This window comes from Magnolia sinica, chromosome 1, assembly GCF_029962835.1.
Source record: "Magnolia sinica isolate HGM2019 chromosome 1, MsV1, whole genome shotgun sequence".
NCBI classification, from domain to species: domain Eukaryota; kingdom Viridiplantae; phylum Streptophyta; class Magnoliopsida; order Magnoliales; family Magnoliaceae; genus Magnolia; species Magnolia sinica.
The window spans coordinates 6,830,275-6,902,363 of NC_080573.1; the positions used below are offsets into that span (position 1 = coordinate 6,830,275).

The window sequence follows — 72,089 nt, forward strand, 5'->3', positions numbered from 1 at the left end:
GGCGCTAATCCGCATCTTCTTCTCAAGACGGCAGTTGCCGTTTTTGGCGTCCCGTGTAACGAACGGACGCTGTCCGTTTTGTGGAAGACAGTGGGCCACCTCTGTCATCCGTACAGCTAATCTAAACCGTCCATCTTGTAGATGGCCTTGAATATGACAAACCCATGTTGAAATTTCAGACCCATACGTACACACGTATGCGGTACAGAGGCCACAAACGGACTACACTGCAACATTCAAAAGTACTTTTATTGTGATTTCTCCACTGGGCCACGTCAATGGACATTCAAAACCACCCATTCTTAACTAAAATTTCATCCTGAATATAATGGACGGGGTGGATTTTCATGAAAGCACCTTTGTGGGGCCCACCGATCACGACAGCGCTGGACGTGCGAAAGGTTACGCACATCCGCGAAATTCGATTTTCCAGGCGGTTGTGGCCCACCATCTTTGATCAGATGGCAAATCTGAACCGTCCATTGTGTAGGCCAGCCAAAATACTTCCAAGAGACATTGATTTTACAAAAATAATGCAAGGAATGCGAGAGTTATGAAGCCTCGAACTTAGCTACGAAAAGGCTTTCGTTGCGCGTGCGATAGCTTTCCAAATCTAATTTCCACCACTCCAGTAGCTATAAAAAGAGTTCCAAAATGTGGAGAAGAGGCTAAGAAGACGGGAAAGTACAGAAAATCAGAGAAATCAAGTCCAAGAGGGTTCCCAGCTCTTCTATCTCAATCAGTTCCCTTTGTACCCCAGAATCTTCCAGAGACTTATAAAGCTTCAGATGCAGTGTTATGAGTGTGTGAACACAGGTAGCTAGTGCCAAGTATTCACGCCTAAGACATAATCGATTCACAAATGTCGAAATAGGCGAAGTCTTGTGGAAGTCATAGACGTTATCGAGTAAGCGAAAAATACCGACAAGATCTATAAGATTTTTAACATTTATTCGTAATATGCAATACAGATTACCAATTCAAATAGGCAACATCATCATCAATATCGCGACTACAGTATAACTATAAATGACAGTCACTAAAGAGAAATACGATTCATCAAAATATCAATCGCAAAAGCCAGTCCAAGCCAAAATCCATATGCCACCAAATTACTCGCACCATATGCGTGCGATGGAATGCCTATAAGAGCTTAGAGATGTGTAAGTCGTGATGCATAAGACGTAAGTACCAGTATTCACACAAGGACATAATCATCAATAGTCCACAATACCTAAGTTTAGAATCATACTAATGGAGTAAACAAAAATCGACAAATCAATTAGCTCGAATAGCCCCAATCGATAATACATGAGAACAATATATGCGAACGTATCACGTAACAAATAGGAGCATAAAGAGTGGATAGTAATGATGTCAATGTAATGAATATTAATGCAATACACTAACTCAAAATGTCACATATGCCAATATGTAATCAATATCGGTGGAAGGAATGACATCTAGAGTTAAGACATCGAAATGAAGCACGTACTATCGCAGCAATGAGGCATACAGAAACTCATCACTATCCCATACCAATTGGAGTCGACTCAATACTCATCCGATGTCGATGCAACCCATATCAAACCTGGCATCAAACTACAGCGTAACAAATATTGCCACCCAACCCAGTGGATAGCTGAATGGAATGAATGAAGATTAGCAATTCCTACCAACTAAGTTCACATCACATGAGACTTCATCTCCGGTATCATGCACTCGGGTGTTCATGTACACTCCGACTCGGACTGCTCGCTCTCCCGGCCAGGAGCGTAAGAAATTCACTATCACCCGTGTGGCAATCTATGGCGGCATGTATGCAGACCCAATACAGTTCGGTCAAACTCGCCATTTGACCATCCCGATACCCTCGCGGAAGGCCACGACCCTCTCCACCGTACCAATAACGTAGACGCCCTCCGGATGGCATGAGTCCAATCCAGTCATGTCATCAACTCGCATACGACGTCGGCGTCACTCGGCCAGATAATTTCCTACCCAGGAGTCTATGGCCCCATGCTCAAAACCAAACATGATCGCCCATTTGACCATGCAGATATGCTATGGGGCCAGACTCCGATGTCGCTAGGGTTGTACAATATCATAATCGGTGCATCATACAACCGTCATGCATCAACCTCGCATCGGTGCCATTTAGACCAACATTGCCTTCAAGGATGGCCCATACATAGATGCTCAATACATATAATGTCAACCACGACTCATACAAACCTATGCACAATGCGATATGGGCCATGTACTGATACTTTGCCACAACTCATAACGATCAACAACGTAGCAATCAACCTCTCATGGGCCATACAAACAGACATGTGGAATGGCCTACACATAGAGTCTAATACATCATAATGGGCCATACGCATCACAATAGGCCTGAATATTCACAATGGGCCTTTCTCAAGGGCCACATATACACTAACAGGTGGGCCCCTCTCATGGGCCTAATACACACATAATGGGCCCTACACATGGGCCCAATACATCAAATGGGCCATGCATCATGGGCCTCAATACATCACAATTGGGCCTTACACATGGGTCTCGAATACATCATAATGGCCTTGCCCATGGGCCTGAATACATCACAATGGGCTCCATCTGCCTGTTGTTCTTTTCTTGTACCAACCTCTAGAACTGGGTCTATGCACCTCTTTTACTTCCCCTTTGTGAGTGTTAATCACACGAATGGACCTCATAATACGGCCTGCATATACATCACATTGGTCATAATCAAAATCGGCCACGATAATTGGATTACGATAATCGGCCTCGATCGATAATCAGCAACGACCGATAATCGGTAATCGACCACGACAAATCAGAATCGGTAATCGGCCTTGATCAATAATCAGCCTCGATCGATAATCGGCAATCGGCAATCGGCCACGACAAATCAGAATCGGTAATCAGCCTCGATCGATAATCAACCTCGATCAATAATCGGCAATCGGCCATGACAAATCAGAATCGGTAATCGGCCTCGATCGATAATCAGCCTCGATCGATAATCGGCAATCGGCCACGACAAATCAGAATCGGTAATCGGCCTCGATCGATAATCAACCTTGATCGATAATCGGCAATCGGCCACGATAAATCAGAATCGGTAATCGGCCTCGATCGATAATCAGCAATCGGCCACGACAAATCAGAATCGGTAATCAGCCTCGATCGATAATCAACCTTGATCGATAATCGGCAATCGGCCACGATAAATCAGAATCGGTAATCGGCCTCAATCGATAATCAGCCTCGATTGATAATCGGCAATCAGCAACGATAAATCAGAATCGGTAATCGGTCTCGATCGATAATCAACCTCGATCGATAATCGGCAATCGGTCATGATAATCGGCCTCGATCGCTAATTGGCAATCAGCCACAACAGTAGGTGAGAATGAGCCTAAAAGGGCCTAAGGGAAGGTCACAACGTGGACATTAAACCATCATTGCCCATCAATGTGGGCGTCAAACCACCATTGCTCCTAAGGCATGGCCGCCAAAACATCGTGACATACATCGTAGTGGAACCTCACATCGCAATGGGCCTCATATACATTACAGTTTGCCCACACAAAGGTCTCACATACCTCAAGTGGACTGTATCATGTGAGCCGCTCCAATGGGTCAATCATGCATCAAATGGGCTACATCAAGTGGGCCAAAGCAAAGGGGCCGATTCAAATGAGTTAAATCGAATGAGCTGAGTCGAATGAGCTGAGTTGAATGGGCCGAGTCGGATGGGCTGAGTCAAATGGGCCCCCAAATACATCAAATCTGGCCTTAACCCATGGGCCCCAAATACGCCACTTTAGGCTTCTCAAATACAATAAGTGGGCCGCACTACTTGGGCCTTACACATCAAGCGAGTCACATCGTATGGGCCACACCATTGGGCCTTATATACATCAAGTGGGCCATATCAATGGGTCGTGCCAATGAACCTCATATATATCAAGTGGGCCCATCGAAATTTCATCTGGACCATACCTACAAATAATAGTGGAGATAATGATTCCACCCTTAAAATTTCTAGGGCCCACCATAAAGTTTATTTTACATCCGATCTGTTCATACGGTCACAAAGACCTGAATCAAGAGGAAAAACAAATATCAAACTGATCCAAAACCTCTGTGATCCCCAAAATGGTTTTAAGGGTAAGGGCTCGATACTCCACTGATTATTTTTCTTTTGTAACATGGTCAGATCTATCTTTTTTTTTTTGTCACGCAGCCATGAGACGAGCTCACCATATGGACGGGTGGTTTGGACGTAACACATACATCATGGAAAGGCCCACCGGTTGGACGGTGTGAATAAGACCCATACATCTCAGTGTGTCCCACGTTACCTGTAGGATGTCCATGCAAATGGACAGTGGGAATATAACACATATATAACGAGGGGCCCCACAGATGGACGACGTGGATGAAATAAATACATCACGGTGGCCCCTGCATAACAGATGAACGGTGTGGGTGCTGCACACGTGCAGCAAATGGGGCCATAAGTGGACGGTCGGTGTGGATTACTCCACCTACAGCAGCAACATATCTAGTGTACGGTAGCCAGCCAATCTGCTTAAATTCAAAGCAGGCCCACGTGGTAGGTGGGTCCATAGGTGTGGGACCCACAGCAAAATAGATGAATAGTTGTGGATAGGGCACGTACACCAAGGTGATTTCCACCAGTGGTTTGGATCCATTCCATTGGATGGACGGTATGCATACACACATCCATCAAGTGCATCCACATCTGATGAACGGACGGCGTGGACACATACTTCATGTTGTGGCCCATGCTGCCATTACTGCACGTACAGCAGCAGTATGCAGGGGTCCTACCGTCCTGTGGTGTGGACGGTAAGGATATAACACATACGTGTGGTCCCACGTGAGAGTAGCCCACAAAACATTAATATAATATATTATACAATATTATATATATAAATATCATGGCAGGAGGCTGCCACCGTCCAGACCCATCTGGACGGTGCAATGCACTCAAGTTAAAGGTGGGTCCCACCCGGAAGTATCCCACCCGTTATCATTCAAACTGTTTGTTAGATGGGTCCAAGGTACGTGGCCCACCTACCATGTATATGCCATCCAAACCACTCGTTAGGTGAGTCGCACCAGACAGGTGGACGGCGTGGCTCACAACATACACCAAGGTGCGTCCATCCCTTGGCACACCGTCCAGGGACGAACGGGGTGGATTAAACCATATCTCACGGTGGGTCTCACGTGGTGTGGCCCACCCATTACATGTATATAATAGATTATATTATATAATATTTTATATATATAACTAATGTAATATATATATATAAGCAACAGTTGTCCAAATCCACCGTCCAGGACCTGGACAGACGGTGTGGATCATTCACATAGGGTTCATGTAATGGACGTCAGGGATATAAGGCAAGCACATTAGGTGGGTCCCATCCCACACGTGTAGCACGTGTGAGGTGGGCCCATGCCCCCATATGGATGGTCAGTGGAGGACACATACATCTCTGGTAGAGTCCATGTCCTCAAGACATTGGAACCCGAGAGCTTGCTGATGTGAATGGGCAACAGCCCCACCATCTAAAAGACTGACGACTAGGATCAACAGACATCATGGTGGCCCTTACGTGCTACACTCCGCACGTTATCAAGGTGGGCCCCATGTCACATGCATGGACGGGGTGGACAACATATAAACATCAAGGTGTGTCCCATTTGGATGGGTTCCACCGTCAGATGGACGGTGTTGATAAAATCCATACATCAGTGGTTGGCCCTACCCAGCACGTCCAAATGGACGGCTGGATGGCATGGATATATCATAGTGGGCCGCACAATCATCACACAAAAGAGAAAGAGAGAGAGATTGGATGGTGGAGGGACCCCGCCACTATAATGCATACATCAAGTGAGTCTCACCATTTGTGGGCCCTAAAAAAGATGAAATAACGATCACCCACCTATGATCTTCTCCTCCTCCTTCCGCCAAAGCATGCTAGAGCTCCAATGGATGGACTTCAATGGTTGAGATCGACTCATGATGGTGAAGATGGAAGGTAGGAAGGTGGGCCACACTAGCTCTCTCCCATGGAGCTTGGACGTGGGTTCTCTTATGAGATTTGCTTGAAAAATGAGGAAAATGAGAGAGAGGGGTGGTGAGATGGAGTGATGGGATGAAAGGGCATGGGTTGATGTAAGGAAGGTTGACTTTAGGGGTAGGAGAGAGAGGGGTGCCATACCTTGTTGGTAAGAGAGGCATGGGTGTAGTACTTGACTTGATTAATGGATCGATGTGACCTATCGTAGAGATTCTCTAGGAATCCGCAATGCGCGGCGTTTCATCAGAAAATATGCGGGCCCACATCTCCTGGCTTGGGTATCGGATCGATATGCGAGTCACGGCGTTGGAACCGCGGCAATGACGTGATCACTAGGGTACAAGTTTCGAGTCCAGCCGACTCTAATATGTTCTACTCGTCTTAGGATCACGCGCAAACGTTAGATACAGGTCGAGGGTCGCCGAAATTCAACCGGGAGGACCACGGAAGCCTACGGAACGGTACGGGCTAGGATACGGGTCTCACATAAGAGGTGAAGCTTGTAGTGTGATGGGAGACTCTTTGCTTGTGCCTTTTGTTTAGATTGAATTGAAGTTGATTTTGGTTTAATTCAGGGAATGTTTTTAGTTTTTAATGGTTTGTTGTGACTAAAATTACAATGGATCTGCGATAGCTTTGAGCATGTTCCTTTACTTTTTATGTTTATGATATCAGGAAGCCATGTTGTTCACCATCATCTCGTGGGCATAGTCGGATGACGGTACCCTTCCTAACCTTCATAGCATGTTGATTGGTTGGTAATTAATTTAATTTTGTTGTTTGCTTTGTCTCCTGGGCATGGTTTGGTGATGGCATCCATTCTAATTCATATACCTTTTATCTCTTTAAAATTATATCAGAGGAAGTTCAGTTTAATTTTCATGATTTTTGAAGCAGGCATAAGATCTCCTTGATCTCTACAAGTGGATCCTCTGAATCCCTAGTTTCTTATCTCTGATTTCTCTTAAGTTTTACATTAATCTCTCACCATTATTCATCAATTTATATTTGATTTAGATTTCATCTTAGGCTAGTTCTATTTCTACCTAGTTTCAGATAACTTATAGGTTTCAGTCCCTTGAGATTCGACCTCGGTCTTACCGAGTTTATTACTACATCACAACCCTATACTTGGGGAGTGAACACTCTGATACCAGTTGTTGCGCAGCACGCCAACAACGCAGTGAGCCGAGATCCAATCTCTGGTCTCACCCACAAATGATAAACAGAAAGAAAAATAATCTAGAAGTATAATCAAAGCATACCAAATAAACTACAAGACAAGATACACTATGTGAAAAAATCCTAACAAAAAAAAAAAAAAAAAAAAAAAAAAAAACTACGGATGCAAACTTTCACTATGAAAGAAAATGAAGATTACAAGGCAATATACTAGCCTCTCCCTTGGAAGTACAGAGAAAACCCTTTGTCTACACCTTAAAATTATTTCTCATGCTCTAGAAAAGCCTTAGGGACACCTATTTATAGTTTAGGCAACTTCCCTTTCGCACCTCTACAAAAACCGACTCAAACATCCGCAGTCCACATCAAATCCGGAAACGAATCTGCGTAACCTCGACTGGTCGAGCAAGTTGCTCGATCGGTCGAGTAGACCCCTCGACCGGTCGAGCATGGGCCACAACCAGTCGAGCACCTCGGAACCCAAAACCTGATACTCGCTGGACTTTGAGTCGAGCCAGTCCACGACTGGTCAAGTGGGCCACTCAACCGGTCAAGCAGGGCACTCGACTGGTCGAGCGGCCCCCAGATGTGGTTCCAACACTTTTGAATCTACTATATTTTTAGGTTTATATTCTAAAGTAAATTAAAAAAATAAGTGGACAATATGCGTAAAATACACACATAAGAGCTTCAACCAAATCAGACTTCATAGCTCACTTGTAGACAAACTCTATTTCAACATTGAGATCTGTAGATTAAGTGCCCATGTTATGCACATGGGTGTATGTGAGTGGGTTTGGTGTGGGTGTGTTTAAAAAAAAAAAAAAAAAAAAAAAAAAAACCCAAAAATCTAGTCTATTAAAAAATTGGGATAAAGGCTAAGTAGGCTTATTCCATTGCCTGCGTACGCACCTACACGGCGCAAGTGTGCTTGAATGTACCATTCATCAGGGTGGTCCGTGCGAATGAACATGGCCCCAAAAAATCAGGCTGGTCTGAATCAGTTGGGCTACACTTGTATCAAAAGCAGACCTTTTATATATTAACCAACCATCAGGTTTTTGGGCCTGGAATATACAATATAGGGTCCGCCTAATCAACAGCGTGAATCTCGCTGAACTGTGCAAAGGATGTGATTTTGTCTCCATTCACGTAGGTACTACTGCATTTCTCAGAATTTACGAGGTAGCCTTTGATTCTGGATCATCTTCCAATTATTCAAACACGTTGTATTAGAAGTATCTTTTGATATGGTGGAATCAACCATTATAATATCTTAATTTGATTAATTTAACCTTTGATCATTTGACTTTTTTAATTGTAATATGAAAGGTCACCAAACTAATTTTATATAATCAAAGGTTGAAATATTTAATCAAAGAGTTTAGGTGAGGCCCCGTACTCACCCAAGACCGCGCGGCCCTAACCATGGGCCCACCTTGATGTCAAGTACTCTTTATCCACAGGATCCATCCATTTCACTATATCATTTCAGGGCATTATCCAAAAAAATGAAGCAGATCCAATTATCAGGTGGATCATATCATAGGAAACAGTGGTGATTGACAATTAATGAGCAAAAAAAATTTTAATCAAACCAATATTTGATTCATTTTTTTTCCTTCATCCAGGCTTATGTGACCTTATTAACAGATTGGATGACAAATAAATGCTAGGGAAACATTGAGGTAAGCCTAAGAAGCTTTTAATGGTAGGTCATTCAATCACCACTATTTTCTATGGTATGATCCACCTTATAATTGGATCAGCTACAATTTTTTTTAAATGATCCTGAAAAATAGATGGATGTCGTAGATATAAATGCATACATCCGGTGGACTCCATAGTAAGGGCTGTACGGTTTTGAGTGAGTCCGGAGTCTCACCAAATCTTCCCACTATTGGTTAGGATGTATTCCAGAAAACCTCTGCCAAAAGAAGCTTCATTAGGACTAATGTACTTAACTAAAATAGAAAATAAATAAGCGGTGTTGACTCAACACTCAATCGTGCCGTCTGAGCTCAACTTTGAATTTGAGTAGGACTAAAATAGAAAATAAATAAGCGGTGTTGACTCAACACTCAATCGTGCTGTCTGAGCTCAACTTTGAATTTGTGGAGGAAGTTGGACCAAAGAGCATATTGAATTTCATATTTTTATGTAACAAAATACTTTGTGGAGCCCACCATGATGTTTTTATTATATACACGCTTACAATGCGAACTAAAAAAAAAAAGTAGGCTAATTAAAAACTCAAGTGGGCCACCCACAAGAAATAGTGGGAATTGAATATCCCTAATTGAAACCGTTTTGGAGCCCGTTTTGGAGCCCATAAAAGTTTTGAATGGGCTGATGGTTGTGATTTCTTTTCAACCGGGTAGGAATTACATAGGGCAGTATGTTTACACACTGATTTTCTCTCTCTGGGATGGATTGCATGCTACACAGCACCCCTTTTAATGTGTCGAAACTTCCCTGGGCCACCATGATTTATGTGTTAGATTGACACCATCTGTCATTTTTTTTTTAGATCATTCTCTGGCCCATGCTCTTGCATTGATCACCCCTAGTGAGAAATCTTGAACACGAGACTTCCCACTTTGATATCAATTTGATACAGGACAATTAACCATTTATTCTAAAAGCTCGAACTGATAGAGCATGACGAATTAATCCATTTATCTCATAGTCCAAGCTCCAAATCCATGAGCTAGGACCTTAGCCGAACCCTCCTTGTGAGCCTCAAATCTATGGGGTCCGCCCCCTCTTGGGCCTCAAATCCATGGATTCTACGGGCCACCCACCCCAAGTGTGCCCCTGCATCTCACAAACCACCCCACTCGAGCTCGGTGTGAAAATGCCCTCGCATTAAATTGACATTGCCATTGAAAATTTATTGGGGCTATGGAAGGATCTAATCATGCTAATATTTGTATTTTACCTTCACCCTGGTACCTATGACCGTATGAATAGGTTAGATAGAAAATAGTCTTACAGTTAGCCCTAATAAGGTTTCAAAAGTAGTTTGTGCAATCCCAACTACTTCATGTGGTGTGGTCCACTTAAGGTTTGGATGTACTCTATTTTTGTATTCATACTTTAGAAATATCTGAGCAAATTGGTGGACCATGTGGATCTAAAACAAAAAATCATGATGGGACCTAGAAAAGTTTCATACGTTAAAAAGTTGTGTTGTGTAACAAACAATCTATTTGAGAGAGAAAAATTGGGCTTATTTTGCGGGTTGAAGTCAAAGGAAATGACATGTACCAATGAGAAGCCATGGCATTGGAAATTATTGTGCCTTCAACACAGACGATCAGCACTCGAGTTGGTGTCATTGGGGATGACATAAACCCACAAGAAGCGACGACACATAATATCTGAATGCTTCAACACAGATAAAGTTGTACACTAGTCAAACCGTGTCAAGCTTGGCACAGCTCGGCACGACTTAGCCAGTAGCTAATGTATAGAGGGTCTCGGACAGTTACATGGCCAAGATGGATCAGAAAAGGCCCGGTTGATGACAGAAGTGATCCGGATCATCGGACCTTAAATCAGGCATATCTCGCAATTCGGAATGAGTTATCGGATGTAAAATATATGATTTTGGGGTAGAATGAGCTACTTTAGCCACCCAATCCCGCTACACCGGGTTGCGTAAGCCGGATTTGTGAAATACCTCCAGATCGACCAACATTTCCCTATTTTAATTCTGTTTTTACTATAAATAGTAAGTTTTAGTTTGATTATAACTCTTCATCCGTTGGACTTTAGGAGTTGCGCGCAACACGAAAAGAGTTAAGAAAAATTAGGAGAATAGCTTAGTGAAGCCAAATAGGACACTTACTATTTTTGGCCGAAAACCTTGCTCACTAGTAGACATCACGACCGTCTATAAATAGTAACTTTACTACTTATAGTAAGTCACAAATTCTAGGAGTTTGAGTCGTAGTTTGATTCTGATTTCTCTCTCATTGCTTGGTATCCCTATTTAAAGGGTTGTGAACTCATTGTTTTTTTCAATCATCAATCAATTTTGAATTTATTAGAATTTATTTCTATTTTCTTGCTTTCTTTCCTCGTAGATTCGAGAAGAGAAGTCTCTGTGATGAGTCCAGAGAAGTTCCATGAATTCAGAATAGTTATCCTCCCAAGGAAGCCGATGCTCGACCTCACATCCTCCCCAAGGTCAGTTTAGTATCAAAGCCAGGTTTACAACGCATACATTAAGGAAGGTCGGCCCCACAGTAGTGGCCTCGCCCACTAAGCTCATACTCCTGCCTCACCTAATCGGCGCCCATCACAAAGAGAATGATCCTTCTGCAAGATTTAATCAAGTTCTAGTTGAAAATCACATCATCACTTCATGATTATGGCAAAGAAAAGAAATGAAAACCGTAGTCTATATACCTACACAACTCCTCTAACCCGGAAGAAGACATCAAATCAAAGAAGGGAGTACACTGCACTTTCATGCACATGGCACGCTACTGATGAATGGCCTCGATCTCTGATACGTGCTCCATCCCCTCGCATTGCCACATGAATATAGGACGTCTGATCTAATAGTACAATATGGGACCATGCAACTGAATTCGTAGTCTCGTACCCCAGACATTAGCACGAATGATCACAATCATTAAAAATGATCCTAGCCATTCAATTTATGGATAAACAAAATTATAGAATGGTCAACAAGTTAGATTCAAATCCATTTTCTTCAGTGGTGGCTGGTAATTATCATATTTACAAAGGAGGATTGTCTATGGTGGGGCCTACCTGTTAAATGGGCTTTGGACGTCTAAACCAAATGGGCCACTTCACTAACTCGATGATGACTAACATTTTACCCGGGGCTATTTGATTTGCTCTAATTCATATGAATTGTGGGTAAAAATGTAATTATGGTTTTGAAGTGTTTGGATGGAAGGTTGGATTACACCTCAAAATCAGGTCATTTTTAAATCCAAACATACTATATCCATGTTGTTCATTTATTTATTTTCAAATCATTTTAGGGGATGAGCCTAAAAATGAGGCAGATGGATTGAATGTCTACCATTTAAGGCTTCTTGGGGGCTATAGGAGTTTTGGATCTGCCTCATTTTTGGCTCATGACCTAAAATAATGAGTTAAAATGAATGGATGGCATGGATTGAACACATATACCATCGTGGGGCCATAGAGTTCTAGGACTTAATAAGGGTGCACCTTGTTAATTTTTCAAGTGTAACACCCCGTACTTTCGAGTACTCAAGTGTTGCCATTTAACCGTAGGAAGTATTTAGTCGGGTAGGAACACACAATATAGATATCATCATCAGTAAATTCACAAATAAACTATCTTTGAAACCCATAAACAATTCTAGAAAATTTCATTAGTCACGACCCTCATCAAGTCAAGTCTAAGGTCATTCCGAGAGACCATTGAAACTTAAGAAGAATTCTACTCACTAACCGCTTTATAAAATAAGAAAAATATAAAGAAAACCGATAATCCAATATCTACATCGTAGTGTGCACACCTACCTAGTCATATCACAATCCAACCATTAAACTTGACTAATGCATTTCACATCTGTATTGGGACATGTCAAGAGTCATGTGGACAATTAAATCATATTCGAGACAAATCTAAACCACCCGAGTTAGATTAATGAGTCACGAACGTCTCGTAATGATCCAAACTGTCACCCTAGTGGCCCATTTTCATGATATGCAATTAGAGCTGGGCAATCCTGACCCGATCCAGTGGATCCAACCCATTCCGATCCGATCCGACCCGATCCAAACCGATTCGACGGCCTGGATCGGTACGAATCGGGTTGGTTAGGCTAGATCCAAAATCTCTTCAGGTCGAATTCGAATCCATGCCTATCCAGACCGATCCGACCCGGAAACCGATCCGATTCGATTCGAACCGACCTGATCCAGATGTATGTGTTTCATTCATTCCGTCTATTCATTTTTAAAGTTCAAGTTATGGCTTGGTACCAAAAATGAGAGGAATATAGATCTCAGGTGAACCACACCACATGAAAACAATAGAGGTTAGATATCCACCATTAAAATCCTCCTAAGGCCTACTATACTGTTGATTTGACATCCAATCCGTTAATTAGGTCATACAGTCCCAGATGAAGAGAAAAAACAAAGATCACCTTGATCCAAAACTTTTATGGCCTTCAACATGTTTTTAATGGTCGGCTCTCATTCAACATTGTTTCCTATAATGTGGTCCACTTGAAAATTGGATATACCTCATTTTTAAACTCATATCATAAAATGATCTGTAAAAATATATGGACGGTATGGATGAAACACATACATCATGGTGGGACCCACCCAGCACCAACTATGTCAGGGAGAGTAGCCAGTCTGTTCCCCTCTCTGTATGCTCACATGATGTATATTTGACATCCACTCCCGTCCCGTCTCCAGCTATATATAAGTACGTGTCGTGAGAAGACGACCACTGACGCTCCCCGAGTTGTACGAACGATTCAAAGGATATCAAAGTTGCATGGCCCACCATGATGTATTTATTATATCTACATCGTTCATATATTTTTAGATATCATTGTAGAGCATTATTCAAAAAATAAATAATATCCAAAGATCATCTAGACCACACCACAAATAGTAGCAAAGAATGATTTTCACCGTTAAACAATTCGTGTGGTCCCCACGATAGTTTGATCTATCTTATTTTTTGTCTCAAGCCTTAAGCTGAGCTCGCCAAATGGATAGACGGTTTGGATATAACACATACCCCATCATCAGTAAGTGATGTGCTTCTGTACAGCCAGTGACGAATGACATGAAAAGTATGGCACTGCACTTGCATGCAGTGCACGTAAACATGGTAATACATATGGGAAAGCACTGATATAATTTTTTCAGAGTTATGTGGGGTCCACCTTGCTGTATATGTTTTATCTAAGCCATTTATCTATTTTGACTTATCATTTTAGGCGTTGAGCAAAAAAATGTGGTATATTAAAGGCTGAAGTGGACCACACCATATGAAATAGTTGAATTAAATTTAAACGATTCGAATCGTATCAAATCCGATCCGACTCGGTTTCCCTAACCGAGTCAGACTTGGTTCAGGTCAGGCCAACCATGTATCAGATCGGTCCGAGTCAGGTGACTCGGACTCAGTCTCGGATCAGTCTGAGTTTGGATCAGGCTATAGAGATTTCGGATCGGATAGGATTATACCCAATCCGATCCAATCCGAACTGATGCCCAGCTCTATATGCAATCCTAAACTCAAGGTACCTACCACAAAGTGTAGGTCCCACATGTTAAATATAAGGATAATAATAATATTTTTTAAATAGTATAAAATCATAGGATAGATGACCCAATTACTTTCACAAAAAGAGGCACACAACGTGATAAAATGAAATAATTTATAACAAAGTAACAAAATTCTATAGTATTCTAGTAATACACTATGTTGAAAAATTCGTGGTAAAAACATACATATGATCCCCTTACGGCTTCTTGACCATTGATTTTCAGATTTGAACTGATCCAACCATCGGATCGATGATAATTGGCACTTAACGGCCATATTTCAGGCAATATGGCCCACCTAAGTTTTATATTTGCATGATCTTGAGTCAGAGATCCCTATAGAGTCATCTAAAGTGAATGAACGGAGTGGATTGTACTGGGAAGCATGTGGACCCCACTTTGGTGAGTGTATGTGCACATAACCCACGCACAACCGCGGTGCACGGGACTTCCACACCTAGTCAAATCGGATTTGACCCGAGCTAAACTGAAAAAGAGGATTTTCCTCTATTCTTTCCACGATTCCCGCCCGGCTGCAGTTTGAACGGGCAGTATCCGTTTGCAGCCGTCGTGGCTCACCATCTGCGATCATTTCGAAGATCTAAACCATCCATCACGTGAAGGGGATAAATTCGACGGTTCTTAGTGTTTTCAATGGTTTCGATGCATGTGTACGTTCACAACTTCAACCGCAAGTCGTGGTGCGTGCAATGGTTTCCGGAAACGGAAACTCTCCGTTCCTGACATGATCTGTGGCCCACCTCCGTGATCGGCTCTCCCGATCCAGACCGTCCATCACGGATCTGGGAACTTTCTGATCAAAACCTCGTTAATTTCACAGGAAAATACACACGTGTGTATGCACAGACACGGGCACAAACAGAGGGGTGCGCACGGCAATTTCTAAAAGTGGAGATCCGGTTACGTGCTGTGCTGGCAATCTGAGGCAGCAACTTACTTTTGATCTCAACCTTCCATCTTGAATAATCCTAGCCATCCATTTCCACTCCGTTTTAGAAATCCCTTACAGCTAGCAAACAGGCAGAAGGAATCTTCTTCTTTAAGCATGGCTCCATCTCAGCCATTCTAGAGCTTCCAGAAGCTTTCCCAATCCATCACAAGCGTCGAATATAGGGCTTCCGGAGCCCCCATCGCTTTGACTACAAGTCATTGTGCGAAAATCTCGTCGGCGCGAGATATCGGGCAGAACGAGAGGGATTCGCGCACCACCGAGTTTGGAAGAATGTTCCTCCAAAAAAGTGGTTCCGACAGTGTCCAGTGGGCTCATCCACACCGTCCATATACATCAGATCACGATCATGGGATAAACTCTTCGTCCCAAATCTGCCATGGACGATGGGTCGTCTTCCTCAATCAACTGGAAAACCCACACGTCCGTTTCAGGCCCTTAAACCTTAATCAGAACCGGCCTTTAGGTGGGCCAACCTAAAGTCTAGAGAGAAACAGAGGAGAAAAGAGAAGAAGAAGTGAGGGAGAGAGCGCCTGGTCGCCCACTAGCTGCACCATCGCTGCCGAGTCTGGTCTGAGGCTGAAATCCTTGTTGGCCGACTCAGGAAGCAGAAGAAGGAAGGAGATAGAGGGAGAAGAAAGAGTCGGAGAGAGAGAGAGGACGTCATCCTCTTTCTACCTGCTGGCCCACCGCCGCACCAGCTTAACTCGGTCCGAGCTTGGGCCGAATCTGGGCCACGTGCAGACCCAATTCCAGTAGAGAGAGATAGGAGAAGAGAAATAGAAGAAATAAGAACGAAGCAAAGGAAAAGAAAAGAAGATGAGAGAAAGAAAGAAGGTGGGGCTGTCGTCCGGTTGAAACCGGGTCGACTCAGTTGAAACTGAGTCTAATGGGGTCAAGTTGGGTCCTGTCCAGCTGGGTTTCCAGCAAGATAGGTGAGGTGAGGAGAAAGTGAGAGAAAGCAATGAAGAAGAAGGAAGGAAGATAGTAGAGAAGAGGAAGAAGAAAGGCGAGTCACTGAGTTGACTCGGTTCAAAACCGAGTAGGTCTCTGACTCGCTGATCGGTCGATTCCAGACGTTATCGGATCGAGTTTTGCAACGAGGTGATTTAAGGCTTATCTTTTATTATCATTGTTATTATCATGGTGTTATTATCATCATTAGAATAATTAGTATGGCTAAGTTTATTATTATTAGCTATTATAATTATAATCATTATCATTATTATTCTCATTATAAGTTATCCTTATCGTTGTTAAAATGATTATTAATATTAGTCTTATTAAACTATTGTTGGTATTTATTCTATTATTGCTAATCTTATATGACTTGCATCATTTATTAGACAATTAGTTATACTATAATAATATTAGGTATTGTTAGAATATTAATATCAACTCGTAAGTTATCATTATTAATATTAGTAGTCAAAACTTTGAATATGAATATTATTTTATTCATCGCACAAAAATCAAAATTCGAGTTCTAAAACCTAAGCTTAAAATTAATTTACATGATTTGAACCCTAAGCCTTGATCCTAATCGTACAAGTTTAATAATATTGAAATATAACTGCTCAAATTATTCCAAATTTGTTAGATCTTGATTCCAGGGTATGTACGATTAACTCTAGCATCATCGAGAGACGAATCAACTCTTAAAATGTGAAGATTACCCTTCAAGCTTTTCTACATCTAGATAATTAACTTGTTTATTCGCTTTCATTCATATATCTTATCGATTGCCTGATATGATTGGTTGCTCATGTTGAATTTGAATGTTATAAATAGTTGATGAATTAAGTTTAAAGTCAAATATTTGAATATGTGATGAATTTCAATTATCTATATCCTATTTTAAGGTCAATACTTTAGCTAGCTATGCATGTGTTATCAACATTATACGTAGCAAAATTTATTATTTATGATTACTTGATGGTGTTTTTAGGAAATCTTCAAACTAGTGGTCACCTGTGTTATGGATTAAATCAATTTACGTTGTGGACTTATCATCTTGTGAATCATTTATGCCCATATGGCTTTTAGGGAATAATCTATTCTTATCATATCATTAAATGGAATATTCAGCCCTTGCGGCTTTCATAGAATAATTGCCCCACATGGCTTTAATGAATTATTTTATATAACCTTGCGATGGTAAGTTCTACTTGTTGGGCTACGATTGGCCACAAGTTGCATAGGTTACCTTTAAACACCCTATTTACTAACCTCATAAGCCAGGGATGGTGAAATGGGACACTATGCCTGAGCTATCGGCCTATACTAGGTGACAAACTCATCATAGTGACCTTTGAGCTTCCTTAAAATGATGGTTTGAAATTGGAATAATAATGGTTGAGCTAATTATGCATTTTCATGGCATATGGTCTTTTCCGAGTGGTTAGTTCTCCTTGGGCGTGCCTTTGTGTACTTTTCCGGGTGACTAATTCTCCTTGGGTGATTTATATTATATGGTCTTTTCTAGGTAGCTAATTCTCCTTGGGCGTACCTTTAAGTCTTTTTCTGGGTGACTAGTTCTCCTTGGGCGACCTCGTTGCATAGTCTTTTCTGGGTAGCTAGTACTCCTTGGGCGTACCTTTGAGTATTTTTTTGGATGACTAGTTCTCCTTGGGCGACTTTTTAACAGCTGGATGTGCATTCCTAGGTCTGTGAGCATGTGCATGCATCCATGCATTTAAATAAGATTATCTTGTGTGATTTATTAAATGAATGCATATCTGATTTCCATGGTAATCTTTGTGCAATATTTGTTATACACTGCCTTTGTTAACTATGCTTAATTATCTTGGTGATACGATAAATCTTGAGGGGTATACCTCACTGCGATAACCATTGACACTATCGAACCGTACTCATTGTGCAGGAGACGCAAATGACACATATGCTGGTGTTCATGTGGAATGGGAGGAACCAGATGATCTTGCGACTATCCATTCCTAATTTTATTTGTATTTAATTTATACTGTTATGTTTATAAAGGTTAAGACATTGGTTTGTATAAGTTTTTAGGTAACCACTTGAAGTATTGGTTATGTATACTTGGACTCCCTCTTATACTTAATTTGCTTCTGTCCCGCTAGTTTATTAACTCTGATAAAAAGAAAAAAAAATGTATATGGAATTTGAGATATTTAATAATGCTCGGGTTTTTGAAAAACGAGTAGTGTACTCGGGTTTCGAGAACCAGGATGTTACATCAAGCTAGTGAGGAAGAAACCCACATGATGTGAAAGTCAACATCTTATATGTAAATTTTTAAATTGTAATGAATAAATGTTCAAATTCATTCAAATTGCAAGTAATCAATAAAAATAAATGATAATTTCTATTAAGCATCTAGCATTAGAGTTCTGGAGATAAACAAGACCTCGAGCGATCCCTATGATGATCTTGTTTAGTCTCTTTCCCAATCAAGTTCTAGGTATTTGATTGGATCAGTTGTCACAAAATAGAACTTAACAGCAAGAAAAGGTTAATTGAATTAACAGTGACAAGAAGAGATTAAAGATGGCAGAGTGTTTAGAAGGAAAAATGCAAGAATGATGTATTAATTAGAAACTGATCTTTGGTAGTAGGATTTGCTATTGATTTAAAAAAATTCTTGGCCCACTCACCACGCCTTGATGATGCCAATAAGTACATGAGCATTTGGGAGCTGATCATGGCCAGTTTTGGAAGCAACTATTTAACTAGGGCTATCAACAAGCCAGGCATGGGGTTGGCCTTCAGCCTGGATTTTGAATTGTTCAGGTTGGGCCAATTCAAAAGTTTGATTTTTGCTAGGCCCATGCCTGGCCCATTGACAACCCTAGTTTTGCCACTCTTTGAAGGGCTAGTTTATTGTGTTACTTTGCTACTATGACAAAAAAAAAAAAAAAAAGAACATTACCAATGAAGGATAAGATTATTAACTGTAAGGAGTGGGCTGAAAGATGTCTGGCCCAGTCGCCCAGTCCAATCCCTGAGATGGGATATTGGACTTGGGTTACCCATCAATTAGTAAACCCGCAAATGTTAAAGAAGTTGGGCCATTAAAACAAACATATGCCCAAGTACACGCCAATTATGTTTTGGGCCTAACACTCCGGTTTAGACCAACCAACGGGCCTTCAGACTCAGCCAACAACTTGCATAAAGCGGCCCAGACTCACAATAACATCCAGTCATCCCTGCCAACTTGAACTAGGGTCTAAATGAGCTCGGCCAAGTTTCATATCACTTCATCTAGCCCAAGTTTTAGGCCACACATACAAATTGGCAGCACAAGCACTTCTGTCTGTCAAAAAAGATGATGAGGGCCTACCTGAACTCATTTAAAACTAATTATTGTCAATGTCTTAAATTTATCTGTAACTAGGTTTGTTAATGGCATCGACAAACCACTTGATACCATCGAGGAGATGTCGATGCCGTCGACATGCTCGATCCAATTGAGAAAATCTGAAAAATCCTAATTGATTGTAGGACAGTTTTGTAGGTGTTACTCGATTGGGAGGCTTCAATGTCATCGATATGTCTTCGATGTATGTCGATCACATCAAAGGTCACATCAAAGACGAGCACAAAATTGTGTAAGTGCGCGATTTGTTTCCTATTCTGATTGTGATAGTATATATATCGGGTGTAATTGTGCTTATGAAAGACTTAAAGCTTTCTAAGTTGTTCTTAAGGGTTCAAGGGAGTAAAACAATATAGCTGAGTAGATAAATCAGACTCTCTTAGAGAAGGCCCGATGCATGATCAGTAATGTTGGGTTGGGCAAGTACCTATAAACTGAGGTCGTTAACACGGCTTGTTACTTGGTGAACCAGTCTCCTTTTACAGCCATTAAATGTAAGATTCCAAAGAAAGTGTAGAGTGGTCAGTAGGTAGATTACTCAGGACTGTGTGTATTTGGTTGTAATGCTTACTCTCATGTATCATTAGTTAAGAGAAATAAGATAGATCAAAAGGCTAAGAAACACATCTTTGTTGGCTATGGTGGTAGTGTGAAAGGGTATAGGCGGTATGATCAAGTCTCATGCGAAAAATCATACTTAGTCGTGACGTCAAATTCGACGAAGGATCCTTGTTCCGTAAGGATGAGTATGAGGAACTGGAAAAGTTGATTATAAACATTCAATTAGACAGAGATGAGACACAGGCTAAGACAGAGACACAAATAGAGGTAAAGGAGCAGGTGGAGTAGCCACCTGTGAGAAGGAATCACCGTGGGATCGTAGGTTACTGACAAAATATATGGATGACTTTAATATTGCATATGGCTTCATTACAGATGAGGGGGACCCGATCTACTCTTCAAGAGGTATTGATGAGCTAGATGTCGAAAAGTGAAAAGCTACGATAAATAATGAGATGGACTCTTTGTACAAAAATGAGACGAGGGAGCTGATGGAACTTCCCATCGGCCGAAGAGCGATCGGGTGCAAGTGAATTTTCAAGAAGTAACAGGATAGATATAAGGCAAGGTTGGTAGTGAAGGGATATGCTCAGAGAGAAGGTATCGACTTCACTGAGATATTCGCACTTGTTGTGAAGCAAGTATCTATCAGATTTATGTTGGTGTTGGTTGCCCAATATGATCTCGAGCTGGAGGAAATGGATGTGAAGACTGTCTTCTTACATGGAGAATTGGAAAAGCAAATCTACATGAAGCAAGCAGAAGCTTACGAAATACAAGGGGCATAGAACAAGGTTTGCAAGTTAAAGAGGTCGGTGTATGGCCTGAAACAGTCGCATTAGCAGTGATATAAAAAGTTTGATTTCGTCATGGTGGTTCAGAAGTTTATCAAGAGTGAATAAAATCATTGTGTCTATTACAAGACACCGAGTGCTAGAAAAATCATTATCTTAGTTTTGTACCTCAATGACATGCTTATCGCCAGTCATAGCATTTCTGAGATCGATTTACCGAAGACTCAGTTATCAGGGACATTTGAGATGAAAGATTTATGAGTTACAAAGAGGGTTCTCAACATTGATATACACAGAGACAAGAAGAAGAGCAAGTGTTGGTTATCTCAGCGGAATACCTTGAGAATGTATTGATTAAGTATGGGATGGACAAGTCAAAGTCGGCAAACGTTTCCCACACGGCTCACTTCAAGCTTTCTTTAGAATAATATCCTAAAAAGATGAAGAAAAGTATGATATGTCTCGTGTGCTTTATTCGAGCGCAATTGGTAGCTTAATGTATGTCATGGTCTGTACAAGACCGGTTATTTCACATATGATGGGTGTTGTTAGTAGATACATGTCTAACCCCAAGAAGTAACATTGGAAAGTAGTGAAATGGCTACTTTGATATATTCAAGGTACGCAGGACTATGTCTTGACATTTGAGAAACCAAGGGCTAAGTTAGTAAGCTATGTGGATTCTGATTATATGGGCAGTGTGGACAATAGAATGTCAACTTCCGGTTACTTATTTGTGCTAGCAGGTGGAGCGATCAATTGGATATCGAAGCTTTAGTCTATGATGACTCTTTCCACAACTGAAGCTGAGTATACGGCAGTGACAAAGGCATTCAAGTAATGTGTTTGGTTAAGATAGAAGATAAATCAGTTAGGCCATCAACAGGAGGATGTGCGGTTAATTGTGACAGCAAATATGCAATTAATTTGACTAAAAATTCTGTTTATCACTAACGTACTAAATATATTGATGTGTGTCACTATTTTATTCGACAGGTGCTTGTTGCAGGGGGCATGACTCTAGAGAAGATTCACACCAGCGTGAATCCTGCGGACATACTCACTAAGGTGGTTCCCACAGAGAAATTTAAGTTCTGTGCAACTTCTCTAGGCTTGGAGAAGACATAGATGAAAGACAGAGTGTGCACGAGAAGTGATTGTGGAACTATGATGCAAGATGGAATCAGAGATGAGGATAAGAAGTTATGAAGATTGAAGATTGAAGACATGGTGTTAATTATTGTTGATGTCTCAAATCTTTCAGCAACAAGGTCTGTTAATACTATCGACAGACTATTCAATGCCATCGATAGTTGTTTGATGCCATCAACAGTTGCTCGATCCATTAAGAAAATCAAGAAATTCCATGTTGGTTGCTGGACACTTTTTGGTGTCCTACTTGATGCCATCGATAGGTCATCGATGCCATTAAAGTCCCATTAAAGATGTCATTGAAAAAATCAAAAAAAAAAAAAAAATCATGTTTGGTTGCTGGAACATTTTAGTGTTATGCTTAATGACATCGAGGGTGTTCGATGCCATCGAAGGTGTCATCGAGAGCACGCATAGAATTCTGTAAGTGCAGGATTTATTTCTGATTTCGATTGTGATTCTCATATATATATATATATATATATATATATATATATATAGAGAGAGAGAGAGAGAGAGAGAGAGAGAGAGAGAGAGAGAGAGAGAGAGAGAGTGTGTGTGTGTGTGTGTGTGTGTGTAATCAGGATGTGAGAAGATTAAGAGGTCTTTCTAATTCATTCCTAGGGTTTTAAGAGCACAGCTTGGCTTGTAAGGGAGATTTGAGGCTTGTTCGGATCAGTAATCTCTATATCTTGTAATTATTTGCTTTCATAGTGCATTATTGTCGCTTTGTACCGTACGTGGTTTTCTCCTACAATGATTTTTCCACATAAAATTCAGATTGTTTGTGTTTTAACTTGATTATGCGCTTGGATTACTTTGCTTTATTCATCTTTGTGTGCTTCCGCGATTCTCCTACAAACTCAACGCACCTTAGGTAAGTAAAATCTAATCATTTAGCAGTTTGTAATTGAGGAATGAGGATTGCTAGGTAATTGGCTTATTTATTTATTTATTTTCTGAAAACATAAGCAATAAATTTTATCACCACCAAACTAAGCTTAAAGATTATAACAGGAGGGTGCATCTGATGGACAAGGCGGGTATCTGAAACGCATAATTATCATGCGAGCCATAGAGCTCAGCCTCATGAAAAGCTTCAATTTATAACGGTGACTTCATGCTGCCTTCTGCAAGTCGGACTTTTCTCACTTTGGAAACTCGATATGCCTTAGATTAGTAAAATCTAATCATCAGGTAGTCCAGGGAAGGAGGATTGTTAGGTCATCGGCTTATTTATTTATTTATTTCCTGGAAATATATGCAAGAAGTTTTATTACTACCATACTAAGCATTAAATATTATAAAAAGAGGATGCGTCTGATGGATAAGGTAGATATCTAATGCACGTAATGATCGGAGCCACAAAGTTCATCCTTATGGAAAGCTTCGATAAGGGTGACTTCATGGTGCTTATGCAGGTCGGATTTTTCTCGCTTTGTAAAATCCACACGCCTTAGATTACTAAAATCTGATCATCTGGTGGGGAAGGAGGATTGCTAAGTTATCAACTTATTTATCATTTTCTAGAAACGTAAGCAAGAAATTTTATCATCATATCTGTTATCTCCAACTCACAAAATATGTCGAATTTTTCTCTCCTGAAAAAATTACATGCTACACAACACAACTTTTAATGTGTGGAACATTTTTTGGGTCCACCATTTTATTTTATTTTTTGTTAGATCCACACTCGTCCATGAAATTATTTTTTTTCAGATAATTCTAGAGCATGAGACCAAAACTGAGGTACGTATCCAAAGCTCAAGTGGACCACACCACAGAAAGCAGGTGGAAATTGAACAAACTACCTATGAAGCCTTCTTATAACCAACCAAATAGGTAAAATACACATTAAAAATGTAATATTTTGTATTATTGTCTGTAAAATCAATCACGGATCAGCTAAGGGCGGTAGTATCTATTTATTTATTTTTATTTATTCTCCTATAAATTTCCCAGCCGGTCTTTGCAATGGACAAGCTTTTCTCTCCTCTTCCGTATTAACCATTGTCAATTTGACATGGTATCAGTGCACTTGATTGGAGTCCATCTTTTGCTATCCGTTCTCCATGTGCGCCCGTTTGCAGCTACATCTACATCTTGGATCATCTGGTCGTGCTCCAGATTTATAATCTGGGCTGTCACTATCTATCTCTGACACATCATATTCAACACCCATTGACAATGATCTGTTTCGAATCGGATTGCTCCGGCACCAACTTCCATTGCAACTCTCCAGCAAACAGATCCTACAATCCCTAATGGATCCCTGACTGATTTACACAAATATTACAAAATATCACATATTCAATGTGTATGTATCTCTGCATTAACCATTGGCATGTATAATCCAAAACAATTTTCAATAATTCAGACTTTAATCCAAGGTTCCACAGTCAAGATCATCCTCTCAGTGTGATTATTGGAGCTTTTCAAATCTACAACAGCACCCATCTATTGGACATAGGCCGGAAATTTTCTATCCTCATCCAAACTCCTGACCCTTTCCTATAAACAAGGAGAAGTTCTCTTGTGAAAATTATCGCAAGAAACCACGAGAGTACAGAGAGAAAAGAGAGAGAACAATATTATCCATCCAGCCCGTGCTTTTAACGACACAAGCCGTAGATCGAAATGTAGGGGCCATTTATACTGTAAATTTAGAGGAGTGATTAGACTTATCTGCTCCAATGCTGTTAGGCAGACCCAAAGAGCGAAATTGGCGAACCTGAATGTCAAATTAAATACTATAACAGTTTATAACATCCCAATCAAATTACATTCCTAATCAATTCCAAATTTCCAATGCAACCCAAACCATTGTCAAAAGCGAGTATGGAGCAGAGTTGTGACAGATAAACAATCCAGAGTATCAAATCCGCATCGAAACATACCATTAGAGATTACAACTAAATTAAATAAAACAATAACAATGCGATTTATGCAAATTCTAAGAAAGTTGGCATAACAAGTCTTGAGTGTAATTGAAGATCGTTGTGGTTAAAACAGATGCAGAAATCGAACCACCATCTCCAGTAAGCTTCCTATCCTGCCATCAATGTCATTATGTTGAATTGTAAAGTTGCATAAATCTGATAATGGCTCTTGCAAGTTCTCAATCTCCTTCTGATTTATGTCCCTTGATCCAAAACCAAAAGTCTCGTGGTTGTTTGTTGTTCAAACTTCAAAGATGTGAATCTTCATGAAAGTTCACTTCTGCTGGAAATTAGGCCCGTGATGCATTTGGCATCTTGATCTCTAATACATAGTTACTGTCAATACAAAGGCATTATGTATTAAAGATAAAGATTTCTAATAGATTACTATCACTAATTAAAATGAGAAGAACTCATTTTTAGGCATCTACCAAACAGGGCCTGAGAAGGGGAATTGAAGTACCTTAAAAGCAAAGAAATTATGAGGTCCACAGTCCTGCACATCAGAAAATGTGCAATTTCAAAAATGTAGTGTTTTGTATGTGTGGGGCCTATGCTTCAGGTATCTGATCTGTTGATCCGATGGGAGTGCTCCCTATAGTCTAGGGATGGCTCTATAGTCACCTGAATTTACTGAGCCCAATACTTCCATGGGAGCCTACAAAATGGTTGGTTATTAGAGAAAACTAAGCCCAATTGGATTCAAGAAGCAACAAGCAAAAATATCCGGAGAAACAGAAGAAGCCATTTGCGGCACACATGCCAATATGGCACACATTGTAAATCCTGGCCATTCATTAGGTGGGGCACCCTGTGGAAATTTCCAGGCATAAAAATGATACAGGTTGGCGCATACATGAGAAATTGGATGACTATAAAAAATGATTTGGTGGGCCATCTTTCAATATATGTGTGGCCGACGAGATGTGTCAACCTGCCTCATGAATGGCCCAAGTCCAACACAAATGTTGCATATCGGCATGTGCGGCGAGAATCACAGCTTCGAATTCTTCACTTATGAATTACCTACGAATTTCTCGACAAGAAATCATTAATCGAATATCACACTAACATACCATCTTGATTCGACTCTGGCTCTACATTTGTCGGGGGAGGTTCCATTCATGATATTTCTGCTGAAAGAGGGACTTGGTGTTCTCGTTTTCCCACTCTAAAGCAGCCAACCAGTCCCTCTCTCCTTTGATCTTCTCTATGGAAGTGAACAAGGGCAGCTTCTTCAATAACGGACATCTGAACACCTCCATCTCTTGCAAGTTCATAGCAGCCAACACCGTACTAGAGATAATTCTTGTTAATTTATATAATCTCTCAAACCTTAGCCTGCGTAATTGTGGAAATAGATTGTCTGGCAGTGTTTCACCTTCAACAATCTCCAACATCTCATCACAACTTCGGACTGTAAGTTCCTCCAACCTGTCTAGATGTTCTGCCACACTAGAAGAGAAGAGACACCTCAACTTGTCGCAGTATGAAACTTCTATTGATGTTAGGTTTCGAAGTCTTCCCTGTGGAACTTCCCCCTTGAATAGAATTTCCAAGTCCGGTAACCCATTCACGTTTAACCACTCCAACCGTTGCAATGCACCTTCTTCCACCTCTCTCCAGTCTATAACACAGTCCACTCCATTGAAGTCGTAGACTTGGAGCTGTCTTAACTTCTTCGACTCGCCCACTACTTGAGAAACCCGTGTTAGACCACTGCATGATGCAAAACCCAAGCCTTCTGCATGTTTTATCATTGCCCTACTCCCAGGTGGGAAATGGTGACATTCATGTATGCGCACAGAGTTATCACTGCTTAGGCGATCAAAGACCCAATCGTTACCGACATGGAAAGCAAAATTTCTGAATCTTGACCATCGTCGACAGAACACGTCATGCTCCAGGCAGTCGATGTTCGGTATTGTGATATCAAAAGTAGACAATCGTGTCAACGATGCTACCTCACCTAGCGAAGCTTCACCCATGACCTGTGGTTCAGCTGCTGTGCTCCAATTGATATATGTTTTAAGCAGTCTTAGTTCCTCTAGACGAGACAATCTAGATAATACATTGTTTGGAATACTTATAAGACAATCCAAGTTTGATAAATCCAACTGCTTAAGTTTCACCAAATTTCCAAATCCCTCAGGCAGATTGCTTATGGCAGAGCAAGAGAGATCTACAAATTCGAGTTCTTTTAGCTGTTCAAATGGTGGTAGCTCAAGTAAACTTCTACAACGTTTTAAAATCAATGCACGTAAATTCACTAACAAAGACAAGGACATTGGAAGCGATTCAATGGCAGTGTAGCTTAGATCAAGAATCTGAAGTTTAGGCATGAGATCAAAGAAGTTATTAGGAATTATCTTCAATTGGGTATTTTTTCGAAGTAATAAGGATTCAAGCTTAGGACAATTGGGCCGCATCGGAAGCTCCTCTATTTCATTCGACATCAATGAAATCCTCCCCATCTCCTCCCACATCTCCTCCTTGGGAGGCACCTTTAGTTCCATGCGAGCTCTCACCAGAAATTTTAACTCCTGAGACGTCGACGTTATCCATATCGCCAAGTCACGAATTAAATCATGCATCTTGACATGTGTGTCCCCGGATACCCCCTCCTCAAGGAGGCATGCCTCCTTGATTCTTTCGATGATGGCGTGTCCTTTGTTTGAAGCATCTTCAAAGCTTTCAACATTGTCTATATAACCTTCCATGGTCCAAAATTTGAGTAGTTTTGGTATTCTTATGTTATAATCTTCTGGAAATAAAGCGCAATACAAGAAACATCGCTTGTGCTTATCATCTTCCAAGTGATCATAACTAAGTTTCAGAGAAAGGAATACATTTGGCTCCATACCTTGAATCTCAGGTGCAGATCCCCTCAATGCTCTTAGTGCATCCAGCCACAATTCTTTCTTGTCCTTGCGACGCATAGCTCGTCCCACCGTAATGATTGCAAGTGGTAAACCACTACACTCATTGACGACTTCCTCAGCTAACGGTTGAATTCCAGGCAAACGAGCAACATCCCCAGCTTTGTCACAGAACAAATTCCATGATTCCTCACTCGTAAGAGTCTTGACTCGGATATGTTTGTCAGCCTCCATTGCATTGCTTACTTGAATAAATCGCGTGGTTATTGCAATCTTGCATCTATTCTGCCCATTTGGAAGAGGAATCCCAGCTTCCTCCAAGTCGAAATCTCGCCAGAGATCATCTAGGATGAGCATGTACTTCATGTCCTTGAGCGTAGTAAAGAGCTTGTCTCTCTTCTGCTCGCCATCGAGAAAAAACAAATTCAATTCATGCCCAATTTCCTTCTGGATTCTCTCTATCTTCAATTCCTTGGAGACAGTTACCCATAGTACAATGTCGAAGTCTTGGGTTCCAACCAACCTATTGTTAATGGCTTTCATGAGGGTAGTTTTCCCGATTCCACCCATTCCATAAAGACATATGATCCGACTCTCTTCATCTTGCAAGCATTGCCATATCTCTTCTAAGGTCTGCTCAGAGGTGCTCTGCCCGGGAGGCAATGACTCCTGCTTCTCTGCCACCGTAGGTCGTGGAGGACTCAAAGTCACCTCACCAAGAGGTGTTTTCTCATTTAGATCTTTAACCTCATCGAGAATTCGAACTGCCCTTTTACCCAATCTATAGCGAGAGAAGTAATTGGTGCAGAGTCCATTCAAGAATGTTGGTCTTTGCTCGAACTCGGATTTTATCGAATCAACTTCATTCTCGATGTTGCTTGAATCATTAATCCAGTGTTCCGCTTGATGGTTCAGCTTCCTTCTTTTCTTCAATGGCCCGTCACCATCATCTCCTTGGATGTCCTTGCGCTTGCACTTTAGTTCTTCGGCAGCTCTCGTTAAGGCCTCTAGATGGGCATCGGCGTTTATGACATAATCCAACTGCTCAGCAAGAGGAGGCCATAGCCATTGAATGATCTCCACAGCATGGTCCTTCAGATACTCCATAGTAGAAACAAGATAATGGATGGATAGATGGATGGGGTCTTTTGAAACTTAAAAGAGTATGGAGGGGTCCTTCAGACACTCCATGGTAGATCCATGGATGGACGAATTGGGTTACGTTTTAACTTGAAAGAATGTCTAGAAATGCAACATCTAATGTTCAAACCTGGTTAGAGGATGAGTGATTTTTTTTTTTTTTTGGGGGTGGGGAGTGTAATTTCGCTTTCAAAAGGTATCAGAAGAGGAAAGGAAAGGATCTCTAAAGCATGGAAGGAGCGTACTAAAAGAGCTGTGTTGTAAGGAAAAGAAACAACTACAATAGTGGAAGTTGTAAGGAGAAAATGAATTATGACCAGGAGTGAAGAAAAAAAAAAACCCTACTACAATGGAAGAAGCTGGAAGGAGAAAATGAAGTAAGAAAAGAGGTGAAGTGAGAAAAAGAAACAACTATATTTGAAAAGAGAAAATGCAGGTAAAGAAACAACTACGTACAATGGACGAAGTCGTTGGATGGTATTCAAGGATCAGATGCAGTGCTTCTAGAGACATGTGAGCTGCCATGTCTCCATGCAATTTCTGCAGAAAAGACAGGTATATGTTAAATCGAAACCCTTCATTTGGTAGTCCATAGTTTGAATTGGGCCATAATCTAAAATTCACTTCGTTTGGATAATCTTAAACCATTTAGCTCTAGAAAAGAAGTCTACAGTATACGACAATCGTAGCAGTGTCTTGTATTTATTGAGAAATTTCCTCCATCGGTTGGTTTAATGAAAGAAATATTTTTAATGGTCACCAATCAAGATGAGTCTAAATAAATGAATGGTTCGGATGATTATAAATATGTGACACGTGTATGATACATGATCTAAGAGTACCAAAATGTTGTGCCTCCAGCGGCAGTGGAATCTTTTCCTTACCAAAGGTATTTTCACTCCAGTCGATGTCATAGAAATATTTAGAAGTATTGATGATTAAAAAAAAAAAAAGGTAGTTTGCTGAAAGGGGTCGCCCACACGGACACGCTTTAGGATGCTACTGCCTTGTGTCCCACCACGTGATGATCCAGACCGTTAGTTTATAAGATCGAATTCTATATGGCCATGCATGTTAAAAGATCTATATGATTTTGAGATCCTCACCATCCATGAGCTAGAAACTATTTTTGAAGCATTATTTCTTTGCCACCTCCACGTATGCAATTTTTTGGATTTGGTCAATCCACGGTGATAATTTCGAGATGAACGGTCTGGATTATTTTCTTGCGGAGCCGAACGGGCCAGTAGGAAAAAAAGGTTTCGCGAGCATGTAGGGAACGCTCCTCAAACAAAAAAAAAAAAGGCGTGGCCAAAGTGGGTGGGCCCATTGTGATGATCTGACTACATCCACTCCGTCCATCCGTATTTAAAGTTTATTTCAGGGACGGTTTGATTTTCTAAATCTAATGTAAATGCCAGGCAAATAAGTTATTATTATTCTTCTAGGCTGTTTGAAAATGCATCTGTATTTATGATAGAAAACTGGTTCAAAGGGATGGTTTAAATTTTTAGGAAATTTTTAAAGGTAAGCGTTTGATTTCCTAAATCCTATGGTGTGGTCCACTTGAGCTTTGGATGTGCCTCATCTCTTTTGTCATGCCCTAAATTCATTTGGGATTATAGATGGACGGCGTGGATGAGTCACGTACGTTACAGTAGGCCCCACGTATATCTGACAGAGTTCTCGGTTTTAGCACCCAAAAAATAAAGCGTGAAATCAAAAGAAAATAATTTCAGTAAAAACTTTTTGTGCCACGAAATCTTTAGATTAAGATAATATTTGTATAACTCCATCGTCTTCGTAACCTTATCAAGAAGTTGGATGGAAAGTAAACATTCCGGTAGTATCCATGAAGTTTTTAATGGTGAGGATCCAAGAAATACTTTTCCCTTGGTGTGGTCCACTTAAGATTTTTTTCAGTTTCTTTTCTGGTATAATTTCCTGAAAGAAAGTCTCAAAATGTTTGGACAGTGTGGATCTAATTAAAATACATCACTATGGGTCCCACAATCAGGAGTCCCACCCTCCTCGGTGGATCCGGGTTCCACCGTAGCTGCGCCCACATAAAAAGGTGGAAAAGTCCACTGGGCCTACAGGGACGCGGTTTGCGTTGTGGCTACGAAACCACGTAGCTCGAATCCCGCCGTGCGTGGATTGGGTACTACCCTTGATTGTACCCAGCTCAGCACAGAAAGGTTCCCTTATGGAGTACCGTTATGTATTTGTTTTATCCACACTGTCCATCCGATTTTCCTTATCATTTATATTATAACGTAAGAAAACTATACAGATCCAAAGTTCAAATGGACCACAAAATAAAGATTAAACACTTACCGTTGAAGACTTCTTAGGGGCCACAGAAGCTATTGATCAAGATGATATTTGCGTTTTCTCTTCATCCATATCCATGTGACTTTATTGACATGTTGGATGGAAAATAAACATTAGGGTGTACACTAAAAAGGTTTCAACGGTGGACATCATTATCGCCACTGCTTCGATTGGTGTGACATATTTGAGCCTTCGATCTATCTCAATTTTGGGATTATAATATAAAATGATATGAAAAAATGTATGGACCGTGTGGATAAAACCCATACATCACGGTGACCCCTCAGAGGCCCAGTCTTAGACGTGGCTGCAGGATTTGTTAGACCATGTATAACGTTGTAAGAGATGAGCCCATCTAGTCCCTACTCGTCCAACCGGGTAATAGCGTTGTCACCACGCGGTTGCATAACTGTAGCACGTGCATCCTTCGGCTTTGAATTCCAGTGCTCTTCAGGCAATGAATTATGACAGAGACAGATTAGATGCTTCGTCAGGGTGTAAAGGATATATGCGTGTGGTTAGAAATTACTTACGTGACGGAGAAGTAATTCCATTTACACCGTTCAAATCATATGGGTCCGAGTTTAGATGGGTCAACTTTAGATGGGTCATGATCCAACAATAGGCTTCTTTGGGAACAGTGGATTGAACGGTTACAAATGAAAATATCCAATGGTTCCGTTCCCATGAGGAAGAGCTACGAATCAGTTGTTTATATATATATATATATATATATATATATAGAGAGAGAGAGAGAGAGAGAGAGAGAGAGAGAGAGGAACGCTCAGCTAATTCGCACGTCGGCATGTGTGAACTTTACTATCAACTCATGTAAGGTAGATGGTGGGGATGAAATCGTTCTTTAGTGCCAGCTTAAAAAAGCAAGTTTTCTTATCTGCACGCCTCTTCACCTGCTCTCTGAAAGATGCGGCAGAAGCCTTTTCACATAAAATTCTTCCACTAGAATGATAGGTGAGTCCCTCCATGATGTTAATGATAAATTCATATTGTCCTTACATTTTTAAAAATAATTTTATGATATAAACCCAAAACTGAGGTAGATTAAATTCTCAAGTGGGCCACATGGTATTGATTGAACTCTCACCATTAACAACTTTCCAGGGCTACCAAAATTTTGGATCAAGTTGATATTTACTTTTTTTTTCCATTATCCAAGTCTACATGACCTAATCTACAGGTTGGATGTCAAATAAATATCACGGTGGGCCCTAAAAAATATTTTACGGTGAGAATCATTATCACCGTTACTTCCTGTGGTGTAGTCCACTTGAGATTTGGATCTACCTCAGTTTTGGGATAATGCCATGAAATGATAAGGAAAAATGGATGAACGGGGTAGATTTCTCAAAAACATCATGGTGGGTCCCACCTAAATTTCCAACAAACTTTGCAAATACGTGCATCGTTAGGGGACGTGGATTGAATACCGATGGAATGGATTGGCTACTCCCCCCCACCAGTCAATGGCTGGTGGTTGGGGTGCTCTGTGGACCCACCATGATATATGTGTTTTATCCATGTCGTCCATCTATTTTTTCAGATCATTTTATGGTATGAGAATAAATTTAGGTATATTCCAATCTCAAGTAGACCACATTACATGAAATAATGTTGAATGAGCGTTGGCCATTAAAAACCTTTTGGGGGCCATAAAAGTTTTTTATCAAGCTGATTTTTGTTTTTTCCCTTCATCTGGGCCTATATGACCTAATCAACCGATTGGATGTCAAATAACAAGTACAGTGGGCCTTAGGAGGATTTTAATGGTGGATATCCAATTACAATTGTTTTCCTGTGGTATGGTCCACTTGAGATTTATATCCCTCTCATTTTTTGAATGAATACATAAAATGACCCGTAAAAATGGATGAAATACATACATCATAGTGGGGTCCACAGAGCATCAACCACCAGCCACCGGGCTGGTGGCAGGGGAAGTAGCCAATCCGTTTTCGGATACCAACCGAGGGACGCGGATTTCCTGCGAAAGCCTTTTGCAGGAAGTTCCTGCGCTTGGAACCCAAGTGGGCCCACTGTCATATTTGTGAGAAATCCTCTCCGTCCATCCGTTTTTTTAGATCATTTTAGGGGACAAGACTAAAAATTATAAGGAAAAAAGACTCAAGTGGGCCGCACTAAAGGAAAAGGTAGTTAGGGAAATTTCTACTGTTGAAACCTCCTTAAGTTCGACAATGATGTTTACATGCCATCCATACCGTTAATAACGTCATTTGTACTGGGATGAACTAAAAACACAAATAATAGCATGATTCAAAACTTTTTTGGCCCCACGAATATTTCAACTATGGATATTCAATTATCATGTTTTTGGCCCACTTAAGAATTAGATACAGTTCATTTTGGGCCTCATATCTTAAAATGAACTCAAAAAATAGATGGACGGATAGGATTTCTCAAAAATATGACAGTGGGCCCCACTTAGGCTTTTGTAGGAGATCCGCGTCCCCGACTGGGGTTGAGTAGCCGACGCGGATTGGATACTGATAGAGGTTGAGTAGCCACGGTCGTTACTGAAGTGACGTCACCAAGTTCTGTGTGCCCCACATGATGGATGTGTTATAAACCTTCTTAAGTTCGACAATGATGTTTACATGTCATCCATACCGTTAATAACGTCATTTGTACTAGGATGAACTGAAAACACAAATGATAGCATGATTCAAAAAATTTTTGGCCCCACAAATATTTCAACTGTGGACATTCAATTATCATGTTTTCGACTCACTTGAGAATTGGATACGGTTCATTTTTGGCCTCATATCTTAAAATGAACTCAAAAAATGGATGGACGAATAGGATTTCTTAAAAATATGACAGTGGGCCCCACCTAGGCTTTTGCATGAAATCTGCGCCCCCAACAGATGTTGAGTAGCTGACGCGGATTGGATACTGATAGAGGTTGAGTAGCCAGAGTAGCTACTGAAGTGACGTCACCAAGTTCTGTGTGCCCCACATGATGTATGTATTATATTCCCACCGTCATCCATACCGTTAATAACGTCATTTATACTGAGATGAGCTGAAAACACAAATAATAGCATGATTCAAAACTTTTTTGACCCCACAAATATTTCAATTGTGGACATTCAATTATCATGTTTTCGGCTCGCTTGAGAATTAGATACGGTTCATTTTTGGCCTCATATCTTAAAATGAACTCAAAAAACGGATGGACGGATAGGATTTCTCAAAAATATGACAGTGGGCCCCACCTAGGCTTTTACAGAAAATCCGCGTCCCCAACAGATGTTGAGTAGCTAACGCTGATTGGATACTAATAGAGGTTGAGTACCCAGAGTAGCTACTAAAGTGATGTCACCAAGTTCTGTGTGCCCCACATGATGTATGTATTATATTCCCACCGTCCATACATTTGGAGAGATCATTTTAGGATATGGTCCAAAGAAAGAGGTAGATCCAAGGCTGGAGTGGACCCCACCATAGAAAACAATGGTGAGAGTGACGCCCACCATTGAAACCTCCCGCACCGATTAGCTGCTGATAGGTTGAGTAACAGACTCCCTGATGAAGTGAACGTCACCAAATTTTGTGGGCCACACCATGATGTATGTTTTGTATCTACACCGCCCATCCATTTGGAGAGATCATATTAGTGCATGATCCAAAGAACGAGTCAAATCCAAAGATCTAGTGAACCCCTCCACAGAAAATAGTGGGGAGAGTGATGCCCACCATTAAAAAGTTCTGAGGGCCACAAAAGTTCCCGATCAAGCTAATATTTGTGTTTTCCCTTCTTTCATGTCTGTGTTAACATGCTAATAGATTGGATCTCAAATAAAAAGTATGGTGGACCTTTTGAAGGTTTCAACGGTGGGCGTCACTCTCACCACTGTTTTCTATGGTGGGGTCCACCCCAGCCTTGGATCTACCTCGTTCTTTAGGCCATATCCTAAATTGATCTCTCCAAATGTATGGACGGTGGGGATACAACACATACATCATGTGGGGCACACAGAACTTGGTGACGTCACTCCAGTAGTGACTCTCGCTACTCAACCTCTACCAGTATCTAATTCGCGTCAGCTACTCAACCTCTGTCGTAATGCGGATTTCCTGCGAAAGCCTTTGGTAGGAAGTACCTGGGTAAGGATGCTGGGTGGGGCCCACCACCATGTTTTTGGAAAATATACTACGTCATCCGTTTTGCAAACTAATTTTAGGACAAGTGACAAAAAATGAGGTGGATCCTAGACACGACAAGGCCACACAAGAGGAAACAGTAGGGATTTAGTGAGAACCGTTGAAACATTTTTCTGACCATAAAAGTTTTTTTTCAGGATAATTTTTTTGTACTTTCACTTCATCCCTATGTTAATGACCTTATAAACGGTTTTAATGGCATATAAACATCAAGGTGGAGCCCAGGAAAGTTTCAACGGTAGGTATTTCTTTCCCCAATTTCCCTCTCCTGTGGCCCACTTTAGTTTTGGATCCACCTCATTTTTGGTCGATTTTCCTAAAATGAGCTCAACAAACGGATGAACAGAGTATATTTCCCAAAAAGCGTCACCCAGCATCCTTGCACAGGAACTTCTTGCGAAAGGCTTTAACAGGAAATCAAATCCGCCCTTAATGACGCACGCAATTTGCAAAGTTCGTTGGAAATCTAGGTAGGGCCCACCATGATGTTTTTGAGAAATCTACCCCATCCATCCATTTTTCCTTATCATTTTAGGGCATTATCCCAAAACTGAGCCAGATTCAAATCTCAAGTGGACCACACCACAAGAAGCAGCGATGATAATGATTCTCATCATTAAATTTTTTTAGGGCCCACCATGATATTTATTTGACATCCAACCTGTAGATTAGGTCATGTAGACCTGGATGATGGAAAAAAAGCAATTATCAGCTTGATATAAAATTTTGGTAGCCCCAGGAAGTTTATAATGGTGAGAGTTCAATCAACACTGTGTGGCCCACTTGAGAATTTGATCTACCTCGATTTTGGATTCTTACTATAAAATTATTTTTAAAAATGTATGGACGGCATAGATTTATCACTAACATCTTGGTGGGACCCACCTAGCATTTCAGCGGAAGAATTTTATGTGAAAAGGCTTACACCGCATCCTTCGGAGAGTGAGTGAAGAGGCGTGCGAGTGAAGGAAACTTTTTGAAGCTCACGCTAAGAGTGCCTTCATCCATACTGTCTACCTTATCCGACAGTTGATAGGAAGGTTCACACGTGATGACATGCGAACCGGTGCGTAGCTGAGCGTTCCTCTATATATATATATATATATATATATATAGAGAGAGAGAGAGAGAGAGAGAGAGAGAGAGAGAGAGAGAGAGAGATTTTTTTTATTTATTTTATATAGAAACATGTGGATAACTTTTGTTGAGCTCTTGAGTAGGTTATATTAATGATTATATCTGTGCTCACCCGCTCATCGTGTAGTGCATGCTAGGCTTAGGTTTATCTATATGATAATTTTTAATTTTTGTTAATTTTTGTTCTTTTGATCGAGTCTCGTGACAACACATTCCATGTATTTAAAACTGTAACTACATATATAATTAATAAAATTATAGATGCAAAAAATAGGATGTGTATTGAAATATAATAGACTAATATTATAATGAATATATTAACATGTATACATCCCAACAACACGACTGATCCCACTTGGGATGGGTTTGGGTTTGGGTTGAGAATTCCCAACCCTCAGGTTACGTTGTGATTTGGGGAGGGATGTCGTGAGGTTAATCACCGTCTTCCTCAAGGGATATATACTCCAAATCAACGGAGCTCTCGACTGGTACATTAAAAGTTTAAAGGGTTGGAGGACATTTATAAATGGTTCTCATTTAATATACATGCCATTCAAGCAATTTATATGATAGACTAATTAATATTAGATGACACCCAAAAAAATTAAAGAAACAAAAATCTTAGAATAGACCATTTCAAACTTTTGATCATTTTAACTCCCTAGGCCTGGCGCGAGCCCAGTCTAACTCTCTAGGCCATAGGTAGCTAGGGTCAAAACCTTCGAGCTATAATGCTAAGATCTGCCTAAATGACAGTTCCGCTAGTACTCTTTCAACAAGAACTAGTACCAAAATACCATAATCAAATGAAATATTAATTAAAAATTAATCAAAATAAATTAGTGTAATTTTCAACAAAACCAAGCCCATCTTGACTGAAAGGGGCGTGCTCAAGCTCACCGAGGCCACTATAGTCTTTGATTTCAGAATCTATGGCTCGCCAAACATCATAGAATAAGATGTACTGAGATTTCTCAATTTGAGTGATTCCTTAGATTAGCCTGCAACCAAGAATTTTAAGTAAGAACCATAGTGACAGAGAAGGAAGGGGTTAGATACCCTTCTCTACCTATTACTCATATATGATCTCTACTTTGTAAGATTTTGGGACTTATGGAGTTTTAGATGAGTTATTATCTAATCAATTGTGGATAAGATCCGAAGCTAATTAGAAACTCACTGCTCAACTCCACCACTACTTGGTGTTCGCAATGGCTCAACCTCAATAGTAATTTGAGAAGATTGGTTATTATTAAAGAAAGGGGAAGAAAAAGGTCGTAATCAAACTCAACTCAATTATAGCCATGGAGAGCTTGCACACATCAACCATAGCTGAGGAGATGATTGTTAAAATAAAAGATAAAAGATTGTGTAACACTAGGTTTTTGATGTGCTACGATTCGAGAAGTCAACAAGACAAAGCATACCTCTAAAAGCTCACTCAAAGAGCAGCCGAGGGGAGTATGAGAAGGACGGGAATGCCCCTTATGTACATTGGGAGATTTGAAAAGAGAAATGGGAGCTATGACACTCCTCAGAGTAACGAACGTAGATCTAAAATCATGACCCTGCTCTGCTCGACTTGAACTGTTATGATAGCTTATATGAATGTATAAGCTAGGCTTAATGGTTGAGATGTGCCAGAGGGCATGGATGAGATGGGTGGCTTGGATGCCTCTCTCTCTCTCTCTCTCTCTCTCTCTCTCTTGAGATGGGTGGCTTGGATGCCTCTCTCTCTCTCTCTTTCTCTCTCTCTCTGTGGAATCTTCCTCGGTAAAGAATGTGTGCGTGTGTGTGAAATGAAAGGGGTGTGGGTGTAGTTATATGTGAGCAAATTGTGTTTCGATAAATAATGAGAAGTTGAAGGTCAAAGCATTATAAGACATTGTTATTGGCTGAGGGTCACCTGTGACTCTTCAGTTGGCTAGATAAGTGGTAAAAATTATAATTTCATCAAGATTTAAAAGTAAAAAAAATGATCCTAGCGTCTGGCAAAAATTAGAATTAGATTTCTGCTAATGCTTGGAGTAGTGCAAACTGGATGCGTATAGCCTAAGGATCTGCACACACCCTTCTGGAAGATAGGCTGTACTTGGCATGGGTAACCGAAATCAAATTTCCGCTACCTAGCTACTCACATTGTGTAAATCTATCATGAATCAATTAAGGGCCATAGGATCTGTTCATATATATATATATATATATATATTTGCTCCTATAAATTTCCCACTTCAGGCTCTGCAGTGGACAAGCTTTTCTCTCCCCTTTCAGATTCAAAGTCTGGTAGCTATTGTCAATTTGACATGGTATTAGAGCACTTGATCAGGGCCTTTGATGTTTTACTGTCCAATCACCTTTTGCATCCATTTGCAACTAGATCTGCATCTCAGATCATCTGGTTGTGCTTCAGATTACCTGGGCTGTCGCTTTCTATCTCAGACACATCAGATCAAATATCCATCGACGACGATCTGTTCTGAACAGATCACTCCAGCACCCACTTCCATTGCAACTCTCCAGCAAACAGATCTTACAACCTCTAATTGATCCCTGATAGATTTACACAATATTACAAAATATTACATATTTAATGTGTATTATTCATCTCTACATTAACCATATAATCTTTAAAAAAAAAAAAAAAAAAGTTTCACTGGTTCAGACTAAACTCCAAGGTTCTTCAGTCAAGATCATCCTCTAGTGTGATTAGTAGAGCTTGTTAAATCCGCAACAGCAACCACCAGATGGACGGTCCACATCAGCCAACCATCTCAGAATAACGAACCCAAAGAGTGAAACGGGTGAACCAGTGTCGAATTCAATCCTATCTGCAATGACATTATAACATCCCAATTGAATTACACTCCTAATCGATTCCAATGAAACTCAAACCATTGTTGGAAGCGAGTATGGAGCAGAATTGTTACAGAAACAATCTAAGAGTACACAATCTGCATTGAATAACATTAGAGATTACTACCAAATTAATTAAAACAACAATAACGCAATTTATTCAAATTCGAAGCAAGTGGCATAACCATAGTCTTTGAGTATCATTGAAGATAGTTGTGGTTTCAACGAGTGCAGAAATCGAACAACTATCTCCAATAAGCTTACTATCCCACCATCAATGCCATTACGTTGAATTGTATCCAATAGCATAAATCCGATAATGGCTCTTGCAGGTTCTCAACCTCCTTTTTATTTGTCCCTTAATCCAAAAGCTAAAAGGTTCATTGTCATTAGTGATTCTAATTTTAAAATAGCCATGAAAGTGCACTTCTGCTGGAAATTACCTGTTTGGCAGATGCAGAAAAATGAGTTCATCTCATTTCAGCAAATGATGCTTTAGAGATCTTTATCTCTAATATATATATATATATATATATATATACTGTCAATATTAAGTCATTATGTATTAGAAATCAAGGTTTCTAAAACATGATTACAGTTAATTAAAACGAGAATAACTCAAATTTTAAGGAGTCTACCAGACAAGGCCTTAAGAAATGGAAGAAAATACCTCAAAGCGATTAATTATGAGGTCCTCTGTCCTGCACATCAGAAAATTTGCAATTTAAAAAATGGTCTTTTTTTAAGATTTTATTTTTTGGGGTGGGGAGCAGTTTATATGGTCTAGGTATCTGATCCATTGATCTGATGGGCAAGCTATAATCCAGGGATGGCTCTGTGGTATCCTGAATTTATGAATGGTGAGGCCCACACTAAATGAGCGGTTGGAATCATAATAGTTGGTGGGGCTTGATGATGTGGAGGGCCTTGAGACTTTAGTAGTTCAACACAAAGCAGAGCCCATTAAGGGGGCGTTTGGATTGTAAGTTGCTTAAGATAAGTTACTTATGCCACAAGTTTCTTATCTTAGTTTCTACTTACTAAGAAGATAAGTATATTTGGTTAAAAATATACTTACCAGCTTCTCCTCTCTTCCGTCTCTCCTGTGCCTCTCTTCAGCAACTTATGAAAAGTAGAAAAGCTTTTTAAAAAATAACTGAAGTGATTAAGTATTTTTAAGTAAAAAAGTCACTTATAACTAATCATAAACCAAACTTATCTGAAATAAGTTACTTATCTACTGCTGTAAGTAGAAAAGTAACTTATGTGGTATCCAAACAGGGCCTAACTGTACTTTGAGAAGACATGATTACCAAACTAAAAAAGGATTGCAAGAAATGAATTCAAAGAAGATGTCATTTAAATTTTTCATTATAGTGATTGCACAGATACATGAAATGGATTCAATAAACAGCAAGCAAGAATATCCAGAGAGACTGAAGAAGCCATTTGCAGTAAACAAGCCAATATGCACATATTGTAGATCCAGGTCATTCATTAGGTGGGGCATCCGGTGGAAAAATCATAGAGGTTGGCGTATACATGATAAAATAAAATAAAAAAATGATTTGATGGGCTATCTTTCAATGTATGTGTGACCAACATGATGGATCAATCAGCCTCTTGAATGGCCCAAGTCTCACACAAATGTTGCACATTGGCATGTGTGGCAAGAATTACTGCTTCAACTTCTCCTCATGTGAATCGCCCGCAAATTTCTCAATGAAAATTCATTAGTAGAACATAGCTCGAACATACCATCTTGATTCAACTCTGGCTCTATTTTTATCGAGGGAGGGTCCATTGATGAAATTTCTGCTGAAAGAGGGACTTGGTGTTCTCATCTTCCCACTCCAAACCAGCCCACCAGTCACTCTCTCCTTTGATTTTCTGTATGGAATTCCACAAGGGCAGCTTCTTCAATAACGGACATCTGAACACCTCCATCTCTTGCAAGTTTGTAGCAGCCGACGCTGTACTAGAGACAATTCTTGTTAATTTATATAATCTCTCCAGCCTCAGTCTGCGTAATTGCGGAAACAGATTGTCTGGTAGTGTGTACCCTTCAACAATCTCCACCATCTCATCACAAGATCGCACCGTAAGTTCCTGCAACCCATCTAGATGTTCTGCCACACTAGAAGAGAAGAGACACCTCAACTTTTCACAGTATGAAACTTCTATTGACCTTAGGTTTCGAAGGCTTCCCTGTGGAACTTCCCCCTTGAATAGCGTTTCCAAGTCCGGTAACCCGTCCAGGTACAACCACTCCAACTGTTGCAATGCACCTTCTCCCACCTCTCTCCAGTCTATAATACAGTCCATTCCATTGAATCTGTAGACTTGGAGCTGTCTTAAGTTCTTCGAATCGCCCGCTACCTGAGAAACCCGTGTTAGACCACTGCATGCTGCAAAACCCAACCCTTCTGCATGTTTTATCATCACCTTAATCCCATGTGGGAAATGGTCACATTGGTGTATGCGCACAGAGTTATCGCAGCTTAGATGGTCAAAGACCCAATTGCAACCAACATGGATAGCGAAATTTTTGAACCGTGGCCACTGTCGATAGAACATATCATGCTCCAGGCAGTCGATGTTTGGTATTGTAATATCAAAAGTAGACAAGCATGTCAAGGTTGCAACCTCCCCTAGAGAAGCTTCACTCATGACTTGTGGATCAGCCGCTACGCCCCAACTGACATACGTTTTAAGCAGTCTTAGTTCCTCTAGACAAGACAGTCTAGACAACAGATTGCGTGGAATACTTACGAGACAATCCAAGTTTGATAAATCCAACTGCTTAAGTTTCACCAAATTTCCAAAGCCCTCAGGCAGATTGCTTATGGCAGAGCAAGAGAGATCTACAAATTGGAGTTCTTTTAGCTGTTCGAATGGTGGGAGCCCAACTAAACTTGTACAATATTTTAGAATCAGTGCACGTAAATTCACTAACAAAGACAAGGACATTGGAAGTGATTCAATCGCAGTGTAGCTTAGATCAAGAATCCGAAGTTTTGGCATGAGCTCGAAGAAGCTACTTGGAATTATCTTCAATTGGGTATTTTTTCTAAGAAATAAGGATACCAGCTTAGGACAATTGGGCCGAATCGGAAGATCCTCAATTTCATTTGACATCAATGAAATCCTCTCCATCTCCTCCCACATCTCCTCCCTGGGTGGCACCTTCAGTTTCGCACAGGTTCTCACCAGAAATTTTGACTCCTCTTGGGATGACGATGCTATCGATATAGCCAGGTCACAAATTAAACCATACATCTTGACATACGTGTCTTTGGGTTGCCCATCCTCGAGAAGGCATGCCTCCTTGATTCTTTCAATTATGGTGTGTCCCTTGTTTGAAGCATCTTCTAAGCTTTTCACATTGTCTATATACCCTTCTATTGTCCAAAATCTGACTAGTTCTTGTATTCTTATGTTATAATCTTCAGGAAATAAAGCACAATACAAGAAACAACGCTTGTGCTTATCGTCTTCTAAGTGTTCATATGTAAGTTTTAAAGAATGAAACACATTCGGCCCCATACCTGGAATCTCGGGTGCGGATCCCCTCAATGATCTTACTGCATCCAGCCACAGCTCTTTCTTGTCCTTGCGACGCATAGCTCGTCCCACTGTAATGATTGCAAGTGGTAAACCACCACACTCTTTGGTGACCTCCTCAGCTAAAGATTTAATTCCAGGCAAACGAGCCACATCCCCAGCTTTGTCACAGAACAAATTCCACGATTCCTCGCTCGTAAGAGTCTTGACTCCGATATGCTTGTCGGCCTCCATTGCATTGACTACTTGAATAAATCGGGTAGTTATCACAATCTTGCATCTATTCTGCCCATTTGGCAGAGGAATCCCAGCTTCCTCCAAGTTGAAATAGCACCAGAGGTCATCTAAGATGAGCATATACTTCATGTTCTTCAACGCAGCAAAGAGCTTGTCTCTCTTTTGCTCGCTGTCATGAAAAACCAAATTCAATTGATAACCAATTTCTTTCTGGATCTTCTCTGTATTGAATTCCTTGGAGACTGTTACCCATAGCACAATATCGAAGTCTTGGGTTCCAACCAACCTATTGTTGATGGCTTTCATGAGAGTAGTTTTCCCGATTCCGCCCATTCCATATACGCATATGATTCGACTCTCTTCGTCTCCCAAGCATCGCCATATCTCCTCTAAGGTCTGCTCAGAGGTTCTCTGCCCAGGAGGTAACGATCCCTGCTTCTCTACCACCGTCGGTCGTGAAGGACTCGAAATCACCTCACCAAGAGGTGCCTTCTTTTTGAGATCTTTAACGTCGATGAGAATTCGAACTGCCCTTTTACCCAATTTATAGTGATATAAATAATTGGTGCAAAGTCCATTCAAGAACATTGGTTTGTGCTTGAACTCGGAATTTATCGAATCAACTTCCTTCTCAATTTTGATTGAGTCATCAATCCAGCGCGCTGCTTGGTGGGTCAGCTTCCTTCTTTTCTTCAATGGCCCATCAATGTCGTCACGTTGGATGCCCTTGCGCTTGCATTTTATTTCTTCGGCCGCTCTTCTCAAGGCCTCTAGATGGGCCTCGGCGTTTATGACATAATCCAACTGCTCAGCTAGAGGAGGCCATAACCATTGAATGATCTCCACAGCATGATCCTTCAGATACTCCATGGTACAAACAAGATAGTGGATGGATGGGGTGTTTTGAAAAATTAAAAGAGCATGGAGATGTCCTTCAGACACTCCATAGTAGATCCATGGATGGAGAATTGTGGTGTGTTTTAACTTGAAGGAATTTGGAGAAATGCAACATCTAATGTTCCAAACTGGTTAATTAGAGGATTAATGATTTTCTTTTTTTTTTTTTTTTTTTTTTGGCGGGGGTTGGGTTGGTGGGTGTTAGGGTTTGTAATTTCGCTTTCAGAAGCTATCAAAAGAGGAGAGGAAAGGAAGAGAAATTGTATAACAAATCAATGAAAGGGGAAGAAGCGAAGAGCATGGAAAAAGAACAGAGGTATAAAAAATAAATAAATAAACCACAATTGGGAGAATTTGGAACGAGAAAATGAAGTAAGAAAAGAGGTGAAATAAGGAAAAGAGTCTATTAGAGGAGAAGTTGCAATGAGAAAATGAAGGTAAAAGGACTAAACCCCAATGGGAGAAGCCGTTGGTAGCCTTCGGAATAAAGAAGGAATGGAATCCAAGGATTGGATCCAGTGCCTCTAGAGACATGTGAGTTACCATGGCTCCAAGTCATTTCTACAGACAGGACATGTATGGGCTACACATCGAAACCCTTCATTTGGTAGGACAGATAGTGATTGGGTTGGTCCGAAAATCTTATGGTTTGGACCATCCTTACTGTTCGGAAAAGAAATCGACAGTGTAAGACAACGGTGGCAATGGCTCTCAGGCTCCACCCACTAGATAATTTAAATAAATGAATATATGTAAATAAATGTTGGATCCAGCAAAACGAATGGTTCAGATTATTATAGATATGTGACACGTGTATGTACAAGATATAAGGACACCAGAATCTCGTGGTGCATTCAAGTACAGGGAAGTCAACTCTTACCTAAACCTGTTTGTCTTACGCAATGCAATACAACGCGTTTGGATGGGATTGTTGGGCGCGGGTTAGGTACTATCCCGCCTGTTTTGGAGCTCGGAACAGGGGAGGCTTGGAAGGGCCATCGAGGCGCCATCGTGATGTATGAGTTTTATCTATACCGTCCATCCATTTTTTTCTTATCATTTTAGATTATTACTCAAAAAATAAGGCAGATACAAACTAAATGGACCACACCACAGGAGGCAGCGGTGATAAGGGCTCACACCGTTGAAACCTTCTCAGGGCCCACCGTGTTGTTTATTTGCCATCCAACCTGTTTATACGGTCGTATACACATGGATGAAGTAGAAAAACGAATATCATATTATTCAAAACTTCCGTGGTCCCTAAGATATTTTCAACCGTAGGAATTTAATCCCCTCTATGTGGTCCACCTGAACCTTGGATCTTCCTTGTTTTGGGAATAATATTGTAAAATCATTTGGAAAAATAGATTGATAGTGTCGATGAAATCCATACATCACGTTAGCACCTCGGAGCCTAGTTTATCCCTAGCTGGAAACTGGGGTAGTAGATAATCCCGCCCGCGATTGTTTGTCCACGTGGACCCATAAGATGACGTTGTTGTGTCCGTGGCCCATAGAAACGACAATAAGGAATTCTAGCCCGAATTCACTTTTTCATTTTTCATATCAGAAACATACCCTTCCGCCACATCTACCCTGACACGACATGATGCATCCAGAAGTAAAAGATACCCTTTCGGAAGGAGAGAATAGTGCTTTTTTCGCTCCATTCATTCGTTCTTTTCCATTATTCCTTCTTTAATTTTCTTTATAGTTGTTGTTTAGATTTTTTTATTTAGTATGAATGATGAGAGTTTATAAAAGAAAATAGGATATGAAAAAATACTATAATGGATAACCTTTTATAATGAAACGATATTGTAATAGATAAATTTTACATTGGAAGAATGTTGTAAGGGATGAATGTGATGAACGCTGGAATAGATGGTTGTTGTAAAGGATAGATTTTTATAATGAAAGAATGCTAAAATGAAAATATATTGTAATTGATGAATGTTGTATAGTGGATCTAACACCCCGTACCTCTGGTACACAGGTGTTACCTCTTAAACCCATGTTTATAGTAAATGAGATCGATTAACTAGGTGACTTGAACTTAACACGTGTAGGATGGGACTTCTAAACAACATTGAGGCCATTTATCACAGTGTCTAGGAGCTGACATGGACCCTACATCAGTCAAGAGGGTAAGTTAAACTGAACACTTCAAGTTAAAGGCATTATACATCATATATACTAGCACAATACACTTACTATCAACACTCGAGGATCAATTAGTGACCAACCAGGGACTTGAAACCAGGCGTTTCTTCGGAATGAACATAGGCACACATCTCCTAGCCTGGGTATCGCATCGGTCCACGAGACGCGGCAACAACGCGGTCGCTAGGGTACAAGTTTCTGGTCAAGCCGACTCCGATTTGCAAGACTCAGCTTTTGATCGCACGCAAATGCCGATTACAGGTCGCGGGTTGTCAAAATTCGACCGGAAGGATCGCGAAAGCCTACGGAATGGTACTGTCTAATATACGGGTCTCACAGATAGTGAGGTCTCTTCCACTTACCCAATTGTACGCTTGATGAGACGGCAAGTGGCGTAAAGTGTACTAGACCCCAGTGATGATACCAGAGATATACGGTACTAATATGTAGACTTATTGAGCATGAGTTACATACTCAGCATTTTACTTATTCATTCATTCATTCACTATCCACCCGGACTAATGGTGCACAACTAATTATTATGTGTACTTTCGCAATGGCCAGAATTTCGATTGAGGCGCGCGACTAACCTGAGATCAAGAGTTTACCAAATTGAGTTTGATTATCTAAATTTAGATATGGGACTAGTTTGGATAGAAGTCCCTTGTAATGGACCCCATATCTTGCGATACTATGTACTATCATCCCGACTTCACGCTCCAGCTTGGTCATTTCATTCGCACCGCATATTGCATTACATCATTAACATATAACATTTGGTTTACTATGCTTCTACATTGTATAGTCTGAATAAGGTTGATGGTATTATGGACTTGCCAAGATCTGCATATTGCATTACATCCGCGACATATAGCATTTTGGGTTACTATGTTTCTGCATTTATATGGCCTAGATGAGGTTGACGGTATTCGTGGACTCATCAGGCTTTGCATATTGCATTGTTTTCTCAGTATATGATATTGGCTTATTATGTTTTTACATCGCATAACCTGAATAAGGTTGATGATATTTATGGACTTACAACCATGTTCCACATTGCTCAGATATTGCATACTTGACACTTACCTTGCGCACATACTTACACCACCCTCTAAGCTTTTAATAAGCTTATACACGACAGATGCGTGCAGGTAGCATTAGGTCGCAGTAACGTTGAACCTAGAGCGTACAGCTGTCTTCTGAAGCTTTGATTTTCGATATATATATTTCCCTTTCAGCACTGTATTCAACTGTTTATATTAGTGGATATGTGATGATGATGTTGCCTTTGTGATTTGGGTAAACTTATGGTTATGCTTCTTACGAGATAAATGTACGTTGGCAAATCCTCCTTGTAGGATCTCAGGATCAGAATCTGGCGTATGGGCGCTGGAAGCCGAAAATGGGGTACTACGGAGGCTGTCGGCACCGGATTCTGTGATCGAAAATTTTATGAGCCCGGTTTTTGAGTTTGGGGTGTGACATTGGGCCTACGATGGGCTGAAAATAGTCCTTCAGAAGGGCTGTCATATGAGCCGAAGCCATCCCATATTCTGGAATGGACCGGAACTGGCCTCTCAATGGACAGCAGGTGGGCCGCACCACACATGGACAGCGGGAGGGCCACACCACGCATGGACAACCGATGGGCCGCACCACATCTAACATCAGGTGGGCTGCACCCTGTGTAAAATAGGTGGGCCGTACACTGACTACAGGTGGGCCACACCCCATGTAAATTCTGTGGGCCGCACATGGGCCTCATGGTGGGCAATAGGTAAGTCAGACCACTAGTCCAACAGCAACTGTGGACCAAGCAAATCTGCCCAGCCATGACAGATGGGTCTAGGCTGAGCCCACCCGCAAATCTGGGCTGAGTCCTGGGTTGGGTCCAACTAACTAGGGCCCGAGCCTAGCCATAAATGAACGGAAAATATGGGCCTGAGATGGGGACAACAATGAGCTACCTAGTCCCCATTTTTGGACTTAATATGGAACCCAATACCTAATGGCTGGGCCAAGACAAGGACCAACTCGGCCCTTGAATAGGAATAATTTTGGGCCCAAAGCTGGCCACTTATAGGGATAAAGTCTGGCGGGCCTGGTCACTCAAGGGCAGGCCCAACTGACCTTGTTCATGAGTCCTTCCTTGCCTCCACGTAACTTCAATACCGATCCTGGGATGCTACGAGAAGGATTTTCAACATCAATTTGATTCGTAATAAGCATAACCAAAGGCATAACCCACAAACAACAACCAAAAACTCCATCACATTTTCATTATGATCAAAAACTTTATAAGTACAATGAGTATAAAGGGAAATACAATGAAAATGAACAAAAGCTCCAAAATGATCGGTTATGCACTCCCTCTGCTGCGATCCAACGTCACCGCACGCAACGGTCATGCATAAGCTTATAGAAAGCTTAGAGAGTGGTGAAAGTGTATGCTTAAGGTGGTAATGCGGTTATGCAGTATCAGAGTAATGCGGAACATGCCGATGAATGCTAAGAATACCATTAGCCGTACCAAGGCCATGCGGTGCAAAGAATGATGTCGGCCATACCAAGGCCATGCAATGTGAAATGCAACTCAAGCATACAAATCCTCATCTAAGTCCACATATCGATACAGCTCAAAATCTGAAATATCACCGGGGTCTAGTACACTCCAAGCCAGATTGCCGCTCCATCTCGAGCAATAAGGTGAGTGGAAAAGACCTCACTATCCGCCTGCCAATATCGGGCTCTGCTCGTCAATAGTGGACCCATTCCTCAAGCTGGTCAGACTCAGCCTAGCTTTACCCCCTCCTCTCTGGCGGGTAAGGCCGCACCCCCTTCCAACAGACCACGACACAGTGGAAAGTGCAACCGTCTGGTAAACCGCACTCGACGCTCATGCACCCACTCGGTCTAGACGTTGAAGCAACCTCTTGGTACCATAAGGGTTTAGGAACTTTCACCCAGGGATATCTATAGCACCTCATGTAGAACAAGATTTTCGGTATCCAATCCTGCCAACCACGATACGTCTGTGGAGGCTACGGCCCTGATGTCGCTAGGGCGTACAGTAACCATATCACATAATGCGAATGCATGAATCACACTATCCAGTCATACAGCAATCCTGCGCGTATCGTGCGCTCATGTAGGGCAACACCCCCTGTACGGGAGCCCCTAAACAATCTGCCCGAAGGCATATGCTATGATCAGTCATTTCTCATATCAAGCATACGTATGATGCATATGATCATGAATCATGGAACTAAACATGTTATATGGGATGGATGATGTTCATAACGAAGATGGGCCTAGACGGCCTACACATTACACGTATGGGCCCTAAGGGAAGTCATAATGCGGACATTTAACCAACACTATACTTGCAATGGGGACGTCAAACCGCCATTGCTCCCAAGGTATAGCCCGTCGTAAACATCATTACATAAATCATGTTGGGATTGCACATTGCAATGGACCTTAGGTATATCCCATTGGGCCTTCAATACATCAAATGGGCCGTATCATATGGGCCTCATATTCATCAAGTGAGCCACATCAATGGGCCACACCAATGGGCCTTATGTGCATTGCAATGGGCCATAACCCGTGGGCCTTAGAATGCATCAAATGGGCCTAATCTTTTGGGCCTTATGTGTATCAAATGGGCCTCGCCAATTGGGCCCCATATGTACATCAAATGGGCCTCAACCCATAGGTCCCAATACATCTTAATGGGCCTTAAATACGTATCAAAGTGGGCCTCGACCACGGGCCACAAGTAAACCCATGGGCCTTACATATAAATCAAAGTGGGCCTCAACCATGGGCCATAAGTAAACTGAGATGGGCCTCCCATCACTAGTAAATTATATATAATATAATATAATATAATATAATATATATATAGTACATAAAATATTATATATATATATATATATATAAATATATATACACACACACGTACACACCCACACACCCACGCACAGGCACACACAAATATCACAGTGGGCTCCACCGCACAGATATCACAGTGGGCTCCACCGTACAGATATCATAGTGGGCTTCACCGTACAAATATCACAGTGGGCTCCATGTGGGGCCCACCATAATGTTTATACTCCATCCAACCGTTGATAAGGTCAAGTAGACCTAGATGAAGGGTGAAAACAAATTTCACCCTGATCCAAAACTTCTGTGGACCCAAAAAGGGTTTCAAAGGTAGAGGTTCAATCTCGCTATTTCCTATGATGTGGGCCACCTGAGTCTTGGATGGACCTGAAATTTGGAGGGGGCCCACTACGGAGAGTGGCCCACCTCATGAACGGATTGGATGACAAATAAACATCAAGGTGGGGCCCATGGCTAGAGCCGTGGGTGGCTGCCTGTCCGCCTGTCCGCCCGGGCGCTGGTGCGCAGGCAGTGCCTGCTGCCTTTCTGACACAGCAGTAGCAGCGCTACTGCTGATGTTATTATTTTTTTTTTAGTTTTTCTGTGAATTTTACAGGTGGGGTCCACATCTTGCAAATACACTCCGTCCAATGGCTCTCCATGGCTCAAGACAAGCAAAACAAGCCCAATATTGGGCATATTTCAGCGTATAAACAATCAGGGAAGGTTTCAATAGTGAAAACCACCATTTGATATGGTATGGCCCGCCAGGACCTCGGGTTGACACCATTTTTCGGTTCAACGCCTAAAAGGAGGTTGGGAACGGAATTGACGGCGTGGATTGAAGACATTCATCAAGGTGGGGCCAAAATAAGTGGGCCTCCTCCATTGGCTTGGAACCAAGCCAATATTTGTTTTTCTTTCCAACAAATGTCCAGCGTCCCTGGACGCTGGACTTAGCATATACATTAGAGGTGGGCCCTGCTTAGGTGGGCCACCAAGTGGGGTATGGTGTGGGTACAATACACACAAAGTGGGCCCCACTTGCAGATGGTTTGGATAGAATACATACCTCGTGATGGGGTCCATTCAAGTGGGCCACACAACTTCATTATCATCACACATAAAAAAAGAAAGGGAGAGAGGGATAGAGAGTGGGACCCGCGTGATGGAGGGACCCCGACACTATGGGCCCTCCCTTGCACTAAATCATACATCAAGTGGGTCCCATTATACATAGGCCCATTAAATCAAAATCTAACGGTGGAGATCCCTTCTCCACTAAATTAGACGGTCTAGATGACCCTAAGTATGTAAGAAAAAAAAACATCATGATGGGGTCCATGGAGAATGGCCCCATCATGGAATGATCATGATGATCCAAGTGGGTCATCGGCCACATCTTAGGGTCCAAAGTGAGATCCAAACCATTGATTGGTTGGCCTCACTTGGCCCATCTTAAAAATATTAAAACTACCCTATCAAAGCACTCACCGCTTGATCTTCTTGCTCCCTTGGCTTCCTTAGCTCCTTATGCTTTTCTTTTATGGAGGAAGATGAGAAATGGATGGCTAGGATGGGAGATCTAGGGATGAAAAGGTGGGCCACACTTGTAGCTTAGAAGAGTTGGAGAGGCTCAAACGTATGGATTTTTTTCTTGCTTTGGGAGAATTTGAAAATGAGAGAGAGACTTGTAAAGGGAGAGAGAGAGAGAGAGTGATGGGTGATGGATGTGGTGGTGATGGGTGTAAGAGGCTTTTTTTGACTTTTGAGGCAAAAGTTGTAAGAAAAGTATGACTTGTGTAAGAACTTTTTGACTTTGGGGCTTGCTTGGGAAAGGGTGAAAGGTGATGTGTACTTGACATGATGGGATTGATGGGTTGATTGATTGATGTGACATCTTGTAAAGATTCTCTCAGAATTCGCACGCGCGATGTTTTCCTCGCACCGAACGCTGGCCCACATCTCCCGACCAGGGTATCGATTTGGCGCGTGAGTCACGGCATCGGAACCGAGGCGACGGCGCGGTGGCTAAGGTACAAGTCCTGGAATGAGCTACCTAGTCCCCATTTTTGGACTTAATATGGAACCCAATACCTAATGGCTGGGCCAAGACAAGGACCAACTCGGCCCTTGAATAGGAATAATTTTGGGCCCAAAGCTGGCCACTTATAGGGATAAAGTCTGGCGGGCCTGGTCACTCAAGGGCAGGCCCAACTGACCTTGTTCATGAGTCCTTCCTTGCCTCCACGTAACTTCAATACGTCAGTTAACTATAATCTTGAAAATATTGTCTAATACAGGCTCTTAGGTTGGAAATAATCCTAGGAAATCAATCACACGGCATTGAACCGTTAGTTGATCACAGGAATCTAAATCAAGAAAGGAGTTGTGAAGCCCCAGGTGATGACTTTCCCCTTGGGCTTTTCATCTCGAAGTTAGTTCAACTATAGTTTCCATCTAAGATCGTAATTTCTAGTTTAAAGTTCTGATTAATTGTGTTAAGATTAACGGTCCTATCTTGATTTATACGTTCACATGAAATAAGGATTACATGATAAGTTCACATACTAGTTCATTAATATTGAATATATGCAATAATCATTGAATTCCATGTTTTAATATTTCATTACTTGATAGTTTATACTTCAACTTCATGAAGCTACAAACCTTGCTACCATTATGTAATGCACCTTTACATGCTAGTAGGTTGTTGTGAATCGCTATAAACACTTTAGCTCACAGTATTTCACATGAAGAATTTCACTGTTGCATGTGAGCCATGCTTGGGATGCAATTAGACAAATATGTGGATAATGGGACCCTCGACATCACTTATGGAGGGATCCTATTAAACGTTCCAAGGTGGAAAAACCTCATGGCCCGGGGATGGTGGTCATTGGACACTATGCCCGAGTTGTCGGCTTACGCTGGATGACGAGCCACCTGTAGTGACCGTTGAGTTGCACAAAAAATAGCTGATTGTAATTGGAATAATAACGGTTGGCTAATCATGCATTTATAGCATAATGGCGATGACGGGTGGATAATTCTGAATGTTGTAGCACGTGCCCTTCATTTAGGATATCATTTCGCTAGCTTCCAAACCACCGACTATCGACCCTTGGTCACTATGCTATGCGAGTTATGCTACGCTAATGACCTATGTATGAGATATGTACGATGACTTTGCACCATGCTATACGAGATATGCTACGTGGGTGACCGGTTTTATGCATGGGTGACAAGTCCAAGTCCGACCGGATGAGCATCCCCACGTCGATGTGCATTCATCCATCCATGCCTTATAATAAGATCGCATCCTGTTTGTTTTGTATGTATCATTGCTTTTTTTTCTTTACACTATATTTGCTAAGGCAGTGTTGTGTAATCTTGAGGGGAATTCACACTGAGCTGGCCACTCATTCATCGAATATCCAACCTATAGAGTATGCGGGTGTAGATGAAGAGGATGATAGCACTGGCCTTGAAGGCGCGACAGTAGACCCCGAGGATATTATGACAACGAGTCGCAGCAGGAGACGGCTAAATATTTCGGACTCAACCAGTAGATGTAGTATTTTATTTTTATTTTTTTATTTTTTATTTACAGTTGTTAGTACTTGAAAAACTTATAAATTTTGTAACTATGGGCCCCAGTTGAGTGGGCCAAATATTCGGATTTATATGATATTATCCATGCTTACTCATGCTATTGCACTCTGATTTATTATTCTGTTTGCCTTCTGATTTATTAACTCTCGGGTTTCTGAAACGAGTCTCGTACTTGGGTTTTAGAAACCAAGGCGTTACAGTGGATCAATGATATTTATTATGAATTGCCCATATTCACTATGTATCGTCGATATTTTCAGTGTGGATCACCGATATTCAGTGTAGATCATCGATATTTACCATAGACCACTGATATTAAGAGTGGAGTATTGATATTCACTGTGGATCACAAATATTAAAAGCAGACTACTGATATTCACTATGCACGGCTGATATTTCCACTGTGATCACAAATATTCAATATAGGGTACATGTCCGACAAAAATGATCATAACTTCCTTTTTATATGTTTGATTTAAATAATCTTGTGCTTGTCGCAAGGTAATTTGATGAAATTTCAAATGGATTTGGAATCTCTTATTTGGACATTATTTGATTGACCAAAGTTCATCACTCATTGTGGATCTTTGATGTTCACTGAGGCTCACTTTTGGGCATTAAAATGGTGTCTAAATGAAATGATTCCAAAGTCATTTGAAAGTTAATCAAATTACCTTTCCAACGAGCATAAGATCACCCAAATCGGACATGTAATGAATGAGTTATGGCTAATTTTATCGGACTAGTATCACATAATGAATATCAGTGATCCACAATAATCTTGATGAACTTTTGGCCCACTTTTAAGCAATCAAATGGTATCTAAATATAATGATTCAAAATCAATTTGAAATTTCATCAAATTACCTTTTCAACAGCATAAGATCACCTAAATTGAACATATAAGAGTTATAATCATTTTCATCATATGTGTACCCCACAATGATTATATGTAATCATAGTGAAAATATCTATGGTCCATAATAACTATTATTGGTCCACTCTTAATATATGCGATCCACAATGAATATTAGCAGTCCGCTCTTAATATTAACGATCCACAGTAAATATCGACGATCTACACTGAATATCGACGGTTCACAGTGAAAATATCGACGATCCACGGTGAATATGGGCGATTCATAGTAAATATTGATGATCTATCATACAACATCCATCATTACAACATACTTTTATCTTAGCATTCTTCCATTACAAAAATTCATCCATTACAATACTCATCCATTCCAACATTCATCACATTCATCTATTACAAAATTCATGCTTTATAACATTCTTTTATTATAAATTTTATACATTACAACATCCTTCTATCATAAAAAGTTATCTATTAATGTATTATTCCACGCCCTTTTCCTTTTCACAAACTCTCATCATTCATATCAAATTTATTTTAAAAAAAAAAAAACTTAAAAATAACTATAAAGCAAACCAAGAAAGGAAGGGAGCTAAAAAACAATATGTTCCTGTACCACGAAAAAAATCAAGGAGGGAAGAAGGAAACGACTAAATGACCCTCATAAAGAAGAGCCTCATGTTTTGAACCCATCCACATCTTACGTGGACCCTATTGATTGTTAGAAGCAAATTCATTTCATCCACAAGTATTGGGTTTTAACTTTATGTTGTCAGCTCAAGTTTGAGGATACAGTTAATCATACATGGACCACACATGAGAAATATAGCTCACAACTAATGCATAACATTAGTGTACTCGTGGACCTGAGATATCTTCAAACATATGAGTGAAAAGACCTTTCTATGGGTTTATGGTTGCCTGATTAAAATGAAAAAACCTTTTTATAGGTTTACAGTTGCCTGATTAAAATGAATGAATTAAATCAACCAAGGGATGAGCTGATTTTTAATTTTTGGTGAGGCTTAAATCCCTTTTTAAAAGTATCTTTCACTTATCGAGACAGGAGCATTATATACTTATGGGGCAGCTCTAGCATCTAGGCATTTTCATCATCTTAAAAATTAAATAATAATAATAATAATGTAGAGCTAGCATTCCTTATTCTTGTGCATACGGGGCTCCTATCACAACCATGTAACCTTGTTGGGCCACATACCAGTTGGGCCACGTAAACCAAAATGCCAATTGAATGGGAAGTGGATTGCGTCCTACCCCACCTCGCCTATAATCCTACAAGCAGTGCTCTGTGGGTCACAGTGATGTGTGGGTATTATCTACCCCGTCCCTTCATTTTCTATATCATTTTGAGATATGAATCCAAAAAATGTATATCCAAGGCTTAAGTATACCACAAAATGGGGATTGAATTCCCACCATTAAAAGCACACGGTGAAAAGCAGAGGTTATGGATCAATTTGATATTTGTATTTTTCTCTTCACCTAGGCTTAGGTGACTTTTTTATTATTAGCAGGTTGGATGGAAATAGACACCACGGTGGCCCGTAGGACAGTTTCAACGGTGAGTTACATCATTCTGTTGTGGTGCGGTCTACCTGTCATTGGACCCGACCACTACTCTAAAATGATCCAAAAAATGGACTGACAGTGGGGATAAAACCCATACATCACGGTGGGCCCCACGGGGCAGGACGCAATCCGCTTCCGTTATATAAGTGGTGTATTGACATCAGCAAGTTCTATGGGTCTGATTATGATGTATGTGTTATATCCAAACCGTCCATCTATTTTTTGAGATCTTAGTAAGGCTTGAGATGAAAAATAAGACATATATAAAGATCAAGTGGACCGCACTGCAAAAAGCAACAGGAGATTGAACGTCTACCATTGAAAGCCTATTGGGGTTGCAAAAGTTTTGGACCAATATGAAATTTGTTTTTCCTCTCGTCAAGGTCTCTGTGACCTTATGAACAGATTGAATGGGAAATAAACGTTACGGTAGCCCTACGAAATTTTTTAACAGTGAAAATATCATCTCCGCTGTTATTTGTGGTGTGGTCCAGTTGAACTTTGGATATGATTCATTTTTGGGATAATGCGCTAAAATGATCTCAAAAAATGTATTAACTGTGTGGATATAATAAATAAATCATCGCAGGGCATGTAACTTTGATTTACTTTTAACCGTTCGTACAACATCGAGATCGAAGAGCGTCAGCGGTCGTCTTCGCACGAAACGTACATTTTCGCCGCTTCCCTATGTAATACCGCGTCTAGAGGAAGTTCATGCGGTGCACCGGGAATCGATGTGGGACCCGCTTTTATATTGGTGAGAAATCCATCCCGTCCATCCTTTTTGCGAGCTCATTTTAGTGCATGTCACCGACAATGAGCTCGATCAAAAACACAAGTGGGCTACACCATTGGGAAAACTGGAAAAAAAAATGCCTACAGTTAAACCTTCCTGAGATCCACCTATATTTATATGCCATCCAAACTGTTTATAAGGTCATTCCCAATGGGATGAATTGAAAAAAAGGTCTTAGCCTGATTAAAAACTAATGTGGCCATGCAAATATTTCAACGGTGTCCCACTATTTCTTCTCATATGACTCACTTTGGGTCTTGGATACATCTCATTTTTCACAACATATTTTAAAATAAGCTCATAAAACGGATGAACAGAGTGGATTTCTCAGAACATCACGATGGCCCTACCTAGATTACCCCGTGAAAGGCTTAGGCAGAAGATCTGCGTCCACAACCACTGGAAGCGATTGGGTGGTATACAACACACTACCGACCTGTTGGTGTAGGTACGTATCGTGTGAAGACGAGCGCTGACGCTGAAGCGGATGGGATGGGACGCGGATTTCTTGCGAAAGCCTCTCGCAGGAAGTTCCTGTGCTGGGAGCGTAGGTGGCGCTCATTGTGATGTTCGGAGAAATTCTCTCTGTTCATCCGTTTTTTGAGTTCATTTTAGGGTATGTTATCAAAAATAAGCCGTATCCAAAGCTTGAGTGAGTAGTACTCAAGGAAAATGTGGTTAGAGAAATTTCTACCGTTGAAATCTTCCTCAGTTCAACTGTGATGTTTATATGTCATTCATACAGTTAATAACGTCATTCCTGTTGGGATGAACTGAAAACAAAAATATTAGCATGAACATTTAATTACACATTTTTGGCTCACTTGAGCTTTGAATATGGTTTATTTTTGGTAACATGCCTCCAAATGAATACACAAAACGGATTAAAAAGGAAGATTTCTCACAAGCATCACGGTGAGCCCCACCTAATTTCCCAGTGCAGGAACTTCCTGCGGAAGGCTTTCGCAGGAAATCCGCATCTGTTGGGATGATGTACCATACACCACTGATGTAGCTGGTGTATTAACGTCACCAAGTTACATGGATCCCATAATTATGTATGTGTTATATCTAAACCGTTTATACATTTGGTGAGCTATTATTAAGACTTGAACCGAGAAAGGACGCAGTTTAGCCGGTGACGCTGGTGCAGCCAGCAGCTAGTGGTCGGTGCTATGTGGACTCTCCCATGTTGCATGTGCTTTATCCATGCTTTTCTTCTATTTTGAAAGATAATTATAGGGTTTTTGATCCCAAAAATGATATGGATCTAGATCTAAGGTGAACCATATCATAGGAAAACAATAATGATTGAATGTCCTAGGCCCAATGTAACGGTTATTTGAAATTTAACGGGTTGATTAGGTCATACAAACTCAGATGAAAGAAAAAAAAAAAAAAAACACTCAGCTTAGATTTAAAACTTTTGTGATTCCCTGAAAGTTTTGAACAGTGGGCATTCCATCAACACTATGCTATACGGTCAACTTGGGATATTGATCAACCTCGTTTTTTGGCTCAATGATTTGAAAGAATGGGTGGACAGCATTAATGAAACACATATGTCATGTAGGGCCCACAGAGCACCGACTAATGGGCACGGGATAGTGGCAGGGTGAGTAGCCAATCGGTTTCCACTAGAAAATAAGATAAATCCAAAAATCAAGCGGACCACACTATAACAAGCAATGAGAGATTGAACGTTTACTATTGAAGCTCTTTCAGGGTTAGAGAAGTTTTGGATAATATAATATAACCTTATAAACAGATTGGATGGAAAAATAAAAGTTACAAAGAGTTTGGGTCCTTAATCTTTCTTTCAACTCCCGGTCAAGGGTTGTTTTGACTCGAAAAAACATGGTTCCACTTTTATTTGTGGTGTGATGCACCTGTGCTTTGGAAACGACTATTTTCTATGCTAAAAAAAAAAAAAGATCACTCCAAATGGATAACGGTGTAGATATGATAAATAATCAATGTGGGCCACGTAACTTTGATCCCACTTGAACCGTTCGTACGAGCTCGAGAAGCGTCAGAGCTCGTCTTCGCACGACACGTACCCACACTAGCTAGGTCGGTGGTGTGTTGTACACCAGCCAATCCGCTTCCGATTTCTATACTTTCATTTTCTCTCTCCAGATACTCCTGTTTTCTCACTTCGCCTCTTTTCTTACTTCATTTTCTCCTTCCAACTTCTTCCATTGTAGTGGGGTTTTTATTTATTTTTATTTTTATTTTTTATTCCTTCACTCCTGTTCATAATTCATTTTCTCCTTACAACTTCCACCACTGTAGTTGTTTCTTTTCCTTCACAGCTGTTTTATTACTCTCCTTCCATTCTTTTCACTTCTTCTCCTTTCATAGCTTTGTTATACAGTTTATCTTCCTTTCCTTTCCTCTTCTGATAGCTTCTGAAAGCGAAATTACACCGCCCCCCCTCCTCCCACCCCCAAAAAAAATCACACCTTTTTAAGTTTCAAAACACCCCATCCATCCACAATCTTGTTTCTACTATGGAGTATCTGAAGGATCATGTTGTGGAGATCATTCAATGGTTATGGCCTCCTCTAGCTAAGCAGTTGGATTATGTCATAAACGCCGAGGCCCATCTAGAGGCCTTGACAAGAGCAGCCGAAGAAATAAAATGCAAGCGCAAGGGCATCCAAGGAAACGACATTGATGGGCCATTGAAGAAAAGAAGGAAGCTGACCCACCAAGCTGCGCTCTGGATTGATGACTCAATCAAAATTGAGAAGGAAGTTGATTCGATAAAATCCGAGTTCGAGCAAAGGCCAAAATTCTTTAATGGACTTTGGTCCAATTACTTCTCTCGCTATAGATTGGGTAAAAGGGCAGTTCGAATTCTCGACGAGGTTAAAGATCTCAATGAGAAAACACCTCTTGGTGAGGTGGCTTTGAGTCCTCCACGACCTACGGTGACAGAGAAGCAGGAATCATTGCCTCCTGGGCAGAGCACCTCTGAGCATACCTTAGAAGAGATATGGCAATGCTTGCAAGATGAAGAGAGTCGGATCATATGTGTTTATGGAATGGGTGGAATCGGGAAAACTACCCTCATGAAAGCCATTAACAATAGGTTGGTTGGAACCCAAGACTTCGACACTGTACTATGGGTAACTGTCTCCAAGGAATTGAAGATAGAGAGAATCCAGAAAGAAATAGGGAATGAATTGAATTTGTTTTTTATCGATGGCGAGCAGAAGAGAGACAAGCTCTTTACTACGCTCAAGGACATGAAGTACATGCTCATCTTAGATGATCTCTGGCGAGATTTCGACTTAGAGGAAGCTGGGATTCCTCTACCAAATGTGCAGAATAGATGCAAGATTGCAATAACCACGCGATTTATTCAAGTAAGCAATGCAATGGAGGCTGACAAACATATCAGAGTCAAGACTCTTACAAGTGAAGAATCGTGGAATTTGTTCTGTGACAAAGCTGGGGATGTAGCTCGTTTGCCTGGAATTCAACCGTTAGCTGAGGAAGTCGCCAATGAGTGTGGTGGTTTACCACTTGCAATCATTACGGTGGGACGAGCTATGCGTCGCAAGGACAAGAAAGAATTGTGGCTGGATGCACTAAGAGCATTGAGGGGATCTGCACCTGAGATTCCAGGTATGGAGCCAAATGTATTCCTTTCTCTGAAACTTAGTTATGATCACTTGGAAGATGATAAGCACAAGCGATGTTTCTTGTATTGCGCTTTATTTCCAGAAGATTATAACATTGGAATACCAAAACTACTCAAATTTTGGACCATGGAAGGGTATATAGACAATGTTGAAAGCTTTGAAGATGCTTCAAACAAAGGACACGCCGTCATCGAAAGAATCAAGGAGGCATGCCTCCTTGAGGAGGGGGTATCTGGGGACACACATGTCAAGATGCATGATTTAATTCGCGACCTGGCAATATGGATAACATCGACGTCTCAGGAGTTGAAATTTCTGGTGAGAGCTCGCATGGAACTGAAGGTGCCACCCAAGGAGGAGATGTGGGAGGAGATGGGGAGGATTTCATTGATGTCGAATGAAATAGAGGAGCTTCCGATGCAGCCCAATTGTCATAAGCTGGTATCCTTATTACTTAGAAAAAATGCCCAATTGAAGATGATTCCTAATAACTTCTTCGATTTCATGCCTAAACTTCAGATTCTTGATCTAAGCTACACTGCCATTGAATCGCTTCCAATGTCCTTGTCTTTGTTAGTGAATTTACGTGCGCTGATTTTAAAACGTTGTAGAAGTTTAGTTGAGCTACCACCATTCAAGCAGCTAAAAGAACTCGAATTTGTAGATCTCTCTTGGTCTGCCATAAGCAATCTTCCTGAGGGATTTGAAAATTTGGGGAAACTTAAGCAGTTGGATTTATCAAACTTGGATTGTCTTATAAGTATTCCACACAATGTATTGTCTAGACTGTCTCGTCTAGAGGAACTACGACTGCTTAAAACATATATCAATTGGAGCACAGCGGCTGAACCACAAGTCATCGGTGATGCTTCGCTAGAGGAGGTCGCATCATTGACACGTTTGTCTACTTTTGATATCACAATACCGAACATCGACTGCCTGGAGCATGATGTGTTCTGTCAACGATGGTCAAGATTCAGAAATTTCGCTTTCCATGTCGGTTACGATTGGGTCTTTGACCGCCTAAGCGGCGATAACTCCGTGCGCATACACGAATGTCACCATTTCCCACCTGGGAGTAAGGTGATGATAAAACATGCAGAAGGCTTGAGTTTTGTAGGATGCGGTGGTCTAACACGGGTTTCTCAGGTAGCGGGTGATTCAAAGAACTTAAGACAGCTCCAAGTCTACAGATTCAATGGAATGGACTGTGTTATAGACTGGACAGAGGTGGGAGAAGGTGCATTGCAACAGTTGGAGTGGTTGTACCTTGACAGGCTACTGGACTTGGAAATGCTATTCCGGGGGAAAGTTCCACAGGGAAGCCTTCAAAACCTAAGGTCAATAGAAGTTTCATACTGTGAGAAGTTGAGGTGTCTCTTCTCTTCTAGTGTGGCAGAACATCTAGATGGGCTGCGGGAACTTACAGTGGGATCTTGTGATGAAATGGTGGAGATTGTTGAAGGTGACACACTGCCAGACAATCTCTTTCCACAATTACGCAGGCTAAGGTTTGAGAGATTATACAAATTAACAAGAATTATGTCTAGTACGGTGTTGGCTGCTATGAACTTGCAAGAGATGGAGTTGTTCAGATGTCCGTTATTGAAGAAGCTGCCCTTGTTCACTTCCATACAGAAGATCAAAGGAGAGAGGGACTGGTGGGCTGCTTTAGAGTGGGAAAATGAGAACACCAAGTCACTCTTTCAGCAGAAATATCATCAATGGAACTTCCCCCAACAAACGTAGAGCTGGAGTCGAATCAAGATGGTATGTTCGTTTGGTATTCCATTAATGATTTCTTGTTGAGAAATTCGTAGGTAATTCACAAGTGAAGAAGTCAAAGCCGGGATTCTCGCCACACATGCCGTTATGCAACATTTGTGTGGGACTTGGGCCATTCATGAGGCAGGTTGACTCATCACGTTGGCCACACATATATTGAAATATAGCCCACCAAATCATTTTTTATAGTCGTCCAATTTCTCATGTATGCGCCAACCTGTGTCATTTTTGCGCCTGGAAATTTCCACAGGGTGCCCCACCTAATGAATGGCCTGGATCTACAATGTGTGCCATATCGGCATGTATGCTGCAAATGGCTTCTTCCGTCTCTCTGGATATTTTTGCTTGCTGCTTCTTGAATCCAATTCATGCGTTCCTTTAATTGCTATAATGAAAGTTTTAAAATGAGATGTTCTTAATTAGTTTCTTGCAATCCTTATTCTAGTAAGATTAAAAGTCTGGAAAGCCCTCTGCAAGACCGAACCTCCACCAACTATGATTCCATTCCTAGTTTCAGACTTGCTCACCTTCATGGTTGCACTCAAATTGGGTGCGTCAGAGATAGGTAAGTGATTAAAGTGAGGAAAATGAGACATCTACACCCAAGATTTGAAGAGGTTTGCCAATTCCACATGTATGGGAATCCTGTCTATCCACATACAAGCACACGTGCCCGTGATCTGGACCAATATTGATTGACAATTAAAACAAATTCTACTACCTGTTCATTTGTTTTGTACGCTTAAAACACAATGTCAAGCGGCCTCATTTCGATTCCGGTGGGTGTGCCTACATGCAGACGGTGGGGCCCTCACACACCTGGAATTAACAAAACTTCTCATTTCAATTTTGATTTGGTACCTTGAATTTTTTAAATTTATTTACTTAGTTTTCTCTAATAACCAACCATTTTGTAGGTACCCATGGAAGTATTGGGCTCTGTAAATTCAGGAGATTATAGAGCCATCCCTGGACTATAGAGAACCCTCCCATCCGATCAATGGATCAAATACCTGAACCATAGGCCTCACACATACAAAACACGACCATTTTTGAAATTGCACATTTTCTGATGTGCAGGACTGTGGGCCTCATAATTTGTCACTTCAAGGTATTTCCTTCCATTTCTCAGGTTCTGTTTGGTAGATGCCTAAGGATGAGTTCTTCTCATTTTAATTCACCATAGTAATGTATTAGAAATTTTTATCTTTAATACATAATGACTTTGTATTGACTATTGACAGTAACTGTGTATTAGAGATCAAGATCTCGAATGCATCACTTTCATGAAGATTCACATCTTTAAAGTTAGAACCGCAAAAAACCACAGGCCTTTTGGTTTTGGATTCAAGGGACATAAATCAGAAGGAGATCGAGAACTTGCAAGAGCCATTATCAGATTTAAGCTACTTGATACAATTCAACATGATGACATTGATGACAGGATAGGAAGCTTATTGGAGATGGTGGTTCGATTTCTGCACTTGTTCGTAACCACAATGATCTTCAATGACACTCAAGACTATGGTTATGCCAGCTTTCTTGGAATTTGCATAAATCGCATTGTTATGGTTTTATTTAATTCGGTTGTAATCTCTAATGGTATGTTTCGATGCGGATTTTATACTCTGGATCGTTTATTTGTAACAACTCTGCTCCATACTCGCTTCTGGCAATGGCTGGAGTTGCATTGGAATCAATTAGGAATGTAATTTGATTGGGATGTTATAACATCCGTGTAAATTTAATGTTATCTACTTCAACATTCAGGTTCACCAGTATCGCTCTTTGGGTTATTTGTTCAAAGATGGTTGGCTGATTTGGAACATCAATTTGTTGGTGAAAGTCGTTGTGGAAGAGTGGGCTACACAATATGAGACCTTCGTAAAAGCCGATGGTAAATGGCGCATGTCCAGCGGTCCACCTAACCACCAGTGGAGCAGATGGGTCTAATCACCCCTCTGAATCTATGGTATAAATAGTCCCCAGATTTTGATCTACGGCTTGAATCATTTAAAGGACGAGCTGGATGGACAATATTGTTTTCTCTCTTTTCTATCTGTACTCTTGTAGTTTCTTGGGATGATTTTCATCAAAGAACCACTTTCCATTTATAGGAAGGTCCGTAGTTTCGATCAGCCCAGAGATTATCTAGTCTCATCCTATTTCCTTATATAATATATGTTTAAAGATGAATTTGTAATTCAACTTCAAAAAAAAAAAAAAAAAAAAAAGCAGATTAAAAAATCACAGGAAAAACCTCGTGTGATTGCCCATTAGTGGGCCCCACTAGCCTATATCCAATAGATGGGTGCTGTTGTGGATTTGGAAAACTCTCATAATCACACTAAGAGGATGATCTTGACTGTGGAACCTTGGATTCAAGTTCGAACTATTGAAAATTTTCTTCTAGATTATACATGCCAATGGTTAATGCAGAGATGCATACACATTGAATATGTGATATTTTGTAATATTTGTGTAAATCAATTAGGGATTGTAGGATCTGTTTGCTGGAGAGTTGCAATGGAAGTCAGTGCCGGAACGATCCGTTCGAAACAGATCATTGTCAATGGGTGTTGAATATGATGTGTCAGAGATAGAAAGTGACAGCCCATATTATGAATATTTTCAAATTGAAAATGGCTACCAGACTTTGAATATGATGTGTCAGAGATAGAAAGTGACAGACCAGATGATCCAAGACTAGATACAGCTGCAAACGGACGCACAGGGAGAACGGACAGCAAAAGATCAAGGACCCCAATCAAAGTGCTCTAATACCATTTTCAAATTGAAAATGGCTACCAGACTTTGAATATGGAAGAGGAGAGAAAAGCTTGTCCATTGCAAAGATCAGCTGGGAAATTTATAGGAGAATAAATAAACAGATACTACCGCCCTTAGTTGATCCGTGATTGATTTTACATACAATAATACAAAATATTATTTTATCTATACGGTTGGTCCTATGAAGGTTTCAACAGTAGTTTGTTCAATTACCACTGCTTTATGTGGTGTGGTCCATTTGAGTTTGTATGTACCTCAGTTTTGGTCTCATGCTCTAGATTTATCTGAAAATTTGATGGACGGTGTGAATCTAACCAAAAAAAAAATAATGGTGGGACCCAACAAAATAAAATAAAATAGTGGGACCCAGAAAAATTCCACACGTTTAAAAGTTGTGTTGTAATAATGGTGGGACCCAGAAAAAGTTCCACACGTTAAAAATTGTGTTGTGTAGCATGTCCGCTGTTTTTTTTTCATTTTTTTATTTTGAGAGAGAGAGAGAGAGAGAGAGAGAGAGAGAGAGAAATTGGGTTGATTTTGTAAGTTGGAGATAACGGATATAAGGCGTGCCGGTGAGAATGGATGGCGCTAAAATTTCCTTCTTGGCATATTCTAGTTTCACTACATTTTTGCTTAAAAAGGAATATTTTTTCGCTCATTTGTCTTTTCTCCTTTTTATAATCTTTTATGCTTAGCATCTGGTGAAAACATTTCTTGCTTACGTTTCTAAAAAAAAATAAAATAAACAAATAAATAAGTCGATAACCTAGCAATCCTCCTTCCCCACCAGATGATCAGATTTTACTAATCTAAGACCTGTCGAGTTGACAAAGGGAGAAAAGTCCGACGCGCAGAAGGGATCATAAAGTCACCATCATCAAAGCTTTTCATGAGGTTGAGCTCTGTGGCTCCCATCATTATGTGTATCAGATATTCACATTGTCCATCAGATGCACTCTCTTTTTAGAATCTTTTATGCTTAGTCTGGGAGTGATCAAATTTCTTGCTTACGTTTTCAGGAAATAAAATAAATAAATAGGGGATGACCTAACAATCCTCCTTCCCAGGACCACTGGATGATTAAATTTTACTAATCCAAGGCATATCAAGTTTACAAAGTGAGAAAATTTAGACTTGCAGAAGGCACGATGAAGTCACTTGACGTATGGAAGGACGTGACGAGGTCGATCACAATCTTCCTTAGGGAATAACTACTCCGAATATAAAGAGCTCTCTCACATAGCTTACTTGAATTTACGAGGGATAAAATTAGAAATAATTTCTAATAAATTAATTGATGATAAAAAATGAAATTATAAAACTTTAAACAATGAGCTCAAACTTAGGATAGAATTTTAGACTCAAACTCCAACTCAAACACCCTAAAAACGTGGCTTACTGTGAATAGTAATCATCATTCCTTCCAGGCTTAGGGTTCTGACGCAGGGATGAATGTGATGAGGTCGATCACCATATTCCTCAAGGATAACTACTCTGAATCCATGGAGCTTCTTTGGACTCCTCATAGAGATTCCTCGAATCCACGAGGAAAATAAGAAAATAGAAATAAATTCTAGAAAATTCATAATTTGATTGATGAATGAAATAAATGAGCTTACAACCCTTTAAGTAGGGATATTAAACCTTGGAAGAAGTTTCAAAATTAAACTAGGACTAAAATTCCTAGAAATCGTGACTTACTATAAATAGTAAACTTACTATTTATAGATGGTCGTGATTTCTACTAGTCCTCATGGTTTTCGGTCAAAAATAGCACGTGTCCTATTTGTCTTAATCATGCTATTCTCCTAATTATTCTAAGCACTTTTCATGTTGGACGCAACTCCCAAAGCCCAACGGTTGAAGAGTTATAATCAAACTAAAACTTATTATAAATAGTAAAAACGAAAATAAAATGGAAATTTGACCATCAATCTGATGGAATCTCGCAAATTCGGTGTGCACAACCTGGCATAGTAGGGTTGAGTGGCTAAAGTAGTTCGTCCTACCCCAAATTCATATATGGCACGACGGATAACTCATTCCAATTTGCAAGATACGTTCGTTTTAAGGTTCAGATCACTTCCGCCTCCGATTGGGCCTTTCCTGGTCCATCTTGGCTATGAAATTGTTCGTGACCCGCTCTACATCAACTTCATGGTTTTTGACCAAAAATAGTAAGTGTCCAATTTGGCCTAACCACATTATTCTCCTAATTTTTCTAAGCCTTTTTCATGTTGGGCACGAATCCTAAAACTTAAAATATCATAGGTTATAATTAGGGATGTACATCGATTCGAACCGAGTCGAGTTGGCCTCAGCTCAACTTGGCTCGAACAGTGGCTGATCTCAGCTTGAACTCGACTCGGCTCGGTCCTCGAGCCTGACTGGCCTGGTCGGCTCGGTTTGGTCAATAGCTCGAGCCGAGTTCGCCATTGAGGCATTTCCACGAACACCTTAACTGCAACTTCAAAATCCCACTATTTTACAAATAGAGGCAATGTTTTTACAAGTATTTTCTCAAACACCTTCTAAATAACATAAAAACCTTTTAAAAAAAAAAAAGAAAAAAAAAAAAGAGGTATTTGTTTCATGTACATACCTTCCTTACCACCAACCAGCCAAACCTTCCTTGCTACCAGCCACATTTCGTTGAGTCATTTTATCAAACAGTTGGTGAGCAACATCAATGACAAAGTAACCGAGTCATCGAACTAGTTCGATCCGAGCTGGATTCGATCCGAGTCGAGTCGAGCTGGGGCCTACTCGAACTCATTTTCGAGCTCAAAAAATCATCTCGACTCGACTCGAACTCATTTTCGAACCGAGTCGAATCGAGCTTTTTCGAGTCAAGTTGAGCGAGCTAACCGAGCTAGCTTGGTTGGTGTAAACCCCTAGTTATAATCGAACTAAAACTTAATATTTATGGTAAAAATGAAATTAAAAGGGACTTTTGACAATCAATTTAATGGAATCTCCCAAATCCGGGGTGAGCAACCCGGTGTAGCAGGTTGGTTGGCTAAAGTTGATTCTTTTACCCTAAAATCATATATGTTACGTCCAAAAACTCATCCGGATTTGTGAGATAGGATTGTTTTAAGGTTCCAACGGTGCAAATCATTTCCAACTCTGATTAGGCCTTCTCTAGTCCATCTTTGCCATGAAACTGTTTCTAACCCACTCTACATCATTTCCCTTATCGGAGCTTTCCATGAGGTTGACCTCCGTCACTCTCACCATTATGTGTATCAGATATCTACCTTGTCCATGAGATGCACCCTCCTATTGTAATCTTTAAAGCTTAGTTTTGTGCTGATAAAATTTCTTGCATATATTAAGCCAAACCTAGCCATCCTCATTCCTCAAATACAAGACCACTAAATGATTAGATTTTACTAATCTAAGGTGTATGAAGTTTACAAAATGAGAAAAGACGACTTATAAAAGACAACATGAAGTCACTCTCATTGAAACTTTCCATGAGTTTGATCTCCGATCTTGGCATCATCATGTGCATCACATATCCAACTTGTCCATCAAGAAACGCCCTCCTTTTATAATTTTTTATGCTTATGTTCCTAGAAAATAAATAAATAAATAAATAAATAGACCGATGACCCACCAAACCTCCTTCCCCAATTATAGGCCCACAAGATGATTAGATGTTACTAATCTAGGATGTATTGAGTTTACAAAGTGAAAAAAGTCCCACTTGCAATAGACTCCATGGAGTCACCCTTATTGAAACTTCCCATGAGGTGGAGCTATGTAGTTCTCATCATTAATTATATGTATTAAATATCCATCTTGTCCATCAGATGCACTCTCTGGCAAAGGATTATGGGTGCAAAAATCAGGCCAACCCCTAACTTAAGCGCGCCACACTATAAGGAATGGTTGAGAATGGATGCCTACTCATTAAAATCTTCTTGATTGTTTGTAAGGCTCATAAATATGTGGCTCAAGCATTCAACGGTCCATTGTATGTGTCTCGGTTAGATGAGGAGTCATACCGAATTTCAGGCCATGCCAAAACTCTGGTAAGCCTCATTAAATGATTTAAGATGTATTAAGCATGATTTCACACTGGTGCAGATAGTCTGGCCCACATCAGTTAGGGAATGAGCTGATTTTTAGGACATCCAATGGCCTAGAGAAGACCTACCAGATGTATGGTTTAGATGTCTTCTAAAGATCATGGCTGGGACACATAGCTGGCCCTTGACTCTTAGTACCTACCACCTTTTCCATATAAGCCTCGTTTTACGCACCGGTGACTTTTTGGCGGTTGATGGAACATTCCTGTTTATTTCCATTGAATCATTCCACGCGCCCGTTTAAATAATCTACCGTTTGTTTTACTCTTCTTACTAATAATCATTTCACAGTATTTGAACCATTTGTGGGTTGATCTTAACCACTCATTTTCATGAGTGGTTCATCTGATGATCAAACAGGCCTATTTTGCTCCGGATGTTGGATCATTGTCAGTTTTGTCTAAATTGTCTATTATTTTCGTATAAGGGTGGCCCACCGAATAAGTGGACCTACTTGATTTTTGCATTGGTTAAAAGGTTAACTTGCCGGGATGCATGCTGTGTGTAAAGACTCATGTACAGGGGAGAGGATTGAGTGTTACCCGTGGGGCTCACCTGGATGATTTTTTTGTATATCCACCCCCGACCCAGCCCATTTTAAGAAGGGATTCCAAAAATTCCACAGATCCAAATCCCAGGTGGACCCCACCATAGGAAAACGTGTAGATTGAGTGCCTCACCATTAAAATTTCGAAAGGGCCTATCCTGAGGTAGGGTTTTCATAATGTTTATTTGCAATCCAACGTATTTATAATTTCAAGATCTTGATGAAGGAAAACTACAAAGATCAGCCTGATCTAAAACTTTTGTAGCCCACAAAAAGTTTTTAATGGCCATTTAATTTATCACTGTTTCTAGAGGTATGTCCTACCTGAGATTTGGATCTTCATAATTTTTTGGATCATGTCCTCAAATGAGATGGGAGAACAAATGGGCAGTGTGGATATACAAAAAAAACATGGAGGTAGGCCTCGAGCTGTACGTGAATTGACTTAGCTGGGTTAACTTGCTCTACTTAACTCGAAAAAGTTCGGTTCAACTTTGTTTGAAACCGAGTTCGAGCCAAGTTGAGCTGATTTTTGGAGTTTGAGCTGAGTTCGAGCTTGTTCGAAGTTGAATTGACTCGATCAAATCTCAACTCGAATCGAACTTGGATCTAACAAGTTTCGTGACTCAGTTACTTCGATATTAATTTTGCTCACAAATGTTTGATTAAATGACTCAACGAAGTGTTGGTGGCATGGAAGTTATGGATATGAAACAAATACCATTATATATTGATTTTGATGATGCCTACTAAGTGTTTAATGAAATACCCGTGAACTGTTGTTGTTGGTGCACTCCATACGTTGAGAAAATGGTGAACAGACTTGATCTTGGCTTGAACTGGCCTGAGCTGTTGAATGAATCGAGCCGAGCGGGCCAGCCAGGCTCGAGGACTGAGCTGAGCCAAGTTCGAGCTGGGTCAGCTAGTTGCCGAGCCGACTGTGCCAAGCTCCACTCGGTTCAACCCGTGTACAGCTCTAGGTGGGCCCTACACGGTTAGGTAAGTATAACTGCTGGCCAAATGTGGAGCCCGCCGAACCACAAGAAGTAGACACGCCAAGATGCAACAAAGGTTCAAGATTAGATCTTTCAAATTTTCATTATGTGGACCCCACAGGTTGAAATCTTCCAGCCTCAAACTCAACCTATGTTAACTTTCAAGTGGGCCACAGTTTACAAAACAACCTTTGTTAAAACAATCTTTCTAAGATCTTGATAGTGTGGCCAACCTATTAGCAAGTTCAGATCTCACGGACTTATGCCAATTTAACTAATGGAAAGCTCAGATCTTACACACGCATGAAATATACCTGATGATGCGCGTTCACCGACTTACATGTGCGACGGCTGAAAATCTCAACCGCCGGATCCAATTGGATACCTGAAATTCAATGTCGTCGAGTTTTCGAGTCATAACCTCCCAACCGATTGTTGCCAATCAAATGTTCAGTGGTCCAGATCATCTGGACAGTGCAATTTTTAGGACATGCCGTTCGGGATGTATGTACGGTGGATAAATCACCACAACTTTGAAAACCGTGGTAGACTATCACTGTAGTATTCGGAATTCTAACCAGTGTAGTACTTGACCCTGGCCTCACCCAAGATGGTGTAGCCATTACCGTGGGGTTAG

The 72,089-nt window shown here is 40.7% G+C and overlaps 3 protein-coding genes across 9 annotated transcripts; 1 reads left to right on the forward strand and 2 right to left on the reverse strand.

Annotated features, from left to right (window-relative positions):
* Positions 1–25,232: 25,232 nt before the first annotated feature.
* LOC131237944 (disease resistance protein At4g27190-like) lies at positions 25,233–29,615 on the reverse strand. 2 transcript variants are annotated; one of them, XM_058236061.1, is made up of 2 exons: positions 26,480–29,615; positions 25,233–25,739 (listed from the first exon to the last, which is right to left on the reverse strand). In XM_058236061.1, the coding sequence occupies exon 1, from the start codon at positions 29,387–29,389 to the stop codon at positions 26,501–26,503; it is 2,889 nt and encodes a 962-aa protein (XP_058092044.1). In that variant the 5' UTR covers positions 29,390–29,615; the 3' UTR covers positions 25,233–25,739; positions 26,480–26,500. The 2 variants fall into 2 exon arrangements, with proteins under 2 accessions (XP_058092044.1, XP_058092036.1); XM_058236053.1 differs by lacking the exon at positions 25,233–25,739 and adding an exon at positions 25,926–26,061.
* A 10,000-nt stretch (positions 29,616–39,615) lies between these two features.
* LOC131237954 (disease resistance protein At4g27190-like) lies at positions 39,616–45,099 on the reverse strand. Of its 2 annotated transcripts, none has more exons than XM_058236083.1 (2): positions 43,498–45,099; positions 39,616–39,924 (listed from the first exon to the last, which is right to left on the reverse strand). In XM_058236083.1, exons 1-2 carry the CDS (start codon positions 44,618–44,620, stop codon positions 39,803–39,805), a joined length of 1,245 nt encoding a protein of 414 aa, XP_058092066.1. In that variant the 5' UTR covers positions 44,621–45,099; the 3' UTR covers positions 39,616–39,802. The 2 variants fall into 2 exon arrangements, with proteins under 2 accessions (XP_058092066.1, XP_058092057.1); XM_058236074.1 differs by having other exon boundaries at positions 41,708–45,098.
* A 14,653-nt stretch (positions 45,100–59,752) lies between these two features.
* LOC131237968 (disease resistance protein At4g27190-like) lies at positions 59,753–64,798 on the forward strand. Of its 5 annotated transcripts, none has more exons than XM_058236104.1 (4): positions 59,753–63,008; positions 63,473–63,588; positions 63,941–64,134; positions 64,282–64,798. In XM_058236104.1, the coding sequence occupies exon 1, from the start codon at positions 60,099–60,101 to the stop codon at positions 62,985–62,987; it is 2,889 nt and encodes a 962-aa protein (XP_058092087.1). In that variant the 5' UTR covers positions 59,753–60,098; the 3' UTR covers positions 62,988–63,008; positions 63,473–63,588; positions 63,941–64,134; positions 64,282–64,798. The 5 variants fall into 5 exon arrangements, with proteins under 5 accessions (XP_058092087.1, XP_058092094.1, XP_058092106.1 ...); XM_058236111.1 differs by having other exon boundaries at positions 64,468–64,798; XM_058236123.1 differs by having other exon boundaries at positions 59,753–61,221; positions 61,321–63,008; positions 63,941–64,798.
* Positions 64,799–72,089: the final 7,291 nt, after the last annotated feature.

Bases quoted from the DNA above. Each gene is read 5' to 3' on its own strand.
- LOC131237944 (XM_058236061.1), bottom strand. From the start codon at position 29,389: ATGGAGTATCTGAAGGACCATGCTGTGGAGATCATTCAATGGCTATGG.
- LOC131237954 (XM_058236074.1), bottom strand. From the start codon at position 44,620: ATGGAGTATCTGAAGGATCATGCTGTGGAGATCATTCAATGGTTATGG.
- LOC131237968 (XM_058236095.1), top strand. From the start codon at position 60,099: ATGGAGTATCTGAAGGATCATGTTGTGGAGATCATTCAATGGTTATGG.